Raw genomic sequence first — 72,089 nt, forward strand, 5'->3', positions numbered from 1 at the left:
ATGGTTCACAGACTATGACCCCATAAAATATTTTTTTCATAGTTAAGTGAAATCGAAACTTAAGACCCCTCCCTTGGGGGCGGATTTTTTGTACTCCCTCCTAATTTCTACTCTCGACTTTTCCTTCAAAATTCGTAAAGGTAAAGAAGTCATTTTCGAATTCAAAAAAAATAGCATACGTCAAAAAACTTTGAAAAGTCTTGAGTACTTTGTGTTGAATAAAAATTAAAGTCCAAAGTCCGTAAAAAGTTATGAAAAATCAAATAATATATAATATGAATCAGCCAGTCGCCCCAAACATGAAATCCTAAATAACCCTAAGAATCAAGGTCGAGTGTGCTGACGAAATTAGATGGGAAAATCAAGAAGAGAACTCTGCTTCCCCGAATCAATCTCATGGTGAAGTTGTTAATCAGTCCGGAACTGTCTGCCCTGCATTTGCTGCTGTTCTGTTCATATGCAAGTTCCCTGAAGAAGTTTCAGTGCAAACTTAACATAAGAACTGGTATCAGCAGTCGATCCCTGCTTCCACGACAGTCATCATCCTGAAAAGAATTTAACCCGACAACAACAGATTCGCCAATCACAGAATGCAGGCACAAATCGAGAACAAGGTATAGCTTAATTGTTTTGGAACTCCAAGAGAGTTCCTAACTCAGAGTCGCTAGCCGATCATAAACACATTGACCCGACAAGAATGTAACCAAAATATACCCGAAAAACAGTATCAGACAGATGGTATATTTTTTAATGCAATGTAGAATGAAAAAGAAAATTCCGCTGACTTCACTCGAAACCATTGGAAGAACGAACATGGACCGCGTCAAATGCCGATATCAGGCGCATCTCCATTCTCCGATATCGCGCGGCTTATCGAGCATACCTGCCCGTTTGCCTTCTCCGAGTCGTCCTGGATGCTCTTGAGTCCAGTGCAGCCACGGCTCCCTTCAATCTCGTGAGAAGCATCGACCGGAGCCTCCTGTTTGTAGATCACAGCGTCCCTGCTTTTGTACTTGAAAACTTGCGATTCCTCAGTGTGGACCTTGTCTCTGAATGAATTAAGCCCCAGCTCAGGCCATAGTTCTGCACTTTCTCTGGAATCGGAACCTGCAGTTTCCATCGGGTCACGATCCATCATCGCCACCTCATACATCGGCTCTTTGCCTGATCCGGCTTCTTTAGGCTTCTTGTGCATGCGGGCGGGAACCTCCAATTCGACCGCTTTCCGCTCCTTTCTCGTATGGCCTCTGGGATGGCTTTCATTGCACTCGGATGCTTCAGTCACCCTCCCTTTCCCCACGTCAATGAAATCCAGGGCCGAGCTGTCCGTGAAAGGTTTGACGCCCAAACCTGAAGAATTGAAGTCTGTCTCACATCGGGAGATCATTATCAAAGAAGCTGGTGCTACGGTTCCCGGGTCATGCTCGGCCTCGCTACTGGACAAAGAACCATTTGGTGCGGAAAGCAGAACTCCCTCACTTCTTCCGTCGACCTCAAACGCGATTCGCGGGGTTCTCTTCCTCCTGGTCACGTGCATTGCCTCGTCGTCGGCTAAAACGAGGAGAAGGAGATCACTCTTGGTCTTGCTCGAGCCTGCGAAGCGATCTTCATTCAAGAGACTCTCCCCGTCGTGAATCGACCTCGTGCGATCCGGGCAAGATTTCATTGACCTGGACCCTTTGCCGCAGTCCTTGCACCGGTCCCCGCTCTGGTCGTGCTTCCTCGAGTGAATCTTCATGTGACAAAACAGGGCCCTCATCGACCTGAACCGCCTGTCGCAGACCGGGCATGGATTTTCTGGGGCACTTTCCTCCAGCTCCGACAATTTCCACGATTTTTTGGGGTTTTCTCGGAGACTATACCCAACACGTCGCTCTTCCTTCGAGCTGTTACCGATCACCAATGGCTGCACTCTCTCCGGTACACTGTAGGGCAGGTGACACCTCATGTGACCTCCCAACAGTGGTCCGCTAGAAAAGATCCTCCTGCAGAGCTTGCACTGATATGCTCTCCCCAGATTCATCATCAAATCACGAAAACAGCAAAAAAAAAACAGAGCGAAATCGAAGAGAGAAAATGCAGACAGTTTGTTGAAACTCAGAAAGGCCAAGACTTTCTCTCTCACCAGAGAGAGAGAGAGAGAGAGAGAGAGAGGAGGCTACAGAGGAATCAGAAAGCTCACCAAGAAGAACCAGGGGTTTCGAAATGTACAAATACGAGTGAGCATGAGTGGGTTTTGTACATGATGATTGATTTGTCAGTTGTCATATTCCTCTGTTGTCGCTCGCTCTCTCAAACAGGTAATGTCATGTTTGGTAGCTGGAATAGTCCATGCATGGAACACGGGGTAAGTACAGCGCAAGTGCCATAACTTTTGTACGGAGGATACTTAAGTGCCATAACTTTTTTTTGGCTCACTTGAGTGCCATAACTTAAAAAAAAAAAGATCACTTAAGTGCCACTTATGAGCTGATCGTGAGGGCCCGAAACCGCGGCTTTTTCGGCCGAACGGTAACCTTCCCGGTGAGGCGAGCACCACCAGCTTGAAGAGGGGGTGTCGGTGAATCATTCCATGGCCTCCGTTCGTCTCAAAATTTCCGTTTTAGCCTCCGTTGATGAAGGTAAAAATGCTTCGTAGTCGCACATTTATCGAGCCGATTTGTGTGACTACGAAGCATTTTTACCTTCGTCAACGGAGGCTAAAACGGAAATTTCGAGATCAACGGAGGCATGGAATGATTCACCGACACCCCCTCTTCAAGCTGGTGGTGCTCGCCTCGCCGGGAAGGTCACCGTTCGACCGGAAAAGCCGCGGTTTCAGGCCCTCACGACTAGCTTGTCAGAGGGGTTGGTCGTGAGGGCCCGAACCTGCGGCTTTTCCAGCCAAACGGTGACCTTCTCGGCGAGGCGAGTATAACCAGCTTGAAGAGGGGGTGTCGGTGAATCATTCCATGGCCTCCGTTCGTCTCGAAATTTCCGTTTTAGCCTCCGTTGACGAAGGTAAAAATGCTTCGTAGTCACACAAATCGGCTCGATAAATGTGCGACTACGAAGCATTTTTACCTTCATCAACGGAGGCTAAAACGAAAATTTTGAGACAAACGGAGGCCATGGAATGATTCACCGACACCCCCTCTTCAAGCTGGTGGTGCTCGCCTCACCAGGAAGGTCACCGTTCGGCCGAAAAAGCCGCGGTTTCGGGCCCTCACGACCAGCTCGTAAGTGGCACTTAAGTGATCTTTTCTTTGAAAGTTATGGCACTCAAGTGAGCCAAAAAAAAGTTATGGCACTTAAGTGTCATCCGTACAAAAGTTATGGCACTTGCGCTGTACTTACCCCCATGGAACACAAGCGAAAAAATAAATAAATAACGCTTCCTAAATCCAACATAACATTTTCGTTTTGTTTTCCCATGTTCTCCCTTATGTTTGGAATTTAGTGAGAGAAGTTCATATAAATAATTTCAGGGTTATTACACGAAAAATCCCAAGCTGGTACATTTGTGACAAATTTATCCAAAAATAACCTTTTTACAACAAAAAATCATAAACTGATACACCCGTAACAAATTTATCATAAACTAAATTTTTAACCACAAAAAACCCAAAACTAGTACATTGATGACAAGTTTACTTTAAACTATTTTTTGACAACCAAAAATCCGAAACTAGTACACCTGTGACAAATTTACTCTCCGTTAGCTTCTATAAACTTTTACCGTTAAATTTGTTAACGTGGATAACATATAGTGTGGTATGGTGACATGGCAAGTCTATGTGGAAATTCGTAGGGTAAATACCATGAAAAAACCCAAACCCTCCGTTGCGGCCCTCACCGACCACAGGGGAGGGCGGCTGTTGCTAACTCGAGGGAGGGCTGGACCCTTGCGGCTTGGGCGAGGGCCGCCCTCGCCCAGGCCACGGTAGTTCAGCCCTTGCCCTCACTAGCGAGAACGACCCTCCCCTGTGGCTGGCAAGGGCCGCGACACCCTCGCCGGCACTCGCCATAGGCAAATGAGAAGGCAAGAAAAAAAGAACAAAGAAAAAAAAGGGAAAAAAAGAAAAAAAATTATTAAAAAATTCAAAAAATATTAAAAATTGTTCACGTCAGTGCCGGCCATATCATGTCGGATGACCGGCATCTATGTCAGCCGTTTCCAGCATAAATTGATCGGATGGACTGAATTGGTATCAATGTGAAAAGGTTCAGAATTGAATTAGTCCAATTGAAAAGTTTATAACTGAATTGGTACCAATGCAATAGGTTTAGGACTTTTTTGGTACTTTTCCCATTTTTCCACGACCAAGAACTCCGGGGCCGAGCTCTTCTGGAAAGGTTTGACGTTGGGGATTTTGAATTTCTCTCTCCGTGGAGAAAGGGTTATAGGATTAGTTGGTCGTTGCTCGCTCTCTCAAACGGGTACTGCCATGTTTGGCAGCTGGAGTAGTCCTATGTTGGGAACTTTGGAAGCCAAGAAAAAAAAAATATTATCTCTTGATATTCTAACATATCATTTTCTTTTTCTTTTTTTATCCCTTTGTTCACCCTAGTATTTGGGATGTTGTGAGAAAAATGTATGTAATTAATTTGAATAATTACAAAATCTTATAGGATTTAGCCTTTAAAAAAGAAGAGTACTAACAAATATACTCCCTAATGCCATCAGTTAACTAATGAGGAACTTCATGCGATCTGAAAAAAGTACGTGTCCAAACACATTGTCTCGGACAAGAGAAAACAGATTTTTGAGAAGGTTTTTCTTAATGAGCGCCCTCCTTAATAAGGAAATGATTTCATTTTCCACGAATGGATTGCATCTGGTTTGGGATAGAAAGTGCATGGAAAATAACAAATTTTCTTTATTCGGGCGTTTAACAGGAAATCCTTTTGAGATTATGGTAAGTTATCAGGAGAATTTGCTATTTTGAGACTCCTTTCTCTATCGGGTAATGAGTACGGGTATGTATATAATCACTTAGCCGTAAATGGTGGATTCGAGGCGCTGTGTGTAGCGGTAATGTAATAATATGAGAAGTCCAGACAAATCTTTCATTCCTATCATGTGTTTGGACAAAATCTGGCAAATGTTTACCAAGTATGATGGATAAAGCAACTAAGAAGGATAAGGCTAAACAAATTAGACAACTCATTTTTCAAGTACCAAAAAATCAATAAACAACAGAATTAGGATGTAATATATACCCATCATTCAATTATAGATTAACTTTCAATTAGGTGCCATGGCTTGCACAAAGCACCCTAAGGGCAGGACAATTTGTTGCATGGAATTAAGTCCACATCGATGTGTCTATCTAGTTGTTAAACATATGGGCCCTATAGATGAATTCTAGATGATTAATGGTCGTGATTGTTTTGAGTCCATCGACCTGGGTTCAAATAAGAGCATCTCCAAGGATAAAGAAATCTTAAGAAGTTCGTGGCACTTCATTCGAAAAAGGATGAAGGAAGGATTTAATCTCCACATGGATTTATATATAGGGGTAATGCACAAACAGCCCTGAACTTTAGCTTAATGTGCAATTTAATCCCTAAACTTTTAATTTGTTCAATGTAGTCATTGAACTTTAGCTTAATGTTCAATATGGTCCCTGAATTTTTATTTTATTCAATGTGGTCTCTAGACTTTTGGTACATGTTCAATGCAATCCCTGAACCATGGGAATATGTTTAATGTGGTCCTTCTATTAATTCAAGTTCATGGACTATATTGAACATTTTCATATAGTTCAAAAACTAAATTGAACATGTACCAAAAGTTCAGGGATCACATTACACATTGGGTTAAAATTTAGAGGCTATATTGAATAAATTAAAAGTTCAGGGATCACATTGACATTAGGTCAAAGTTCAGGGAATGTTTGTGTCATTTTCCCTTTAACATTTGAAGATTGTAAATTTTACGCGAGTATGTTTCATAGTGAATTGTTAAGTTTTTACAATCACGTTACGATACTTTCGAAATAATGTCAGAAAGACCACTTGATGGAGTACTAGGGGCGCGAATGATAACAATTTCGTTTCCCTGTTTTCCATTTTTTTTGTTCCTGGGAACAAGTTTGGAACGGAAATTTGTTTGGTAAAATAATTTCATTTTTTTATTTCTGGGACAAATTTTGGCTCAAAATAGATTTGGAACAGAAATGAAAAGTTAAAATTTTTTACTTTTCTATTTCTTTTCCATAAATAGATATAACAACTTTCTTTTACTACTCACCCTTGCCGCCCACCGCCGTCCACTTGCCACCGGAAGCCGGCCGTCCGCCGTTGCCGCCCGTCGGCCGTTCACCATTGCTTGCCGCCGCTCGCCACCCCCCGCCACCGCCTACCGCCTACCGCCATCACTTGTCAACCGTCCGCCATCGCTACTCGCTGCCCCACGCCGCCACTCCCTGGCCGGCGGAAAATAGAAATTTTGAGTCGTTATCAAACGAATTTCTATTCTGGGAATAGAATTTTTGTGTCGTTATCAAACGTTGCTTTTTGCTCAGGAAAGAGAGATAGGCTTTTTAATTTCTAGCCAAAAATAGGGCTGAGGAAGAGAAATGTTGTCATTCACGTCCTAAGTGATAAGTTAAATTCTTAGTCATTATTTACTTTTTTGACGAATGGTTCATAGATTAGGACCCCAAAAAATATTTTTTCTTATCTCAGTGAAATCGAAACTTAATACCTCTCTTTTGGGGGGCAGATTTTTTGTATGCCTTCTAATTTCTACTCTTGACGTTTCCTTCAAAATTCGAAAAGGTAAAGAAGTTAATTTCAATTTTAAAAAAAAAATTATACGTCAAAAAATTTTGAAAAGTCTAGACTGCTCTGCGTTAAATAAAAATTATAGGCCGAAGTTCATAAAAGTAACGAGGAATCAAATAATATATAATAAGAGTCGCAAGTAACCCCGATCGGGACATCCTAAATAACCCTGGAATCAAGGTCGAGTGTGCTGAAGAGATTAGATGGGAAGATCAAGAAGAGAACTCTGCTTCCCCGAATCAATCTCATGGTGAGATTGTTAATCAGTCCGGAACTGTCGGCCCTGCATTTGCTGTTGTTCTGTTCATATGCAAGTTCACTGAAGAAGTTTCAGTGCAAACTTAACATACGAACTGGTATCAGAAGTCGATCCCCTGCTTCCACGACAGTCATCATCCTGAACAGACAACAACTGATTCGCCACATACAGAAGACAAGCACAAATCGAAAACAAGGTTGCATAATTGTTCTGGAACACCAAGAGAGTTCATAAATCAGAGGAGTTTCTAACCAGTCATAAACACATTGACCCAACAAGAATGTAACCAAAATATACCCGAAAAACAGTATCAGACAGATGGTAATATTATTGAATGCAATGTAGAATGAAAGAGTGAATCCGCTGACTTCACTTGAAACTATCGAAAGAACGAAGGAGGACGGCGTCAAACGCCGATATCAGGTGCGGCTCCGTTCTCCGATATGGTGCGGCTTATTGAGCATACCTGCCTGTTCGCCTTCTCCGAGTCATCCTCGATGCTCTTGAGTCCAGTGCAGTCACGACTCCCATTGATCTTGTGAGAAGCATTGACCGGAGCCTCCTGTATGTAGCTCTTAGTGTCCCTGCTTTTGTACTTGAAAGCTTGCGATTCCTTAGCGCGGACATTGTCTCTGAATGAATTAAACCCCAGCTCAAGCCATAGTTCTGCCCTTTCTCTGGAATCGGAACCCGCAGTTCCCATCACATCACGATCCATCATTGCCGCCTCATACATTGGCTCTTTGCCCGATCTGGCTTCTTTAGGCTTCTTGTGCATGCGGATGGGAACCCCCAATTCGACCCCTTTCCGCTCCTTTCTCGTATATTCTCTTGGATGGCTTTCATTGCACTCGGATGCTTCAGTCACCCTCCCTTTCCCCTCGTCAATGAAATCCAGGGCCGAGCTGTTCGTGAAAGGTTTGACGCCCAAACCTGAAGAATTGAAGTCTGTCTCACATCGGGAGATCATTATCGAAGAAGCTGGTGCCACGGTTCCCGGGTCATGCTCGGCCTTGCTACTGGACGAAGAACCATTTGGTGCGGAAAGCAGAACTCCCTCACTTCTTCCGTCGACCTCAAACGCGATTCGCGGGGTTCTCTTCCTCCTGGTCACGTGCATTGCCTCGTCGTCGGCTAAAACGAGCAGAAGGAGATCACTCTTGGTCTTGCTCGAGCCTGCGAAGCGATCTTCATTCAAGAGACTCTCCCCGTCGTGAATCGGCCTCGTGTGATCCCGGCAAGATTTCATTGACCTAGACCCTTTGCCGCAGTCCTTGCACCGGTCCCCGCTCTGGTCGTGCTTCCTCGAGTGAATCTTCATGTGGCAAAACAGGGCCCTCATCGACCTGAACCGCCTGTCGCAGACCGGGCATGGATTTTCTGGGGCACTTTCCTCCAGCTCCGACAATTTCCACGATTTTTTGGGGTTTTCTCGGAGACTATACCCAACACGTCGCTCTTCCTTCGAGCTGTTACCGATCACCAATGGCTGCACTCTCTCCGGTACACTGTAGGGCAGGTGACATCTCATGTGACCTCCCAACAGTGGTCCGCTAGAAAAGATCCTCCTGCAGAGCTTGCACTGATATGCTCTCCCCAGATTCATCATCAAATCACGAAAACAGCAACAAAAAAAAAAACAGAGCGAAATCAAGAGAAAAAATGCAAACAGTTCGTTGAAACTCAGAAAGGCCAAGACTTTCTCTCTCACCAGAGAGCGAGCGAGCGCGAGCGAGAGAGAGAGAAGGATACAGAGGAATCAGAAAGCTCACCAAGAAGAAGCAGGGGTTTCGAAATGTGCAAATACGAGTGAGCGTGAGTGGATTTTGTACATGATGATTGATTTGTCGGTTGTCATTCGTCTTGTTGTTGCTAGCTCTCTTAAACGGGTAATGCCATGTTTGGTAGCTGAAATAGTCCGTGCATGGAACACAGAAGCCATAAAATAAAAAATAAATAAATAACGCTTCCTAAATCCAACATATCATTTTCTTTTTCTTTTCCCATGTTCTCCCTTATGTTAGGGATTTAGCGAGAGAAGTTCAAATAAATAATTTCAGGGTTAACATCACAAAAAATTCCAAACTGGTATACTTGTGATAAATTTACCCAAAATTAATTTTTTTACAACGAAAAACCTTAAACCGGTACACCCGTGACAAATATACCCCAAACTAAATTTTTAACTATAAAAACTCCAAACTCGTACACCTATGACAAATTTATCCTAAACTAATTTTTTATCACAAAAAACCCTAGATTGGTACACCTGTGACAAATTCACCCTTCGTTAACTTCCATCAAATTTTACTGTTAAATTTGTTGACGTAGATGACAAATGGTGATGTGGTATGGTGATATAGCAAGTCTACGTGGAAATCCATAAGGTAAATACTACGAAAAAACCCAAACTGATACGCTAACATAGGGTAAATTTGTCACATGTTTACCGGTTTTGGGATTTTTTTGGTTAAAAAATTACTTTGGGTAAATTTATCACCGGTGTACCGGTTTAGGGTTTTTGGTGGTTAAAAAATTAGTTTGGGGTAAGTTTACCACGAGTGTACCAGTTGGAGGTTTTTTGTGATCAAAAAATTAATTTGGGGATAAATTTATCACAAGTGTAAGTGTTTGGAGTTTTTCATGATGTTAACCCATAATTTCAAGGATCACAAAATTTTATCAGGATTTAGCCTCTTAAAAAGCAAAGTACTAACAAGTGTGCTCCTCTATCTTGTGTGCCTGCTCGCCTTCTCCGAGTAGTCCTTGATCAACCATGTTTGTTATGTCTGCGAGCCTTTGCTGTGTGGCCGCACTTGTCGGCATTTCTGCGTTGGCTTTAGGGTTCTTCGCTTAATGAGCCCTCTTGTGACCGCTCAAAGCTTGGCCCGATGAGAAATCCCTGTGGCATATAGAACATACGTACCTGTTCGCCTTCTCTGAGTAGTCCTTGATGCTCTTGAGTTGCGCGTAGCCATGATTCCCTTTAATCCCTTGAGAAGCATCGACTGGAGCATCTTGTTTGTAGCTCTCGGCGTCCCTGCTTTTGTACTTATTTTCCTCACCCAATATACTGAAAACTTGGGATTCCTCAGTGCATACGTTATCTCTGTATGAATTTAGCTTTGGTTCAATCCATAGTTATGCTCTTTTTCTCGAATCAAAACCCACAATTACCATCATGTCACGATCTATCATCGCCCCCTCGTACATCGGCTCTTCGCCTAATCTAGCTTCTTTAGGCTTCTTGTGCTCAATTTCCCTATCCCCATGAAGCATGCCGGTGGGAACCGCCAATCTGACCCCTTTCCTCTCCATTCTCGTATAGCCTATTGAATGGTCTTCATCGTACTCGGATGCTTCGGTTATCCTTAGTTTTTCTGTTAGAATATTTAGGTAATACACCACGCCTTTATCTAGCAGCTTAAGCTTTTAGAACAGTTAGCAGTGGTCCCACAAAATCTCACATGGTATCATAACTGGAGGTCCCGAGTTCAAATCTTTCCAAGCCCCAATTGCCTTGTCTCCCCAATTAAAAATGTCCACGCTTACTATTAAGCCAAAAAAAATCAAACTAAGTTTGAGGGGGAGTGTTAGGATATTTAGATAATACACCACGCCTTTATTTAACAGTTTAAGCATTTAAAACAGTTGGTGGTGGTTCCACAAAATTTCACACTTTCCACGACAGAGAACTTTGGTGCTGAGCTCTTCTAGGAATGGTTTGACGCAGGGGATTTTGAATTCCTCTCTCTCTCTGTGGAAAAAGGGTTCTTGAAATGTGCAAATACGAGTATGTGTGTAGTGGGTTTCTAGGATTAGTTGGTCTTTGCTCGCTCTCTCAAATGGGTATTGCATATGTTTGGTAGCTGGAATAGTCCAATGCTCGGAACTTGGAAGCCAAGAAAAAAAATATTACCTCTTGATATTCCAATATATCATTTTCTTTTTTTTATCCCTTTGTTCACCCTAGTATGTAGGATTTTGTGAGAAAAATGGATGTAAATAATTTGAAGGATCACAAAATCTTATCAGGATTTAGCCTTTGAAAAAGCAAAGTACTAACGAATATACTCCCTAATGCCATCAATGAACTCGGACAAGAGAAAATAGATTTTTGAGAAGGTTTTTCTTAATGAGTGCCCTGCTTAATAAAGAAATGATTTCATTTTCCATGCATGGATTGCATCTGGTTTGGGATAGAAAGTGCATGGGAAACAGCAAATTTTCTTTATTCAGGTGTTTAACAGAGAAATCCTTTTGAGAATATAGTAACCTATAAGGAGAATTTGCTATTTCGAGACTCCTTTTCTCTATCGGGTAATGAATACGAGTATGTATATAATCACCTAGCCGTAAATGGTGGATACGAGGCACCGTGTGTAGTGGCAATGTAATAATACGACGAGTTTGGACAAATCTTTCATTCCTATCATGCGTTTGGACACCAAATATGGCAAACGTTTATCAAGTATGATGGATAAAGCAACTAAGAAGGATAAGGCTAGCAAATTAGACAACTCATTTTCCAAGTACCAAAAAATCAACAAACAACAAAATTAGGATGTACTATATACCGGTCATTCAATTACGGATTAACTTTCAATTAGGTGTCATGGTATGCACAAAGCACACTGACGGCAGGACAATTGTCGCATGAAATTAAGTCCACATCGACGTGTCTATCTAGTTGTTAAACGGGAGAAGAACAGCAAAAATACCAAAAGTTATGTGTGGTGCTCACTTTAGTGCCAAAAGTTTCTTTTGGATCACTTTAGCGCCAAAATTTTTGAAAAACGATCATTTTACTGCTAACTCCGATTTGTTTGGACAGAAATCTGACGTGGCCATTTTTTATTAGTTTTTTAATCCGATGTGGCTTGCTGAAGAGTCTAGTCAGCATATAATCAGTAAAACGACGCCGACTAGTACTCTTTCCCTCAAATAAGAACCCTAAATCCCCAAATTGAAAGAGATCCCCAAATTTGCAACCCCAACCGGCTATTGAAACCCTATTTAGATTCTCCTCCAAAGTTACAAGCTCAATCTTGCAAATGGAAAGCAGGAGCTTCAGCAGCGACTCAAATTCATTTCAACAAAGCGAACAAGAGGGTGAATGTTACTGTTTTTGTTGATTACCGAGTCCAATAAGAACATCTTGGACTCGGTTGAATCCCGAAGAAGATTTAATGGTTGCGCCAGGTATAGAGAAAGCTCGAAGTGTAAATATTTCAAATGAGTTGATACGAAATTCTTTGGTCAAGCGACAAAGGTGATCTTGGAGCTACTTGAAGGATGTCATCAACCTCCACCTATATTAATGGACGAATTAGAGGATGTCGACTCAATGCAAGCTGAAATGAAGGCTTTAGCATCTCTGGCCAACCATTTGAAGAAGGAAGTTTCAATGATGAAAATTAAAATGAAGTGTTATCGAGCATTGATTGTATTGTTATTCTGATGTATAGTCTATTTTATGGTCAAATGTAAAGCGAGTGATGAGAAGAAGTTTCTCAGTTTGCCATAGTTGAAGATGAGTGGATTATATACTTGTATTGGGTTATTTGTAAGTATAGTTGTATTGTGCTATTTTTGTATGGAACAAAAGTTTGTTGCAATCTATGGTAGAAATGGAAGGTTGAAATTCATTGGTTGTGAGCACTTACAAGTTCTCTTGCTTAGTTGTGTATTCTCAATGTTGATTTGCTTAGTTTTGCTTGAGATGTTTGGATTGCTTCAATGATTTGCTGCTAAATGTTTGCTGGTAATGGGATGCTGGTTTACTGCAATTATTGCTGCAAATGCTTGTCAAATGAAGGAGTGGTAATAAGTTCACAAGTCATTATTTCAGTGTCATATGTTATAAATAGCAATTGTTTGAGTGTCAAGTTTTGCTGAAACTGATCACTTAAGTGCCAGTCGTGGTGAAAAATAATCACTTAAGTGTCAATCGTTGTTAAAAAGTGATTACTTAAGTGCTAGTTGTTGATCTGTTCGTTTCACTTGTACTGCACCAGCAACTAACACATAGCTAGTGTGCTTACTTGCACCAGCTATGTGTTGGTATAGAGTGTGCATCTTGTGCTTGCACCAATACATAGCTGGTGCAAGCATAAGATGGTGCAGCCTATGTGCTGCACCGACACATAGCTGGTGGACGAGCACCAGCAGCTTGCACCTTGCACTAGCACATATATCTGCTAGTGCAAGCCATGCACCAGCACCAAGTACTACTAGCACCAAGCTTTGCATCAGTCAAACACTAGCAACACCTGCACCAGTACAACCACTAGTACCAGCACCAAGCTCTGCATCAGCCAAGCACCCTCAATGCCTTCACCAAGCCCTGCACCAGCCAAACACCACCGTCACCATGACCTACACCAGCCAAGCACCACCACCACCACTGCACCACCACAACCACTACACCACTACCATGACCTATACCAGCCAAGTACCACCACCACTACTACTACCATGACCTATACCAGCCAAGTACCACCACCACCACCACTGCACTACTACTACCATGACCTATACCAGCCAAGTACCACCACCACTAGTGCACCACTACTACCACGACCTACACCAGCCAAGCACTACCACCACCACTACACCACCACCACCACCACCAATGCACCACCACCACCACGACCTATACCAACCAAGCACCACCACCACCACTGCACCACCACAACCGCTACACCACCACCATGACCTACACCAGCCAAGCACCACCACCACCACGACCTCCACCAGCTAAGCACCACCACCACCACGATCTACACCAGCCAAGCACCACCACCACCACTGCCTCACCACAACCACTACACCACCATCACCTACACAGGTAAGCACCACCACTACCACTACTGTACCAGCACAACCACTGCACCACCACCACATACACCATCAAAGCACCACCACCACCATCACTGCACCAGCACAACACCACCACCACAACCACCTACACTAGCAAAACTAGCACACCAACACCACAACTAGCACAACCAATAGCAAAATATGGAAATTTCAAAAGCATAGACAAAATAAACATCGGTCCATTGACATTAAACTTAGTTTTTACATTTGGTCAATATGAATAACCAACTAAAACATTCGCATCCAGGGAATGGCCTCCCACCAAACAAAACATTCAACTAACTCAACGCCGTACAATGTCAATGAGTCAATATGCATAACCCCTGTCGCGACCTACCTCACGAGGGCCGAACTCAATAAGGCGGGTTTAGAAGTAAGTGTTCATGAAACGGTCCATATAACACATCATAAAAGACGGCTTTATCGAAGCATCAACCTTTTAGTCATCCATACGGTCCGTATGGCACATCATAAAAGACGGCTTACCGAAGCATCAATCTTTTAGTCATCCATACGGTCCATTGATAATGAACGTGGACTTTCCCTAATTCCATACCTCGCATGAGAGCGGATCGATTTTATCTTTTTTTAGGAGTCGCACTAGCCTAGGTTGGGGGTCAGCTAGAATACCCAACTGAAATGCGGGAGTTTCGTTTCGGTTTCTACGGAAACCAAAGATCATGAGTTTGAGGACTAGCTTATGTTAATATTTCTATTAACGCCTTTTTGGTATCGCTAAACTTAACATGGCTGTTATCTAAATTGTCATGCATTTATTTTTTACCATTTTTCATGCCAAAGTCTTAGTCCACTAGGTGATCATGCATCTTGTTTTTGTGTTTTCATTTAAGATTCTAAACTAATCCTATCTTAGTCTAGAAAGGAAAGAGACAAACAATTGTATTGAAAAGCATTGCGCAAAGTAAACACTCAAGGTATTAAAAGGACTAGCTAATTCTAAGTGCGAGAAAGTAAAACCCGCAACTCGTCGGATTTTTATTACAACACAAATTGAAAACCCGAGACATGATCGGGAACGAATGAATTGAATACAAATTGAGACCGGATTGGACATCGGTCTATCACTTTGGTCTTCTACAATTTTGGACTATCCCCTCCATGGACCTCCTCTCGGGTGTCGGTGTTTATATCCATAAGATACACTCACGACAAACAAGGCACAAAGGAACAACCAAAGAAAGGTAATGATGCAAACAATTCACTAATCAAATATGGGCCTCAGGATCGGTCTTCACTTTACATGCATTTCGATTCACCCACCCAATTAATCATCTAATATTATTTGATTAATTGTTAACGATAACGGGCTACCATTTGTATTCATAAAACGGCAACTCATATCGATTAACCCCTAAAGTCGGGTTCAAAATTACCACAATGGGCTACCCGCCGAACATGCACCGGGCCTAATATACATCTAACAAACACATGCATAGCAATGAGTAAAGCATGCATTCAGGCCCATGGGCCCGGTTTCTCAACCAATCAAGCAATGAGAAGTGGGCCTCATAAGAAGACCACATAATCAATCATTAGTTACTAAATTTAGACCCATTATGTTTGAGTATGATTAATCAACCTAATGATGTCAAAAAAGACAATTCTACCCTCGGTGATAGTCTGGATCCAGTTTGAAATTGAATTAAAAAAAATTGCGGGAAAAATAGTGGTTGTTATCACAATCCCGCCAAAATTTTTAGGCAGTTAGGATTCTCCGTGTGTGACAGTTGTCATGTTTTGAGTTTTTTCTGAAAAGCCCTCCAAAGTTTTATAAAATTTGGTTTTCACCAAGGACTCGTTTGCAAATCAAGTTTAAGCCCGAGAGGACCTTATCTGAGAATTTTAGCAAATTGACCCCACAAAAATTGCTATTAGGTCCTCAAAATTTCCATTTTACATAATAAGGCCCTAATGAACAACTTTGTAATTTTGAGTTTTCGCAAAAGAGGACTCAAAGTTTATCAAATTCGGAGAAACATAGAAAAATGAAATTGCTGAATCTGCGCCAGTACTATTGGTGGAATGGCATAAAATGGGATATTGCCAAGCATGTGATTAAGTGCTTAACATGTCAACAGGTGAAAGCATTGTAAGCCTGGTGGATTACTGCAATCTCTTGAAATCCCAGAATGGAAATGGGAACATACTATGATGGATTTTGTGATGGGTCTATCAAGGAGTCAAATAGGTAATGATTCTATCTAGATTGTAGTGGATAGACTCAAAAAGTCTGCTCATTTCATTGCCATGCGAAAGGACTTTTCCATGGACAAGTATGCTGAGTTGTATGTGAGGCATATAGTTCGTCTTCATGGTGTGTCAGTGACGATCACCTCGGATCGAGACCTCAAATTCACCTTTGCTTTTTGGAAGAGTATTCAAGGCGCCATGGGAACAAAACTACAGTATAGTACCGCTTTCCATCCATAGACAGACGGCCAATCCAAGAGGACAATTCAGACTCTCGAGGATATGTTGCGAGCCTGCGCTCTGAATTTCAAAGAAAGTTGGGAAGAACAGTTACATCTTGTTGAGTTTGAGTACAATAACAGTTATCAGCAAAGTATTCGAATGGCACCTTTCGAAGCGTTGTATGGCAGACCCATAGGACTCCTGTTTGTTGGAATAAGGTTTGTGAACGAAATATTACGGGTCCTAAGTTGGTGCAACAGTCGTCGGATACTGTTAAGGTTATCAAGGGCAGGCTAAGGACAGCTCAAAGTCGCCAGAAAAGTTATGCAGATAAGCGATATAGATCGTTGGAGTTTCAAGTGGGAGATCATGTGTTCCTCAAAGTATCACCAATGCGAAGGACTTCGCGTTTTGGCAAGAAAGGCAAGCTAAGCCCAAGATACGTAGGACCGTTCGAGATCTTAGAACGAATTGGATGATTGGCATATCCCCTAGCCTTGCTACCAAAGTTGGCTCAAGTACATGACGTATTCCACGTGTCTATGCTAAGGAGGTATGAGTCAAATCCGACCAACGTTCTGAACTACGAGGAGATAGACGTGGACGATAAGGTGTCGTACGTAGGAAGACCGGTGAGAATTGAGGATCGGAAGGAGTAGATACTGTGAAACAAGACTACTCGTCTAGTCAAAGTTGTGTGGCAACATCATGGAACCGAGGGCGCCACGTGGGAAAGTGAAAAGTTAATGAGGCGTCAGTACCCCTTTCTTCTTGAGGAATTGGATGTAAATTCAAATTTCGGGGATGAAATTTCTATAAGGGGAGAAGAATTGTGATATCTTGAAAATTCGACCCAATTTAGTGATTTATGAAATGGTGATTTCATCGATACTCTATTAGTTAATTCTCGCCCTGACTTGATCACTCAGGGAATACTAACCAAAGGGGAAATGCTACCAAGGATTTATTCCTAAAAGCCACTCGTTAGTTTGAGATGAATTATAGTTGCGATTGATCGATTTCCGCCACAAATTATGATCCGATTTCGAGTATTGAATGTTCAAGGATTTCACACCCGAACCATATGACGTCGCCTCACGAGTCAACGAGTTTGCCATTAGAAATTTCAATCTTGGAAAAAGAATTAAAGAATCGGGAATTAGGCGTGAGAAACGGAAGTGGGCCGAGCAAAGTCCATTAGGCCTCATGCCCAAGAAAGGTCGGCCATCAAGGCCCGATAAGGTTAAAGTCGGCCCGTAATTGGTACCCGGGCCAAGGACAACATGATAAATTTGGGGGGACAAAGTTCAGAAAATTACAAAAATTCCATTATGGACAAGTGTCAACCAAAGAAGAATTTTGGGGGATATTTTTGTGGGATAATCATGTTGACTCTCTCTCTCCTCTCTCTCTCTCCCTCTCCTTCGGTTGACTACCCCACCACCAACTCCCCACCAAACTCCATCATTTCTTCTTCTTCTTCGTGTCGTCGTTCTCGGCTTCTCCATTTTGCTGCTCACCGCCTGTCCATTCGCGCCGGAACCAGCCACCGCCATGTGCCACTCTTCCTCGCCGTCGACGCACAGCCATCTCAGCTCCATTTCTAGCCGAGCAGCTTCACCCCAGTTGAGCCACAGCCGCCTGTCGCCAGTTAGCCCAAGCCGTGTGCAAGTCGTGCCGTCCGCCGCCCGTCTCCACCGCTCGTCTGCCACTGTCCAGCACGCCTAGCCACCACCACCAGCTGTCGTTCCACGCCTAGAACAGCCCTCAAGCTGCCCCCGAACAGCCACTAGTAGCCGCTCCTTCGCCACGCCCGTCCGCCGCCGTCTGCTGCTCGCCGTGCCCAAGTCGAGGCCACCACGGACAGCCCATGTCGTCGCCATCGTCCTCGTGTCGTCACCATCGTTAGACGAGTAAGTTAACCCCTAATCCCTTGTTTAGGGTGTTAAACTTGCTTAGAGTAGTTTAGATTATGTTAATGGTTATTTAAGTGCAATTAGGGGATAAGTTATTAGTGGATTATTGGATAATCTTTGGCGATAAGTTATCGGCGGATGATAGGTTATCAATGAATACGGTGATAGGTTATCGGTGAATAGTTGATAGGTTATTGGTGATTTTAGCGATAAGTTATCGGGAATTGCTTGATAAGTTATTATTGATTGAGTAATAGGCTATCACTATTTACATAATAAGCCACTAGTGTGTGTACGATAAGCTATCCTCAATTTGGTGATAAGTTATCAATTATTTTATTATTAATATTTATTTTATTAAATAAATTAATTTTCGGAATTTAATATTAATATTTTATTATTAAATAAATTTATTTCCGCAAATTAAATATTAATATTTTTGAATAATATTTCTATTGACAGTCTGAATCGTGATTGCTTATGCTCAAATTGTGATGCCAATGTTGGTAATCGCCGTATAAATTAGCTTATATAGCTAATGATTTGAATGAGTATTTTCAAGAAAAGATTTTCGGAACCTTTGAAAATATATTATTTTATAGCTATGTTTGAGAAATGATTTCGATACCTTGAGAAGGAAAGCGTGTTTCGAAATGATATTTTTACAAAATCGAGCGACTGCTTGCATATGTGATCACGTGAAATTGTGGTGTGACATTGTCATGAGCACGATCCATGTTTACATTGGCTAATTAAAAAGATAAGAATTGGCTTGAATGCTTGAGTGCTCCTATAGTCACATGTCAGAGCCGTTTTGCTATAGATCGCTTGATGTTGCCTGATTTATTGGGGTCTTGTTGTAGATCGCTTGACAATACCCGATTTGTCGGATACCTGGAGATTATCTGGATTGCCGATACTCCGGATGCCGAGTCACAGTCGAGGTCGGGTTCGATGCTCCTTACGGGATACCATCTTATTGTAGATCATTTGATGTTGCCATATTGGAATGTTATCTTACTGTAGATCGTTTGACGTTGCCGTGCCCGACGGAGCGGGACGATGTCTAGTCATGCCGGAAGACTACTATCTTGCTGCAGATCGCTTGATGTGTAGTGGCCCAAAGGAGTCGTAATAAATGGGACACACATGTTGCATAGTGCTTGATTATGGGGTGAAAACTGCTAGGCATGGTATGGGATGTGCCCAAGTGGGTTTTACCTTATAATCGAGACACGCGCGAGTGTGGATGCATGATGCATGGAAAATCTCAATAAGTGTTCTGAGTATATGTTGTGCTTGATGCATTGTTGTGACACTTGATAACCTATGTCATATATGATGTGTGTGCCAAGGCGAGGTAAGGTTGCCTGTGGTTGCCTATCAGCCTGCTAGTGATCAGTTATGATGTGTGCTCGCGTGACTAGGAACCCCGAGGCGAGTTGGCCTTCTAAGCGGAGCTTAGGCTGTTAACTTATTGAGATTTTTGTCTCATTGTTGTTTTATTAACCATTTCAGACCCTCGAACATGAATCGTCTGCTCATGCATTTTGGCGTACCTATGGATATAGATACAGAGTTTACAGAGTATCTGATAGGTTTTGACAGAGCTTACCAGAAGCATGTGTCCACTGTTTGGGTAGATGTGGGTTTAGCCGCTTGGCAAACTCACGGGTACGTAGCGTGATTTATTTGGGAAGGTGATGTAGTTTTTGGCCCAATTCGCGGATTTGATGGACCTCCAGTTGGCGGTGCCGGAGAGGTAGTGTGGGATCCTATGGATCTCGATCCCTCGGATGGGGAGGTGACTGATCCGGAGGATTCAGATCCCGAGCCGGATTTCTTGATGTTAGATCCGGAGACGCCATTGGGACCTCATGGGGGTTGGTAATGGGATAGGACACCCAATCTTTTTGGACTGACCGGTAGACGGAGTAGATCGACCCCGGCTTGGTATCTTTTTGTAGGCTTTTGTGGAAATGCCTGAAGTGGGCTTGTAAAAAATGTTTCCCAGGGGTTAATCAAGTAAATATTGAAATGGTGTTTTGGGTTTGACTAATGTGAGCTGTTTTCCTATCTTTCCCTGTTTATTGTTGTTGTCTGGGTGTTTGTTGTTATAGCTTCCGCATGCATAATTAAATGATAAAATAAGGGTCGGCGACGAGTCCTGGGATGTCGCATCATTAATAATGACTGTTGTGGGATGTTGCGCGCTCATGGGGTTCGGGGCTTGACAGGTATGGTGAAATACCACGAAAAAACCAAACTAATCTACTAGCGGACGGTAAATTTGTCATATGTATACCAGTTTGGGTTTTTTGTGGTCAAAAATTATTTTGGGATATATTTCTCACAAGTGTACCAATTTGAGGTTTTTCGTGGTAAAAAATTAGTTTGTGGTAAATTTGTCACGGGTGTACCAGTTTGAGGTTTTTCATGGTAAACAAATTAGTTTGGGGTAGATTTGTCACAAGTATATCGGTTTGGAGTTTTTCATGTTATTAACACATAATTTCAAGGATCACAAAATTTTCTCAGGATTTAGCCTCTTAAAAAGCAGAGTACTAACAAGTGTGCTCCTCTATCTTACGTGCAGCCTCTTAAAAAGCAGAGTACTAACAAGTGTGCTCTTCTATCTTACGTGCCTGCTTGCCTTCTCCAAGTAGTCCTTGATCAACCATGTTCGTTATGTTTGTGAGCCTTTGCTATGTGGTCGCGCTTGTCGGCATTTCTGCATTGGCTTCAGGGTTCTTCACTTAATGAGCCCTCTTGTGATAGCCCAAAGCTTGGCCCGATGAGAAATCCTTGTGGCATATCAAACATACGTGCCTATTTGCCTTCTCCGAGTAGTCCTTGATGCTCTTGAGTTCTGCACAGCCACGATTCCCTTCAATCCCTTGTGAAGCATCGACCGGAGCATCCTGTTTGTAGCTCTTAGCGTCCCTGCTTTTGTACTTTAATTCATCACCCAATACACTGAAAACTTGGGATTCCTCGACACAAACCTTATCTCTGATTGAATTTAGCCCTGGTTCAATCCATAGTTCTACTCTTTTTCTCATATCAGAACCCGCAATTCCCATCATGTCACAATCCATCATCGCCCCCGCATAGTTCTACTCTTTTTCTCAGACAAGAGAAAACAGATTTTTGAGAAGGTTTTCTTAACGAGTGCCCTGCTTAATAAGGAAATGATTGTATCTTCCATGCATGGATTGCATCCAGTTCGAGATAGAAAGTGCATGGAAAACAACAAATTTTCTATATTCAGGTGTTTAACAAAGAAATCCCGTTGAGAATATAGTAAGCTATCAGAAGAATTTGCTATTTCGAGACTCCTTTCTCTATCGGGTAATGAGTAGGAGTATGTATATAATCACCTAGCCATAAATGGTGGATACGAGGCGCTGGTGGATACGAGGCGCTGCGTATAGCGGCAATGTAATAATATGACGAGCCCGGACAAATCTTTCATTTGTATCATGCGTTTGGACACCAATTCTGGCAAACATTTACCAAGTATGATGGATAAAGGAACTAAGAAGGATAAGGCTAAACATATTAGACAACTCATTTTCCAAGTACCAAAAAATCATCAAACAACAAAATTAGGATGTGCTAAATACCAGTCATTCAATTACGGTTTAACTTTCAATTAGGTGTCATGGCATGCACAAAGCACCCTGCCGGCATGAAAAGTTGTCGCATGGAATTAAGTCCACATCGACGTGTCTATCTAGCTGTTAAACATATGGGCCCTATATATGAATTCCAGATGATTAACGGTCGTGATTGTTTTGAGTGCATCAACCTGGGTTCAAATAAGAGCATCTCCAAGGATAAAGAAATCTTAAGAAGTTCGTGGCACTTCATTCGAAAAAGGAGGAAAGAAGGATTTAATCGCCACATGGATTTATATATAGGGATAACAACATAAATAATCTTAGAACTTTGGCACTAGTTCAATTTGCTTCTTGAACTGTCAATTTGTTCAATATAGTCCCTGAATTTTAATTTGATGTTCAATTTGATCCTTGAACTTTTACTTTATTCAATGTGGTCCTTGGACTTTTGGTACATGTTCAATGTAGTCCCGGAACTATAGGAAAATGTTCAATGTAGTCCTTCTTTTAATCTAAGTTCATGGACTATATTGAACATTTTCATATAGTTCAGGAACTAAATTGAATATCTACAAAAAGTTCATGGACATTAGTCAACAAATAAAAAGTTCAAGGATCACGTTGCACATTGGGTTAAAGTTCAAAGATTATATTGAATAAATTAAAAGTTCAAGGACCACATTGCACATTGGGTCAAAATTCATGGACTGTTTGTATCATTTTCCTTTAATATTTGAAGATTGTAAATTTTACGTGAGCATGTTTCATAGTGAATTGTTAAGTTTTTCCAATCATGATACTATACTTTCGAAATAATGTTAGAAAGGCCCCTTGATGGAGTACTGGGTGACAAGTTAAATTCCTAGTCATTATTTACTTTTTTGGCGAATGGTTCATAGATTATGACCTCATAAAACATTTGTTCGTAGTTAAGTGAAATTGAAACTTAAGACCCCTCTTTTGGGGGCAGATTTTTTGTATTTCCTTCCAATTACTACTCTTGACTTTTCCTTTAAAATTCGAAAAGGTACAGAAGTTATTTTCAATTTCAAAAAAAATATTATACGTCAAAAAACTTTGAAAAGTCTAGACTGCTCTGCATTAAATAAAAATTAAAGTCCGAAGTCCGAAAAAGTCACGAGAAATCGAATAATATATAGTAGGAGTCGCGAGTCACCCCAATCAGGACATCCTAAATAACCGTGGAATCAAGGTCGAGTGTGCTGACGAGATTAGATGGGAAGATCAAGAAGAGAACTCTGCTTCCATGAGTCAATCTCATGGTGAGATTGTTCATAAGTCCGGAACTGTCTGCCCTGCATTTGCTGCTGTTCTGTTCATATGCAAGTTCACTGAAGAAGTTTCAGTGCAAACTTAACATACGAACTGGTATCAGAAGTCGATCCCCTGCTTCCACGGCAGTCATCATCCCGAACAGAGTTTAACCCGACAACAACAGATTCGCCACTCATAGAATGTAGGCACAAATCGAAAACAAGGTATAGCTTAATTGTTCAGGAACACCAAGAGAGTTCGTATCTCAGAGTTGCTAACCGATCATAAACACATTGACCCGACAAAGAATATAACCAAAATATACCTGAAAACAGTATCAGACGGATGGTAATATTATTGAATGCAATGTAGAATGAAAGAGTGAATCCGCTGACTTCACTCAAAACCATCGAAAGAACATGAACGGCGTCAAACGCCGATATCAGGTGCATCTCCCTTCTCTGATATGGCGTGGCTTATCGAGCATAGCTGCCTGTTTGCCTTCTCTGAGTTGTCCTTGATGCTGTTGAGTCCGGTGCAGCCACGACTCCCTTCGATCTCGTGAGAAGCATCGACCGGAGCCTCCTGGTTGTCACTCTCAGCATCCCTGCTTTCTTACTCGAAAACTTCGGATTCCTCAGTGCGGACCTTGTCTCTGAATGAGTTTAACCCATGCTCAAGCCATAGTTCTGCCGTTTCTCTAGAATCGAAAGCCGTAGTTCCCATCGCGTCACGATCCATCATTGCTGCCTCGTGCATCAGCTCTTTGCCTGATCTGGCTGCTTTAGGCTTCCTGTGCTCAGCTTCCCTATCCCCACAAAGCATGCTGGTGGGAACGGCCAATCCAACCCCTTTCCTTTTCATTCTCGTATAGCCTCTTGAATGGCTTTCATCGTACTCGGATGCTTCGGTTATCCTCAGTTTTTCTGTTAGGATATTTGGATAATACACCACGCCTTCATCTAATAGCTTAAGCTTTTAGAACAGATAGTAGTGATCTCACAAAATCTCACATGGTATTAGAGCTGGAAGTATTGAGTTCAAATTTTTCTAGACCCCAATTGCCTTGCCTCCCCAATTAAAAATGTCCACGCTTACTGTTAGGCCAAAAAAAAACTAGACTAAGTGTGAAGGGTAGTGTTAGGATATTTAGATAATCCACCACACCTTCATCTAACCGCTTAAACTTTTAGAACAATTGATAGTTATCCCACAAAATCTCACATTTTCCACTACAAAGAACTCTGAGGCCAAGCTCTTCTAGAAAGGTTTGACGCAGGGGATTTTCAATTCCTCTCTCTGTGGAGAAAGGGTTCTTGAAATGTGCAAATACGAGTGTGTGTGGTGGGTTTCTAGGATTAGGTGGTCATTGCTCATTCTCTCAAACGGGTATTGCCATGTTTGGCAGCTGGAATAGTCCTATGCCTGGAATTTGGAAGCCAAGAAAATAAAAATATTAGCTCTTGGTATTCCAACATATCATTTTCTTATTTTTTATCCCTTTGTTCACCCTAGTACGTGGGATTTTGTGAGAAAAATGAATGTAAATAATTTGAAGGATCACAAAATCTTATCAGGATTTAGCCTTTGAAAAAGCAGAGTACTAATGAATACACTCCCTAATGCCATCAATTAAGCAATGAGGAACTTTGTGTGATCTGAAAAAAGTGCGTCTCCAAACACATTGTCTTGGACAAGAGAAAATAGATTTTTGAGAAGGTTTCTCTTAATGAGTGCCCTACTTAATAAGGAAACGATTTCATTTTCCATGCATGGATTGCATCAGGTTCAAGATAGAAAGTGCATGGAAAACAACAAATTTTCTTTAATCAGGTGTTTAATATAGAAATCCTTTTGAGAATATAGTAAGTTATTTGGAGAATTTGCTATATCGAGACTCCTTTCTCTATTGGGGTAATGAGTACGAGTATGTATACAATCACCTAGCCGTAAATGGTGGATACAAGGTGCTGCATGTAGCGGCAATGTAATAATATGACGAGCCCGGACAAATCTTTCATTCCTATCACGCATTTGGACACCAAATTTGGCAAACGTTTACCAAGTATGATGGATAAAGGAACTAAGAAGGATAAGGTTAAACAAATTAGACAACTCATTTTTCAAGTACCACAAAATCAACAAACAACAAAATTAGGATGTAATATATATACCAGTCATTCAATTACGGATTAACTTTCAATTAGGTGCCATGGCTTGCACAAAGCACCCTAACGGCAGGACAATTTCTTGTATGGAATTAAGTCCCCATCGATGTGTCTATCTAGCAGTAAATCATATGGAACCTATATATGAATTCCACATGATTAACGGTCGTGATTGTTTTGAGTCCATCGACCCGGGTTCAAATAAGAGCATCTCCAAGGATAAAGAAATCTTAAGAACTTCGTGGCACTTCATTCGAAAAAGGAGGAAGGAAGAATTTAACCTCTACATGGATTTATATATTGGGATAATGATACAAACAATCCATGAACTTTGGGTCAATGTGTAATTTGATTCCTGAACTTTTAATTTGTTCAATGTAATCCCTAAACTTTAGCTTAATATTTAATGTGGTTCCTGAACTTTTACTTTATTCAAGGGAAAAAGCCACCAAAAATCCTGAACTATGCCCGTTGTGACACATTTACCCTAAACTTTTTTTGTGACATTAAAAATCCCAAATTATGCCAATTGTGACACATTTACCTCAAACTTTTTTATGTGATATCAAAAATTTAAAACTATGCTCACTGTGACATATTTACCCTCAGTTTGGGTTCCATTAAAAATCACCATTAAAATCTGGCGTGGCTCTGATGTGTTGCTGATGTGCGCCACATGAGTGCCCAATCAGAAAAAAATAAAATAAAAATTAAACCTAAAAAAGAAAAATATCGAAGCACTGCAATTGCTGTTACTGTTCATAGTCTTGGATGCTCTGTTCATCGTCTTCAAGTACTCATCCATGGACGATGACCTCAGCCAAGGTTGTCCTTGCTTCCCGACCTAGGATCGAGGACGTGGGGGCTCGCTCGGCCACCTCGATTCTAAGGCCGTCGCAGCAGTCCAGTGACTATGAGCCGTACTCGATGTTCAAGAACAAGATCTCGCTCTTAAACCCAATTTTGTGTTTTACTTAGGACCGAGCTCACCGAGATATGGAGTAGCCAAGTTGTCCATGTCACTCTATTCCTCTTTCTAACAAGCTTCTGCACTACTAGGGCTACTCTCCATGTCTTTAACCCATTTCCAGTAAACATTAGGAGCTGTTGAACCTTTTCCCTCTTTTTCTCGAAGTCGCGGAATTTCGCCATATCATGGAATGTGCCTTGGAATCACGACAGTGCAAACATTGGCTATTATTTCCCAATCTTCCAGTTCTATTCCTCAGTTTGGAGAAGCAGTGATCAAAGTGGCAAAGTTCATGGATTGATTTTGCCAATATTTGACTAATGAAGTTAGAGGAAAAATCGAGGTATTTACCCAGAAAGATGAACCCTAAAGGAACAGGGAAGAAGATTACAACAAAAGAAAAAAAGGAAAGAAAATAAAAGATGAATTATACATAGCCGAATGTCTAGGCGGCTCTGGGCAGCGATGGACAGTGCATCGAAGACGATGAACAGTAACAGCGATTGGGTTTAATTTTAATTTTAATTTTTTCTAACTGGGTGCTCACGTGGCGCCACATCAACGACACGTCGGAGCCACGTCAGATTTTTAACGGTGACTTTTAACAGAACCCAAACCGAGGGTAAATGCGTCACAATAAGCATAGTTTAGGGTTTTGGGTGTCACAAAAAAAAGTTTGGGGTAAATGTGTCACACTGGGCATAGTTTGGGATTTTTGGTGTCACAAAAAAAGTTTGGAGTAAATATGTCACAATGGCATAGTTTGGGATTTTTGGTGGCTTTTTCCCTTATTCAATATGGTCCATGGACTTTTGTACATGTTCAATGTAACTCCTGAACTAAGAGAAAATATTCAATGTAGTTCTTCTATTACTTCAAGTTCATGAACTACATTGAACATTTTTATATAGTTCAGGGACTAAATTAAACATGTACTAAAAATTCATGGATGACATTGAATAAATTAAAAGTTCAGGGACCACATTGCACATTGGATCAAATTTCATGAATTGTTTGTGCCATTTTCCCTTTAACATTTGAAGATTGTAAATTTTACGCGAGTATGTTTCATAGTGAATTTTGTTAAGTTTTTCCAATCATGTTACGATACTTTTGCAATAATGTCAGAAAGGCCCCTTAATGGAATACTAGGTGACAAGTTAAATTCCTAGTTATTATTTAATTTTTCAACAAATGGTTCATAGACTATTGACCCCATAAAATATTTTTTTCATAGTTAAGTGAAATCAAAACTTAAGACCCCTCTCTTGGGGGGCGGATTTTTTGTATTACCTCCTAATTTCTACTCTCGACTTTTCCTTCAAAATTCGAAAAGGTAAAGAAATCATTTTCGATTTCAAAAAAAATATCATACGTCAAAAAACTTTGAAAAGTCTCGAGTACTTCGCGTTGAATAAAAATTAAAGTCCGAGGTCCGTCAAAAGTTATGAAAAATCAAATAATATATAATATGAATCAGCTAGTCGGCCCAAACATGAAAACCTAAATAACCCTAAGAATCAAGGTCGAGTGTGCTGACGAAATTAGATGGAAAGATCAAGAAGAGAACTCTGCTTCCCCGAATCAATCTCATGGTGAAATTGTTAATCAGTCCGGAACTGTCTGCCCTGCATTTGCTGCTGTTCTGTTCATATGCAAGTTCACTGAAGAAGTTTCAGTGCAAACTTAACATAAGAACTGGTATCAGAAGTCGATCCCCTGCTTCCACGAGAGTCATCATCCTGAAAACAGTGTAACCCGACAACAACAGATACGCCAATCACAGAATGCAGGCACAAATCGAAAACAAGGTATAGCTTAATTGTTCTGGAACACCAAGAGAGTTCATAACTCAGAGTTGCTAACCGATCATAAACACATTGGCCCGACAAGAATGTAACTAAAATATACCCGAAAAACAGTATGAGACAGATGGTAATACGTTTGAATGCAATGTAGAATGAAAGAGTAAATCCGCTGACTTCACTCAAAACCATTGGAAGAACGAACATGGACGGCGTCAAACGCCGATATCAGGCGCATCTCCGTTCTCCAATATCGCGCGGCTTATCGAGCATACCTGCCCGTTTGCCTTATCCAAGTCGTCCTCAATGCTCTTGAGTCCGGTGCAGCCACGGCTCCCTTCAATCTTGTGAGAAGCATCGACCGGAGCCTTCTGTTTGTAGATCTCAGCGTCCCTGCTTTTGTACTTGAAAACTTGCGATTCCTCAGCGCAGACCTTGTCTCTGAATGAATTAAGCCCCAGCTCAAGCCATAGTTCTGCCCTTTCTCTGGAATCGGAACCCGCAGTTTCCATCGGGTCAGGATCCATCATTGCCGCCTCACACATCGGCTCTTTGCCCGATCTGGCTTCTTTAGGCTTCTTGTGTATGCGGGCGGGAACCTCCAATTCGACCCCTTTCCGCTCCTTTCTCGTATAGCCTCTTGGATGGATTTCATTGCACTCGGATGCTTCAGTCATCCTTCCTTTCCCCACGTCAATGAAATCCAGGGCCGAGCTGTTCGTGAAAGGTTTGGCGCTTAAACCTGAAGAATTGAAGTCTGTCTCACATCGGGAGATCATTATCGAAGAAGCTGGTGCTACGGTTCCCGGGTCATGCTCAGCCTCGCTACTGGACAAAGAACCACTTTGTGCGGAAAGCCGAACTCCCTCACTTCTTCCATCGACGTCATACGCGATTCGCGGGGTTCTCTTCCTCCTGGTCACGTGCATTGCCTTGTCGTCGGCCAGAACGAGGAGCAAGAGATCACTCTTGGTCTTGCTCGAGCCCGCGAAGCAATCTTCATTCAAGAGACTCTCCCCGTCGCGAATCGGCCTCGTGCGATCCCGGCAAGATTTCATTGACCTGGACCCTTTGCCGCTGTCCTTGCACCGCTCCCCGCTCTCGTCGTGCTTCCTCGAGTGAATCTTCATGTGGCAAAACAGGGCCCTCATCGACCTGAACCGCTTGTCGCAGTCCGGGCACGGATTTTCTGGGGCACTTTCCTCCCGCTTCGACAATTTCCACGATTTTTTGGGGTTTTCTCGGAGACTATACCCAACATGTCGCTCTTCCTTGCAGCTGTTACCGATCACCAATGGCTGCACTCTCTCCGGTACACTGTAGGGCAGGTGACACCTCATGTGACCTCCCAACAGTGGCCCGCTAGAAAAGATCCTTCTGCAGAGCTTGCACTGATATACTCTCCCCAGATTCATCATCAAATCACGAAAACAGCAAAAAAAAACAGAGCGAAATCGAAGAGAGAAAATACAAACAGTTCGTTGAAACTCAGAAAGGCCAAGACTTTCTCTCTCACCAGAGAGCGAGCGCGAGTGCGAGAGAGAGAAGGCTACAGAGGAATCAGAAAGCTCACCAAGAAGAAGCAGGGGTTTTGAAATGTGCAAATACGAGCGAGCGTAAGTGGGTTTTGTACATGATGATTGATTTGTCAGTTGTCATATTCCTCTGTTGTCGCTCGCTCTCTCAAACGGGTAATGCCATGTTTGGTAGCTGGAATAGTCCATGCATGGAACACAGAAGTGAAAAAATAAATAAATAACGCTTCCTAAATCCAACATATCATTTTCTTTTTGTTTTCCCATGTTCTCCCTTATGTTTGGGATTTAGTGAGAGAAGTTCATATAAATAATTTCAGGGTTATTACATGAAAAATCCCAAGCTGGTACATTTGTGACAAATTTACCAAAAATTAATCTTTTTACAACGAAAAATCATAAACTGGTACGCCCGTAACAAATTTATTCTAAACTAATTTTTTAACCACAAAAAACCTGAAACTAGTACACCGGTGACAAATTTACTTTAAACTAATTTTTTGAAAATCAAAAACCCGAAACTAGTACACCTGTGACAAATTCACCCTCCATTAGCTTTTATCAAATTTTACCATTAAAATTGTTAACGTGGATGACATATGGTGATGTGGTATGGTGACATGGCAAGTTTACGTGGAAATTCATAAGGTAAATATCACGAAAAAATCCAAACCCTCCGCTGCGGCCCTCACCAGCCACAGGGGAGGGCGGTTGTTGCCGACTCGGGGGAGGGTGGACCCTTGTGGCTTGGGCAAGGGCCGCCCTCGCCCAGGCCACGGAAGTCTAGCCCTTGCCCTTGCCGGCGAGAACGACCCTCCCCTGTGGCCGGCAAGGGCCACGACACCCTCGCCGGCCCTCGCCACAAGCACATGAGAAGGCAGGACAAAAAGAACAAAGAAAAAAATTATTAAAAAATTCAAAAATTATTAAAAATTGTTCACATTAGCGCTGGCCATGCCACGTCGAACGACCGGCGTTCATGTTAGCCATTTCCAGCATAAATTGGCCGGATGGACTGAATTGATACCAATGTGAAAATGTTTAGGACTGAATTAGTCCAATTGAAAGGTTTATGACTGAATTGGTACCAATACAATAGGTTTAAGACTTTTTTTGTACTAGTCCTGTTTTTCCATGACAAAGAACTCCAGGGCCGAGCTCATCTAGAAAGGTTTGACACAGGGGATTTTGAATTTCTCTCTCTGTGGAGAAAGGGTTCTAGGATTAGTTGGTCGTTGCTCGCTCTCTCAAACGGGTATTGCCATGTTTGGCAGTTGGAATAGTCCTATGCCTGGAACTTGGAAGCCAAGAAAATAAAAATATTAGCTCTTGATATTCCAACATATCATTTTCTTTTTCTTTTTTTATCCCTTTGTTCACCCTAGTATTTGGGATTTTGTGAGAAAAATGTTTGTAAATAATTTGAATAATCACAAAATCTTATTAGGATTTAGCCTTTAAAAAAAAAGAGTACTAACGAATATACTCCCTAATGCCATCAATTAACCAATGAGGAACTTTATGCGATCTCAAAAAGGTGCGTGTCCAAACACATTGTCTCGGACAAGAGAAAACAGACTTTTGAGAAGGTTTTTCTTAATGAGTGCCCTACTTAATAAGGAAATAATTTCATTTTCCACGCGTGGATTGCATCTGGTTTGGGATAGAAAGTGCATGGAAAATAACAAATTTTCTTTATTCAGGTGTTTAACAGGAAATCCTTTTGAGAATACAGTAAGTTATCAGGAGAATTTGCTATTTTGAGAATCCTTTCTCTATCGGGTAATGAGTACGGGTATGTATATAATCACCTAGCCGTAAATGGTGGATTCAAGGTGCTGCATGTAGCGGCAATGTAATAATACGACAAGTCCGGACAAATCTTTCATTCCTATCATGTGTTTGGACACCAAATCTGGCAAATGTTTACCAAGTATGATGGATAAAGCAACTAAGAAGGATAAGGCTAAACAAATTAGACAACTCATTTTTCAAGTACCACAAAATCAACAAACAACAAAATTAGGATGTACTATATACCATTCATGCAATTACGGATTAACTTTCGATTAGGTGCCATGGCATGCACAAAGCACCCTAAGGGCAGGACAATTTGTTGCATGGAATTAAGTCCACATCGATGTGTCTATCTAGTTGTTAAACTTATGGGCCCTATATATGAATTCCAGATGATTAATGGTCGTGATTGTTTTGAGTCCATCGACCTGGGTTCAAATAAGAGCATCTCCAAGGATAAAGAAATCTTAAGAGGTTCGTGGCACTTCATTTGAAAAAGGAGGAAGGAAGGATTTAATCTCCACATGGATTTATACATAGGGGTAATGCACAAACAGCCTTGAACTTTGGCTTAATCTGCAATTTACTCCCTAAACTTTTAATTTGTTCAATGTAGTCATTAAACTTTAGCTTAATGTTCAATATGGTCCTTGAATTTTTATTTTATTCAATGTGGTCCCTGAACTTTTGGTACATATTCAACGCAATCCCTGAACCATGGGAATATGTTCAATGTGGTCTTTCTATTAATTCAAGTTCATGGACTATATTGAATATTTTCATATAGTTCAGGAACTAAATTAAACATGTACCAAAAGTTCAAAAACGAAATTGAATAAATTAAAAGTTCAGAGACCCCAACGCACATTGGGTTAAAGTTTAGGGGTTATATTGAACAAATTAAAAGTTCAGGCACCACATTGACATTAGGTCAAAGTTTAGGGACTGTTTGTGTCATTTTCCTTTTAACATTTGAAGATTGTAAATTTTACGCGTGTAGGTTTTATAGTGAATTGTTAAGTTTTTCCAATCACATTACAATACTTTCGAAATAATGTCAAAAAGGCCCCTTGATGGAGTACTAGGGGCGCAAATGGTAACCATTCTGTTTCCCTATTTTTCTATTTTTTTGTTCCTGGGAATAGGTTTGGAACGGAAATCCATTTAGTAAAATAATTTCATTTTTTTTATTTTTGGGACAAATTTTGGCCCAAAATAGATTTGGAACAGAAATGAGAAGTTAAAATTTTTTACTTTTCTATTTCTTTTCCATAAATAGAAATAACAACTCTCTTTCATTGTTCACCCTTACCGTCCTCCGCCGCTCACTCGCCGCCGGACGCCGGCCATCCGCCGCTGCAGCCGCCCGTCGACCGTTCGCTTTTGCCTACCACCGCTACTCGCTGCCTACCACTGCTACTTCCTGGCCGGCGGGAATAGAAATTTTGAGTTGTTATCAAACGAATTTATATTCCGAAAATAGAAATTTTGTGTCGTTATCAAACACTATTTTTTGCTAAGAAATTCATCCGGGAAAGAGAGATAGATTTTTAATTTCTAGCCAAAAATACGGCTGCGGAAGAGAAATGTTGTCATTCGCGCCCTAAGTAACAAATTAAATTCCTAGTCATTATTTACTTTTTTGACGAATGGTTCATAGATTAGGAACCCACAAAATATTTTTTCTTATCCCAGTGAAATCGAAACTTAAGACCCCTCTTTTGGGGGGCAGATTTTTTGTATTCCTTCTAATTTCTACTCTTGACGTTTCCTTCAAAATTCGAAAAGGTAAAGAAGTTATTTTCAATTTCAAAAAAAAAAATTATATGTCAAAAAACTTTGAAAAGTCTAGACTCCTCTGCGTTAAATAAAAATTATAGGCCAAAGTCCATAAATGTAATGAGAAATCGAATAATATATAATAAGAGTCGCAAGTCATCCCAATCGGGACATCCTAAATAACCCTGGAATCAAGGTCAAGTGTGCTGAAGAGATTAGATGGGAAGATCAAGAAAAGAACTCTGCTTCCCCCCAATCAATCTCATGGTGAGATTGTTAATCAGTCCGGAACTGTCTGCCCTGCATTTGCTGTTGTTCTGTTCATATGCAAGTTCACTGAAGAAGTGTCAGTGCAAACTTAACATACGAACTGGTATCAGAAGTCGATCCCCTGCTTCCACGACAGTCATCATCCTGAACAGAGTTTAACCCGACAACAACAGATCCGCCACTTACAGAATGTAGGCACAAATCGAAAACAAGGTATAGCTTAATTGTTCTGGAACACCAAGAGAGTTCATAAACTCAGAGGAGTTTTAACCAATCATAAAAACATTGACCCGACAATAATGTAACCAAAATATACCCGAAAAACAGTATCAGACAGATGGAAATATTATTGAATGCAATGTAGAATGAAAGAGTGAATCCGCTGACTTCACTTGAAACCATTGAAAGAACGAACATGGATGGCATCAAACGCCGATATCAGGTGCGTCTCCCTTCTCCGATATCGCACGGCTTATTGAGCATACCTGCCTGTTCGCCTTCTCCGAGTCGTCCTCGATGCTCTCAAGTCCGGTGCAGCCACGAATCCCTTCGATTTCATGAGAAGCGTCAACCCGAACCTCCTGTTTGTAGCTCTCAGCATCTTTGCTTTTGTACTCGAAAACTTGGGATTCCTCAGCGCAGACCTTGTCTCTGAATGAATCTAGCCCCTGCTCAAGCCATAGTTCTGCCCTTTCTCTGGAATCAGAACCCGCAGTTCCCATCGCTTCACGATCCATCATTGCCGCCTCATACATCGGCTCTTTGCCCGATCTGGCTGCTTTAGGCTTCTTGTGCATGCGGGCGGCAACCTCCAATTCGACTCCTTTCCGCTCCATTCTCGAATAGCCTCTTGGATGGCTTTCATTGCACTCGGATGCTTCAGTCACCCTCCCTTTCCCCACGTCAAAGAAATCCGGGGCCGAGCTGTTCGTGAAAGGTTGGACGCCCAAACCTGAAGAATTGAAGCCTGTCTCACATCGGGAGATCATTATCAAAGAACCTGCTGCTACGGTTCCCGGGTCTTGCTCGGCCACGCTACTGGACGAAGACCCATCTGGTGCGGAAAGCAGAACTCCCTCGGTTCTCTCATTGACGTCATACGCGATTCGCGGCGTTCTCTTCCTCCTGGTCACGTGCATTGCCTCATCGTCGGCTAAAACGAGGAGCAGGAGATCACTCTTGGTCTTGCTCGAGCCCTCGAAGCGATCTTCCTTTAAGAGACTCTCCCCGTGGTGAATCGGCCTCGTGCGATCCCGGCAAGATTTTGTTGACCTGGACCCTTTGCCGCGGTCCTTGCACCGGTCCCCGCTCTCGTCGTGCTTCCTCCAGTGAATCTTCAAGTGGCAAAACAGCGCCCTCATCGACCTGAACCGCCTGTCGCAGACCGGGCACGGATTTTCCGTGGCACTTTCCTGCAGCTCCGACAATTTCCACGATTTCTTGGGGTTCTCTCTGAGACTATACCCAACACGTCGCTCTTCCTTCGAGCTGTTACCGATCACCAATGGCGGCACTCTCTCCGGTAGACTGTAGGGCAGGTGACACCTCATGTGACCTCCCAACATTGGTCCGCTAGAAAAGATCCTCCTGCAGAGCTTGCACTGATATACTCTCCCCAGATTCATCATCATATCGCGAAAACAGCAAAAGAAAAGAACAGAGCGAAATCGAAGAGAGAGAATACAAACAGTTCGTTGAAACTCAGAAAGGCCGAGACTCTCTCTCGCCGGAGAGCGAGCGAGCGCGAGCGAGAGAGAGAGGAGGCTACAGAGGAATCAGAAAGCTCACCAAGAAGAAGCAGGGGGTTCTGAGATGTGGAGATACGAGCGAGCGTGAGTGGGTTTTGTACACGATGATTGATCTGTTGGTTGCCATTCCTCTTGTTGTCGCTCCCTCTCTCAAACGGGTAATGCCATGTTTGGTAGTTGGAATAGTCCATGCATGGAACATAGAAGCCAAACAAAAATAAATAAGTAAATAAATAAATAACGCTTCTTAAATCCAACATATCATTTTCTTTTTGTTTTCCCGTGTTCTCCCTTATATTTGGGATTTAGTGAGACAATTTCATATGAATAATTTCAAGGACCACACAATTTTATCAGGATTTAGCCTCTTTGAGTGCCGCAAATTAAGTAATGAACGACTTCCGTACGTTCTTGGAAAAGGTACACACGCAAATACATTGGGCAGGCCAGGGAGAAAACGAATTTTGAGAAGGGTTTTGTTAACGAGTGCCTTCAAGAAACTGATTATCCGTGCTTAATAATAAAATGATTTGATTTACAATGCATAAATTATGCTTAATACGAGAGAAATAATGCAATAAAAAATGACAAAAAAGAGAATCTATCCGTGCGTTAAAACGGAAAATCCTTTTGAGAATTTGGTAAGTTATCCAGCGAATTTGCTATTTCGTGAATTTATTCTCTTTTAGGTAATAAGAATGGGTATGCATATAGTCCGTCACGGCAATGTAATAATGCGATGAGTCCAGTCAATATCTAGCGATGAATCACCAAATCAAGCAATTTACCAAGTATGATAGTGTGAAAAGATGAATGATGCAACTAAGCTAGATAAGGCTAGACAAATTATACAACTCATTTTCCAAGTAGGAAAAAATCTACAAACAGCAAAATTCAGATATGTTATACAGCGGTAGCGGTCATTCAATTATGGATTAACTTCCGGTTTGGTCATGGCTGTGGCAAAGCACCCCAAGGACTAGACAAATTGTTACATGGGCTGAAGTCCACATGGTTTGTGTCTATCTTAGCTGTTAATTATATGGCATCACATACGAATTCACATAATAATCAATGGCTATGATTGTCTTTGAACCAGCGATGATAAGTTTCAAATAAGAGTTTCTCCAAAGATCGAGGAAGCTTGGGAAGTTCAAGACACTCATTTGAAAGAGGAGGAAGAAAAGACTTAAATCTCCACATATAGATCTATTGAACATATGAATGCATTTAAATTGATCTGACAATTACGCGAGTATGGCTCCTATGAAATTGTTAATTTTTTCAATCAGGCTGCGATACTTTTGAAATAGTTTCAGAAAGATTGCTTGATAGAGTTTAAGTTGACAAGTTTAATTCCACTTATTCTTTTGATCAATGGTTCATAGACTATGACATCATAGAATTTTTTTTCAGAGTTTAGTGAAACTGAAACTCTTTTTCATCGAATTATAAAATTGAAACTTAAGACCCCCTTTTTTGGGGCAGATTTTTTATTTCCTTCTAATTTATACTCATGACATTCCCTTCAAAATTTGAAAATGTGAAAAGGTTATTTTAAATTTCAAAAAATTATAAAAATTCGGACGTGTTATATGTCAGCTTGTAAATATTACAAAAAGTCTCGAGTAGGGGTGAGCATGGTTTCAGAGTAAAATTTGGAACTTGAGAACCTGACCAGTGGGAATCTGTATGTTCCAGTTTCCAAGAATGCATAGTAGGTTTTAGATTCCAAAAATTGAGGAACCTGTTTCGACGGGTAGGTTTCAGGTTTTAGGTAGGTGTAACCTGGAACAAGTTTTTTGTGTTTTTTCTTTATCTATGTCTTCGCGTGATCCTACGATGTTCCATGGCGTTAAATGATAAGGGTATAATTTGCAACCACTAATCTAAGCTTTCATTTTACGATTTGTTAATGTTTCATATTCTTCGTTTGTTTAAATATAAATTTGATCAGTGAAACATAGCAGCAAGTAGTAATCATTAAAGGTTATGATTCACTGTAATTGTTCAATTAATAATACATGTGAAACCTGGATAGATCCTGAAATTGACCCTAGAACCTAGACCTGTTAAACGGGTGGGTCGGGTCGGGTTTGGGTCGGGTCATAAATGGTCCGACCCAAATTGACCCATTAACCCGTTTATGACCCATTTATTCATAGTGTAAATATCCCGACCCATACCCGACCCATACCCAACCCATACCCGACCCGACCCATATTGCTAAAACACTTTTATATTTAACCTAATCTAGGAATACTTGTTTCTTATGATTTTTTTTAAAAAATTATACTGCTAAATCATTTTATGCAATACAAAGCTAGTGAAAAATTTTTAAAATTTTTTTTTAAATTGAGGTTCTGTTTGTTTTACGAAAAATGCGACATTTCTAGAAAGTATTTTCCATAAACTCATTATCCAAGAAAATAAAAAAAAATTAATATTTTTTTTTATTTTTTAAATCGAATTTTTAATTAATTTTTATTTTTATTTTTTTCCTTTATTTTTGGCTGATCACCGGCCGCCGTGGCCGGCAACCGACCACAGGCGAGGACGAGCTCGCCGGAGGCCGGCGAAGCTCGTTCTCGCAGATCTGGCGAGGCCGAGGCCTCGCCGGCCTCAGGCGAGGCTCTAGCCTCGCCGGCCTCAGGCAAGGCTCCAGCCTCACCGATCTGGCGAGACTCGAGCTTGCCGGCCTTGGGCGAGCTCGAGCTCGCCGGATCTGGCGAGGTGGAGCCTCGCCCCAGGCCGGCGAAGCTCGAGCTCGCCAGCCTCGGGCGAGCTTGACCTCGCCCGAGGCTAGCGAGCTCGAGCTTCGCCGGCCTCGGGCGAGGCTCCACCTCGCCAGATCCGGCGAGCTCGAGTCTCGCCAGATCGGCGAGGCTGGAGCCTCGCCACAGGTCGGCGAGACTGGAGCCTCGTTGGGATCAGGCGAGCCTCGAGGTCGTCGGAATCGGGTGAGCTCGAGCTTCGCCGGCCTCCGGCGAGGTCGTCCCGCCCCGGTGGCCGGTCGCCGTGGCCGACCACCGGCCGAAATAAAAAAAAAAAAGAAAAAGAAAGAAGAGAAAAGAAAAAACAAAAGAAAAAGAGAAAAAAAATTAAATTTCGATTTTTTTTAAACATTTTTGTAAAGAGGGAGAAAGTGTGTGGATAGATCTAGTAGGTGGGTTGGACATGGGTTCCAAACTCAACCCGTTTAGACCCATTTATCTTTAAGCTTTAAAATTTAAAATCCATTTAAGGTTGACTCTTTAAAATTAAAGTGACCCATATATGACCCATTTATTTAAGGTTGACTCTTTAAAATTAAAGTGACCCATATATAACCCATTTATTTTTAAATGGGTCATATATGGGTTTAAGACCCATTTTGACACCTCAACTAGAACCTGAGACAGAGTAAATTCCGGATTCCAATGCATGTAGGGTAGGTTCCACATTCCGAAAAACAAGGAACTTGTTCTCATGAGTAGTTCCAAGTAAAACCTATACGGAAACAGAAACCGCTCACCCCTAGTTTCGAGTGCTCGATGTCAAATAGAAATTGGATCCGCAAAATGTACAATAAATCAAATCAAATGTAAGGATCAAGGAGAGAACTCGCTTCCCCGAATCACTTCTCATGGTGAATTGTTAAATTAGTCCGGAACAGTTTGCACTGCATTGCCGTCGTTCTGTTTCTATGCAGGTTCATTGAAAAATGTCAGTGCAACTTTTAACATAAGTAAATGGGATTAGAAGTCGATTCCCCCGCTTACACAACGCTCACCTCCTGAACAGAGCTTGTCCCAACAGCAGTTTGGCCAGTTACAAGATGCAGACAAATCGAAACCGAGGTAGTTAAGTGTTCTAGGACACCAAGAGAGTTTATTTCTCAAGAGTTGCTAACCAATATTAAACATATTGAACCGACAAAAATGTAATCCAAATATACCCGAAAAGCAGTAACAGACAGATGGGTGTTATAATTTGAATACAATGTAGAATAAAAGAGTGAATCCGCTGACTTCACCAATGTGGACCAATTACCCTGACGACTACTCTGGGGAAGGGGAAGTAGGAGAACACTCAGAAACCATCAAAAGGCGAACATTGGAGGGGATAAAAACGGCTGCTTTAGAAAATATAGGACCCTTGGCCGGCGACAAGCGCCAATATCAGGTGCATCTCCATTATGCCACAGCGGGCAGGTCCTTGAGCCAGGGATCCAGCGGCTTGCCGATGGAGTAGACGATGAATCCAATCTCGCGCAGCTTGTCAACGTTGACGACGTTCCTGCCATCAAAGACGAAAGCCGGCTTCTGCATGTTGTCAAAGATCCTCTGGTAATCGAGGGTCTTGAACTCATCCCACTCAGTGAGCACGCAGAGGCCGTGGGCATCCTTGACAGCATCGTAGGCATCCCAGACTACGGAAACCTGCTTCACGGTGGTGGGACTCATCGGCTGAAGGTGGACTGGGTGGTCCCAATCAAACTTGTTCATGGTAAGGTCCCTCTGGATCTGCTCCTCGGTGACCTGCGGATCATAAATGCTTAGCCTGGCCTTGTCTCCCAAGAGACCCTTGCAGACGTCGATTGCGGGGGTCTCACGCGTGTCCCCAGTATCTTTCTTGAAGGCAAATCCAAGAATGGCAATCTTCTTGTTTGAAACCGTGTTAAACATGGAGGAAACTACACGGTTCACAAAGCGGGCCTTCTGGTAGTCGTTGATCTTAATCACTTGTTTCCAGTACTCAGCCACTTCAGGAAGGCCATTGCACTCGCAGATGTACACCAGGTTGAGAATATCCTTTTGGAAGCAGGATCCACCAAAGCCAACACTAGCATTAAGGAACTTGGGACCAATTCTCGAGTCCTTACCCACAGCATAAGACACTTGAGTAACATCTGCACCAGTGGCCTCGCAAAGTGAGGACATGGCATTCACAGAAGAGATCCTTTGGGCCAAGAAAGCATTGGCAGCCAATTTGGAGAGCTCTGCAGACCAAAGGTTGGTCGTTAAGATGCGGTCTTCGGGAACCCAATGAGCATAGACGTTCTTCAAGGCTTGGATGGCTTTCTGGCCTTCCGGAGTTTCCCTGCCACCGATAAGGACACGATCCGGGGTGAACAGATCTTCAATTGCCGTCCCCTCAGCAAGGAACTCCGGGTTCGACAGTATCTGGAATTTGATTCCCTTGCTGTTATGGGTCAGAATCTTCTCTATCGCCTCGGCTGTCTTAACCGGGACAGTCGATTTCTCCACAACAATTTTATCGGATTTCGAGACATCAGCAATCATACGGGCTGCACTTTCCCAGTAGGTCAGATCTGCAGCTTTGCCAGCACCCAGACCTCGAGTCTTGGTCGGGGTGTTGACAGACACGAAGACAATGTCAGCCTCAGACACATGTTTCTCCACATCGGTGCTGAAGAAGAGATTCTTCCCTCGGCACTGCTTCACCACCGCATCAAGGCCCGGTTCATAGATCGGGAGCTGCTCGCTGTTCCAGGCTTGTATACGAGAGACAGAAATATCAACAACCGCAACTTCTATTGACGGGCACTTGAGAGCAATTACGGCCATAGTAGGCCCACCGACATAGCCAGCACCAATGCAGCAGATCTTCACCATCTCTCCGCACTAATTTAGAACCTGAGAGAGGTAAAACATATTAGGGAATAGCTCCGAAATGACTGTGCTAATTTTGACGCACACTTTCAGATGTCTTTCACACGAGTAAAATCGACGGACCAATCACAAATCACACCCAATATATGTATAATAGCACACATTCCCCCTGGCTTCCTGCGATAATCTAACAACTCATCGTGGCGTATGCATGCAGGCAACGTGCACAAGCAGCGCATTGCGCGCGAATATCACGCTAACTCTGCTTCCATTTACACTCTCATCTTAGATCTAACAATCAGGAGCTCTAATATTGCCTGAACAATTCTTCAGCCACACTCTCTCGCCTCTTTCACTAGCCAGGTAAGCCTCACGAGATCGAATCCAGCATCAAATTAGCGAGCACCCTCGGCAATCCACAGAGGACAAAAACGTAGTCACGAAAATTGAAAGAAAAGCCATCAACAAGAGCAAATTGGCAAATAAAAACCCAGCAACGGACACCCAGTTAACTAGAAAGGTGGACAATCGCCAATAAAAAAAAAAAGGAGGAACATCCTAAATTCATTCATAAAATAGAAGCATGCATGCTTTTATAGCTCAAATAAGCACACGAATTCACATAAAGAACATCCGATTTCGCACAAAATGCCAAAGGCGACGGGTCAAACACATCAGATCCAATAGCCACCCGCCCGATTCGCGACACGAACCAGGATCACCAGACCCCCACAAAGACTTCACCTCGAGCTCGAACAATGCAGCGAGAACAGAAGAAGAGCGCAGATCACAGATCTGAACAAGAGAATGCCTACACAACCCAAACAGCCACCAGATCCGACCGACACACGCGGATCTCAAGAGAGGAGAAGGGGGGGCGAAACGATCCGAGAAGCTTCCGGATCGAACGCCGCGGCGGGCGCGCGATCAGATCCGAACGATCCGAGGACGCGCGGCCCCGATCAGGCGGCGGGAGCGCGGGGGGGATCGAACGGACAATTCAAAGCCGGGGAAAACGAAGACGAGGAAGCATCGTTAACCAAGGGCCGGTGCATTTACAGGATGATTACCTCCGACGAGAAGAGCCGCTCCTCCGGCGTCGTCCGGGAACGGGAAGATCGCTGGATCGATCGACGCGGGGGGGGGAGGGGAGGCAGGGGGAGAGGGAGAAGGGGGGAGAGTTGAAATGGACGGGGAAGAAGGGGAGAGCGGGGAGGGTTTAAATACGCGGACTCAGCTCGTTCTATTTTCAAGATCTACCCACACTCCCTCTCTCTCTCTCTCTCTCTCTCTCTCTCTCTCTCTCTCTCTCTCCTTTTTTTCTTTTCTTTTTTCGTTTCTTTTTTTTTGTTTTTACCGTCCGTGGGGGAGCTTTCCACGCGCAAAGGGCACGCCACGTGGCGTCGCGCGGGCGGTGATGATTTGTTTGTTTTTTTGATTTTTTTTTTCCTTCAATAGACGGTGAGGATTTTTTTTTTAGCCTTCCGCGGAGCCGAGCCCCGGGGGTTTGGAGAAAAAGACGAAATTGCCCCCGCCCCCCCCCCCCCGGCTGTATTACAGTGAAGGTTCACGCGGTTAATGGGAGGATACAATCTGTAAAGGACGAGGAGATCGCACCGGCACCGACGCCCACATGCCTACGCGATGGCTCGTCGTATCGAGAGAGGAAATTCCGAAAATGAAATGACATTTATTTCTCACACTTTTCTCCAAATTTGATTTTATTCTAACATACATTCTCAATTTGATCGATTTGACTCAATACCTTTTGAAGCGACGAATTTTTCTCGAAATTCCTTATAGATTTGGCTTTGTTTCAAAGTACCCTTAAACTTATTGACCCTTTTGACTCAACATCTACTGTGAATTCATTCCCAAACATGTGCACATTTCACTCCTTTTACTGGGGCATTTTTAGTCAGTAAAAAAGACACATTTCTCTCATGGCCACTCACGTGCACATCAAAAACATCAAAAAAGCTCCGTATTTGCCCGACCTTTAGAGATAAAAAAAAAATGGTTAGGGTTTCTTGAGCATAGATCGGAAAATTGGAGATGGATAATCACTGTAATTGCGAGAGAAAAACTGTTTGGAGAATATCGTGGACTACAGGAACCAGCTAGGCACATTATTACTTGCGAGAAGATCATGGGAAAGGTACAAAACATGCACCGTGCTCGTCTGCCAGCCATTATTTTCGACAGCGTCAAGTTCGGGGGTTATTGAGTCAAGACTATCAAATTCAGGTATCTTTGGAACAAAGTCAAGTCCGGGAGAATTTCATAATACAAAGCCTCCCCAAGCGATCAAATTCGGGGACATTTTGGAACAAAATCATATACGAGGGAACTTTAGAAAAGGGATCCTCTGATTCTCCTTACAGGGATGCGTTGGTGAATGATTGGTCCAATGGCGGCATCGACCATAGAGAGAATTTGAGCTGGAAATCATATAAGCATTGATCCGGATTTTCCAAACGGAAATTACAACACAATAATAGGAAAACTCATTTTGCATGAAAAATTCATATGAGAATATTCCAAATAAGAATCTGAAGTGACATTATATTCTTAAATAATGACCTGAAAGGGCCATGACAGTTTCAAAAAAAGGTCTAACCTCGTCGGTTACCAGTTGGCTAAATATTCCGGATAGTCAAGGGTATTTTTGTATAAAGATAATTTAAATTTTAAATTATTTTTTCTTTTCCTTTTTCTCATTTCTTTTTTTTTCTTTCCGGCGAGGGTGGCCACGCCCAGGGCAAGGGTCACATTGCCAGCCGCTGGTGAGGCGTCCCTCGCCCGATCTTGGCGAGGGCTGATCTCGCCCATCCCTCTTTGGGCATCGCTGGTGCCCCGGCCACTAGCGAAGAAGAAAGAAAAAAAAACATAAAAAGGAAAAAAGAAAGAAAAAACAAAAAAAAGGAAAAAAAAAAAGAGAAAAAGGGAAAGTTTGAGAAAAATGTAAAGGACGAAAATGCCCTCGACCGTCCGGAAAGTCATGTCTTTCTTTGAAACTCACGCCCTTCTTTAAAATTAACATAGCCTCTTCAAACTCTTACTTGAAACAAAATCAACTTCAAAATCTTATTTGAGAAAATGATGGTATTTCAGGCTTTTTTTTTAAACAAGGTCTACTTCAGGCCCTCATTTGAAAAAATTAAGGTACTTTAGACTATTAAATAGAATTTTCCCAAAATTTATAAATAATCTATCCAGTCAATAAAAGATAATGCATATAAATCTTGTTACCGTATATGATGAACATTCTCCTAAAACTCCTCAAAATCAAGGATTAAGTCTCTTTCAAGATAGAGATGCTATATTCAAACTTTATGAGTACACGTGGCAACAACCTAGACAGTCTTATGGAGGAGCATGTAATCACGTATCTACTAAATGTTAACCCGCGTGATGTGTGAACCAAGTTAAAATATTCATAAACAAAAGTGAAAGAAAAATGGTTAAATTATTATAATTAAATTCGCTCGTCAAATAAAGAGCTCTTTTTTTCTACCAAAATAAATAAATAAAGAGCTCTTTGCTTAAATCTCATCAATTCATGTGACATTACTTAAATTTAACTAATTTCTCAACCTATCATTTTCCATTATTTTCCAAATCAAATCGCTTAATTTCAAGCATCTAGTCAAAGATCCATCAAATTAATTCTTTGGTGGTCTTTCCCTTTAGCTGTCAATTCCTTAGTGAAAATTACTCGATTCTATACATAATATTTGACATTTTACCTCAAGTCATGCTAAAGCAAAAGGACAAACATCCACCTAGAATAAAAGGATGAGAAGGGAATTGAATCCATATATCCACAATATATCACATAAATTGCACAAGAAGCCCAAAACTTAATACTACTTTGTGAATTGCATCTACATAATAATATTGAATGATATCTTACGCAAAAAAATAAGGCATGATTGCAGAGATATATTTCAGACTTTTTTATAGTGCTTACATGGAGTTTAAATTGGAAATATTGTGAAAATCAGCAAAGTAAAATATTACATTCGTGTTGTGATGGAGGAAGTAGCCTTATTATGAGTTTTTTGCAAGAAAATTTGGGAAAAAAAATACAAAGATTATCTTTCTTCTTAGATTCCGTTTGTTTCGCGAAAAATGAACGATTTGGAAACTATTTTCCTTAAAAATGATCAATTGAAATAATTGATCAATGAAAAATATTTTTACTATCGATAACAATTTTTGTCTAAATATATTCGTGGACGATAAAAATATCTTTCGTTCGTTCATTTTGTTAGCGATACAAGCGATCGTTTTTAGAAAGATATTTTTCAAGTCATCAATTTTTCGAGAAACAAACGAAGCCGTCTTACTCTGCAAATAAAAGTTTCCCTTGTTTAAGGTCTTAAAAAGATCGATTGAAGAGGAATTTTAAAAGGCTTTTTTTTATTAACACACTTTGGTAGGGAAAATAACATAACAAGTGTTGTAATTTTTGTAGGTGCTCACTTGAGTGCCTTAACTTTTTTTTTTTTCGATCATAAGAGTTCCATAACTTACGTAGAGTACTTACTTGAGTATTATAACTTTTTTTTCGATCACTTAAATATCATATAACTCTTCAATCGATCACTTGAGTGCCGTAACTTTTTAAAGACATTTACCACAAATGGTAAATTGTCGAATTTTGGACACTTGGATGAACATTTTAAAATTTTTTGACACTCGTGTAAATGTTTTTCAGAAATCATGGCACTTAAGTGATCGGAAAATAAAATTATGGCCCTCAAGTGAGCGTCATACCAAAATTATGACCCTTGTTATGTTCCTATATTCATTTTTATAGCAAGTCAATTTTTTTGGGTCAAATATAGCACGTCATTTGAAAAGTCCTCTTTTGTTCTCTCATGCGGCACGTGACGTATACGTGAGGCCGGTCAAGCACTTCCTTTCAGCAAATTCAAAGATTACTACTCTTCACCTCGAGGCCATAACGTTTGGACCTCCTTGGCGTTGCTTACATCGTGCTGGCCATTCCTAACTTTCTGCCCGCGATTATCGGCTAGCCGTTCGACATTGGCGTTGCTTCTGCATGGAGCTCTATTTGAATATTGGTCATTCCTTCGTTCTCTGGTTCCCACCCTGAAAACTACACACGAGGTGCTTCCTTTGGCTCTGTGAATGCACAATTCCATTAGTTCCACTGTTCTTGCACGATCTGAAAAAATTGTTTGAAAAGTCTTAAACCTATTATGCTTTTACTAATTCAGTCTTAAATTTTTTAATTATGTCAATTAAGTCATAAACTTTTTCACGTTTTGCCAATTGAGTTTATCTGGCCAATTTTGGTCGGAAATCATTGACGTGGACGACGGTAGTCCTACGTGGCATAGCCAGCTCTGACGTAAACAAATTTAATATTTTTGAATTTTTTATATTGTATTTCCTTCTTCTTTTTCCTTCTTCCTCCGCCGGTCCCTAGGCCTCGGCCATGGCCGGCGACTGGCCAAAGGCAACTACCTGCGAGGGTTGCCCTCGCCAGCCTCAGGAGAGGTCACCCTCGTCGAATCCCAACGAGGGCCAGCCTTGCTAGCTTCGAGTGAGCCTCGCCTGAGGCGGTCGGCCCTCGCTCGAGGCTAGCAAGGGTTGAGCAAGGACAGGGCGACTCCGAGGATGTCGAGCTGCGCTGAACGATACTCTGTCGCCACATCTCTTCCCCTCGGTCCAACGAGGAACCATCTCCTGAGCTACTCTCCTCGGAAGTTGATTTGGATCATATGGCTCGCAGGATGCGCAATCCTGCCTTCTCTTGCTCGAGCGGCTTGGTCCTCGCTAGCCTTCAACAAGGGTGAACCTCGCCGGTAGTTGCCTTGGCCGGTCTCTGGCCATCGTCAAGGCTCGGCGATAGGCGGAGGAAAAAGAAAAAGAAGAAGATAAAGAAAAAGAAAAAGTTCAAAATTTCAAAAAAATTAAATTTTAATAATTGTTTACGTCACTGCCGGCCGTCCTACCACGTTAGCAATTTTCAGTCAAAATTGGTCGAATGGACTTAATTGGCAATACGTGAAAAAGTTTAAGACTCAATTAGCATAATTAAAAGGTTTAGGACTAGTGCAATAGGTTTATAACTTTTTGGATAATTTGTTATGCACAACCTAAATGGCGAGATGCACAAATCCTTGAAGGATTGTCGCAACAGACATTCTCATATCAATATCACATTGACGTATCTATTTTCGAGAAGTACTACTTTGCATCTTCAGAGAAACATCATAAGCTTCTTCTCTTTCGCTCTTTGACCACCATGGATGACCTCATCGAGGTGGTCTATGTCAAGATGATCGGTGACTGGCCAACCGAACTGGGGGTGGCCGGGGCATGGTTTCGGTAGTAAGGTTTGGGTTTCTTCGGGGGTTTATGATGGATGGAAAATCTATGATTTTGATAGGGGCATTTTTTAAAAGAACCTGGCGATTTCGTATGTAATTCCGTACTGATAATTGATATCGGGTGCAAAGTGGGGGTGAAAAGGCGAAATCGAGCGTGAAAAGTGGTGCTTGTTCTTTTTAAGAAAATAGAGAGCGCACGGTGGCGTGAAAAGTTAGATTAATTTATGATACTTTTGGTTTTTATTAAATTTTTAGTCCAGAAATATGTTATAAACATCCTATTCTCCATTATGATATTCTTAAATCAAAATTTCCAACTTCTTTTATTTGTTTTTCTTTGGGTTATTACCACAAAAAAACTCCAAACTGGTACACCTGTGACAAATTTACCCTCCATTAGTTTCCAATAAATTTTATCGTCAAATTGTTGAGTTTGATGACACGTGACAGTTGATGGGTGTGCCAGTATAGGGTTTTACCCCTCTGTTTATCACGGATTTACCAGTTTGTGATTTTTCGTGGTATTAATCCAATTTAACGGAGGGTAAAATTGTCACAAGTGTATCAGTTTGAGATTTTTGGTGGTTAAAAAATTAGTTTGGGTAGAAATTTGTCACATGTGTACCAATTTGGGGTTTTTGGTGGTCAAAAAATTAATTTAGGGTAAATTTATTATAGATGTACCAAATTTAGGATTTTTCGTGATATTAACCCTTTTTCTTTCGATCATCGGGCCTTTGTGTTTTGCAAAATCAATTTCCCTGACTTCATCATTTTCAACAATTGAGTCCAGCTCTACAAATTGTTCACGTGACGCGTCAACTTATTGGATGATTTTTATGTATGCCTAGGGTGCAAACTTCTTGTCCACTTGGACCAAACGGTCGAATGTCAATTTTTCGGCAATTTGATAGAAAATAAAGAGATTTCGATGATTGATTTGGGTAAATGCGAAGTCGTGGTCATCAAATCAACGTGGCGTCTTTCTTTTCAGCAAGTGGAGCTAATGTCGCAATGGCTGCCTTAGTCCTCATTTCTCGTCAAAGAAGGGCAATTGAGAATATTGGATTTGATGCGCGAAACAACAGCCTATAATAAGTACCTGCTTATTATTAAGAAGAATTTTTTCCTAAGGGCGAGGGTTGCGAGTAAAGATGATGAGATGTTTATGAGAAAAAAAAAGTTCGGTTAGAATTATCGCTTAAGGAAAAGTTTGTGTTTTTGTTTGAAATTAGCCCGATATTATGATATTCCTGCAACTTTTTTTTTTCCTAGGATGTTCCAATTAAATCAAGACTGTTGACTTTTCGCAATGCCTTGCTAGAATATTTGGTTGGTGCAAATTCCCCAAAAGTTGGTGGAACTTGTGCTGGAACATGGACAGAGACAGCTCGGCCTGCAGAAACTGTGGAACGTGGTATAAGTCAGTGATTAATAAATAAATAAAAGGGCAAATTCAATCATGCATCGTGGAGTCAAACCATATGAACCTATACAAGCAAGGTTTGTCTCTAAAGTAATAAATAAAATCTTGGAATTAATCATTTTTGGGGCAAAAATATATTCAAAAAATAGGTTTCACCACCCACAAACTTGTAGGGTAATAGAATAAGCACTCACGTCTCGCCCTGCTCTAAGTTTGTTGACTCCTAGCTAGCAGAATAAGCATTCATGGCTTACTATGATATTCTATCTACCTAATGACAATTTTTTAAAATCATTTTGCGATTTTCTTTTCGTTTCTCTAAATGATTGAACGAAAAGGACCGTCGTGTTCCAGTGAAATTACGACCTAAAGTTAAGGAAATTCTTACAACTCTTTCGAACTTTGGCCTTTTTATTCATCAAGTAAAAAATCCTAAATTTTTTTTTCCATGGGACACCTGCATCCCGAGCTTTCTTTTTTTTTTTTTTTTGGTAACCTAGGGAATCCCCGCACGGCCGACAGCCGGGGAGTAAACCCTGGAGGCGACACGTGCTAGCCACCACACACGTGCCACCGGTTAAGTCACCCTGCGGCGCCCGGGATTCGAACACTCAACCTTTTGCGAGAGGAAAAGTGCACGCTCCAGCAGCGCCACCCAGGCAGGTGGTCCGAGCTTTCTTTTGTCCGGCTAAAATCCCCAAATTTGTATTAGTGACCTAAAAGTATCATCTGCAACAGTTTTTATCCATGATTGCCATCAAAAAGTCGACATGGCTACATACGTGGACAAAGCCGTGTAGGATTTTAAATGATCATTATGGACAGAACTGTAATTGATGGCAATTTTGGGTTATTGATACAAGTTTGGGATAAAAAAGTATCAGATATTGGTGTCCCACGAGGCAAGGTTTAAACTTTTTGTGGGATTAACTTTATTAGACGTATAAATAAAGGATATCTATATGTTGATGCGCAACATTCTGGATTTCACGGCAGACCTTCCGCACTTTTGGGGTAGTGCATGTTTGCACTCTCCCCAAAATTCCATTTTGTTACGGCCATTAGCCCTCCATTATATTTCCTGTTAGCTTGTGTAACACATATAACTTTTGAGTGGTAAAATGTGTATCTTCATCATTTTATGACATCAAAGAAATGAGATGAAAATATACTCTTATTGACTAAAAATCATGTGCATTACTCATGTTAACGGAAAAATACACGGGTTAGTAGACGTAACAAAATTTTGGACTTGTTCCTAGGGAAAATGACTGTGTCTAGAAGGAAAATATGTTTTCATGTACTATTTCATTGCTTGCTGTGATGATTGCATTATTCTGGTAAAGCGAGAGGAGAAGCTTTGAAATCAAGAAATCAGCTTGCTTCAGATTTCAGGGAAGGTTGAGTGCGGTTGAAGCCATGTTGAAAACCCTTGACTGAACTGAAAAGCACAAGCAGCTGGAAAAAGGTCGCTTGATTACGACTCATGATAAGGCCAACGAGCTCACCAGCTAACACATAATTAAGAATAGTATTGCCAAAAAAACAATTAAAACAGAACAATGATGTAGCATCTAATTAGGTGGCATTTGGGAGCTTCGTTTGCTTATTTTTTCAATATAATGTAGTAAGAGGCGCACAAACACGAAGAAATCAAAGAAAGAGATTTTTTTTATTTATGTACTGGATAATATTACACGTTATAGAAGTTTTTTGGTCGCGTTTAAGTTTAAAACATTGTAAAAATGTGGAAATTTTTTTTAAAAGATGACCTCGATAATTAGTGAAGAGGGAAATTTGCAAGGACATTCTATTGAATTTCTTTGATGTTTTGATGATCGAATACCTACCGTTTTTTAATTAATAAAAAGTAGATTTTGTTACATATATTAAGAATTCGTAATCCTTTTTTCTACCCATGAACATATATGTAAATTAACTGTTTATTTTAATAAATTTCAAATTTTCAATTTTAGAATTTGAATAATTTCTCTATTTGATGAATAACCTTACCAAAAAAAATTCAGATCTTGAAATATTTTCTGTTCAATATATATGTGTGTGTACAATTTCTCGATATTGCGATAATAATTTCGTTCCATAAATAATGATATTCATAACGAGTTGATTGTACAAAATTTTTAAATGTTAATTTGTTGCATACGCAAAATGCGAGTGCATTTTTTTAGTAATAATAGAAAGATTAGATAACGACGCAGTGATTTTCATAGAATTTATTCTTTCTCACTTCTCTCTCCCTTTTGAAATGGTTGAGCGCTCTAGTTCGCAACTACTAAAAATATTTTGGAGTTGAGAATAAAATCCTTCGAGAATTTTTTAATGTAGGCCCTTTATTTATTTTATTATTTATTTGATGTTATATTTTTGGATGTCTATCATAATTTTATCGGTCTATATTACAAAGCATTAGCTTCAGCATCAAACTTTTCTAATAAATATTGTGAAAAGTCCATGGTGAAAATCAGATTTCAAAAATTTATCAAGATAAAGGCACAGGTTTGAAGAAATCAGTCTGACTTACTTTTACACACTAAGTTTGTGTTTGTTTTTAGAAAAACTTCACAATAAAGGTTCCAGGAAAGTGTTTTCCCCTTTATAGGCTAGGGAATTCATTCCTAATTTTAAGCATGCGCATTTCTTTGATCATAAATGGTTTTCCAATGACCGATTATTTTAAGCAAACCGAATGTGTGAAAATCCAGAAAACTAATTCGCAAAAAATCCTTTCAATCACCCTAAAACTCAATTTCCAAAATGACAAGGTTTTTTTTGGAAAAAAGAAGATGCAGCGGATTGGAGATGCGAATTTCATGTTCTTCTTCAGTCGTCATCTTTGTTTTTTTTTTTTTATTACTCTTAAAGCCAAACTTATAACCCACAGAGGAATGAGAGAGAAAGGAAAAACTATGTCTAGGCGAGTCCATTGGATTTCTCATTTCTATGGATTGCTCAAAGTAAACATGCAGGCCGAACTCGAGCAGGTGGCTCCATAGGATATTGAAATGGTCATTGGATTCCGGGATTTAGCCATAGTTTAGGCATAGCCACAACTTGTGGCCCACAAGATGAAAATCCGAACTGTGAGCACCCAAGGATGGGCTTACATTGTCTAAATAGAGACAAATTGATGGGATTGAAATTGAATTGTTCATCTCGTTCGCCAAACACCGACTTTTTATTTTTCTTTTTTTATCGAAAAAAGCATTTGTAGCATTCTCATTTAAGTAACAAATTGGATAGACAAAACACAAGTTTTAGAACACAGCAATTTCAAAAGACAAGTTGGAGGATGAGCAACCTAATTAACCGGTAAAGACTTAATACGGTGGGCCTTCACGACCCAATCCACCACTTGGTTACTCTCTCTTCTGCAACGGGCCGCTATCAGATTGGGACAATTTTTTGCGCAAGCTTGAGCTTCGGCGATCAGCGCGTGTGCTTCCCAGCCAACTTGATCCGTGCCCTCAGCTATCGCCTTCACCAGATCAGCTCTATCTATCTCCATCTCCATCTTCAGTTCAGTTTTTCCTTCGAATTACTTTAGGGTTTCCAATACCGCCGCTACCTTCGCTTGTATTGCTGAAGGCAAAATTAAACCTTTTACAAATGTGTCAATTCAATCCTAAACCTTTTTTTTGGACCAATTTAGTCATAAACCTTTTGCATTTGTTTCAATTTAGTTCATCCGATCAATTTTGATCGGACGGCGCTAACGTGGATGTCGGACGGCACGTGGCAATTTTTAATATATTTTTATTTTTTTCTTTCCTTCTTTATTTGGCCAGTTGCCAGACTGGCTAAAGGCTAGGGCTAGCGAGGGTGAACCTCGACCTCGCCGTCGCGAGCGAGGTCAAGCCTCACCAGTGTGAATTGGCAAAAAGAAAAAGGTTTAAGATTGAATTGGCACAATTGCAATAGGTTTATGATTGTTTTGGTAATTTTCCCATCGCTGAAGAAACTCTCACCGATCAAGCAAATTCGTCGATGAGGATAATTAATTATTGCAGGCTAGTACTAGCAACATTTTGGGAGATGCTCCATTTGTTTAATGGAAAATAAATGATCTAAAAAATATTTTTCTAAAGATAATTGCCTATATCGCTTCAAATAATTAGTCAATAGAAAATATTTTCATTATCCATAACAAATTATGTCCAAAATTTTTTGTGGACGATGATATATTTTTTTTCATTTATTCATTTTTGTAAGCAATACAATCAATCATTTTTAGGAAAATATTTTTCAAATCACTTATTTTTCGCGAAACAAATAAAGCCGAAGATTTTGGACGTTTTCCTTAATGGACCTTATATGGGTGCGTTTGGTCGTCTGGATTTCTAGCCAGGATAAGACTGGATAGGATATGATATGAAATATAAGGGATTTGTTATATCCTATCTATTGTTTGATGAATCGTAATAATAAAGCCGAAGATTTTCACATCTTACCATGTCCATTATTTGCTACGAACATCATATTAGTGTAAACGAACTTAAAAATTGCACAAACAGAGATGATAAAAATCCCTCACGACACTCTTACCTACTTCATTTTTATTTGCTTGTTTTTATTATTTTTCCATCTCTTTTTTAATTAATTATTATTTTTATTTCTTTTTCCCCTTCCATCATTCTCTAATAAATTTTTATTAATTAGTAAACTATACTAATATACCTAAAATATTTAATAAATATAAATACTAAATGCATTTATTAATGTATATGAAATTTATATCATAAGATAGGAAAAAAATTGAATATATAAATAAAAGTAAGAATAAATAAAATAAAATTATTTTTATGTTTTTGTTATTTTGAATTTTTAATATTAAAATTTAAATATTATTTATATTCAAATATTATTTTAATTTTATTAACGTAACAAGTTTGTTATTCGAGAAAAATAACTTTTTTATTATGGACATTAGAAATCCTATCCACCTTTATCTTATCTCCCCCATGAGATAATTTTATCCAGGCTATATTCCTCATATATCCAACTTTATCCTGTCTTGGACAAGCACCAAACACGGGATTGGATAAAATATATTATATCCTGAATTTTATCCCGACTACCAAACGTAGATGGGAACATGCTTCCCATGTAATGTTTGTCATGTTTTAACTTATTTAAATCTAATGCAATTCCCTTTAGAGGACAAGAAAAAAAAAAGAAGGCGAGAGACCCCAATAAACGGTTATGGCTTGTGCGGATGAAGGGCTAGGCTTGCAACCCGGAGCACGCAAGCACCGAAAATGTATGTTGGAGAACAACACCGGCAACGGCGAGACACCAATGGAGCATATCGATAGCGATAACAGGAGTTGGGTCGGTACGAACTTCACTGACGATGAAGAATTGATGAGCTATGAGGAACAACAATATTACTCAAGCTGACGAAAGTAATCCTAGATGGACGATCCGATAGAACCATTCAATGTATTTTAACTTGGTTAAAGACTATGAAGATTTACAACCACCTCGATCTCAAAGTTCTTGTGTTGAATGTTATTGTTAACATCTTGATTTTTGCCGACAAGCCCAGTGAATATATTTCTTGTGAAAAAGAAAAAAATAATAGTCGAAGAAAAACAAAATAAAATAAATGAATAAACAAATACTAATAACAGAAAAGGAGAGGAACGGCTTGTGCAATTCGCCTAACCCATTACATAGGCCCATCCGACCGGCCCATCCGTTAGGTCCGGCCACCGACCTCAAGCCCGGTCCATCAGCATCAGATCCATTAATCAAGCCCATTAAACGCTGAGACAAATTTGGCCAACTCAAGCTGTTCATCAAACCCAGGAGATCACTTTGGCCCACCAGACAATTCGCTCACTCGAGCCCACCAAAGATGCTCGGCCCATTAGGAGGCCCGGTTAATTTCTCCTTCTCTGTCTTTGGTGGTATCAAAGTGCCACGTCAGCCTGGCGTGCATTTATCCACTTAGACCCATTCACGTGTTGACACATGGCAAAACTTTGTAATTAAATTAAATATCCTGCAAAAGCTGGCATCGATATCATAATTTTGAAATGGCCGCTCAGCTTTCTCTCTCCTCTTCAACTCATCTTTTGGTCTGTGAAAAAGGAGAACGATCGCAACTCTATTCCCTCTTCACTTAAACGCTCCTTCCTCAACTCTAGCTCCTTGCTCAAATGCTCCTTCCCCAACTCCACCTTCATCCTCTCGCCCTTGCCTCACCATTCCTCTCCTCGACGCCTTGCCCTTGCCAAGATCTAGACCCAGACCCAACCCACCCAATATCCCTAGTCTCGCTACTCGCCCCCGAAGGACCCGTTGCCCAATTGGAGCAACCGCCCTTCCAAGGAGACAATGCTCCTTGACGGCTAAGACTACGACCACTGGTACATCGCATGCTGTTCCCACTGATCACAAGCCCTCCAAGGAAAGATGATCAAAACCCTAGCCACTGCTGTCACAAGGTCAAGAGTAGGTAAAGAGTAGAAGAACCATCAATGCAATCTTTGTTTTCTTTTAATTTCTGGTCCTAGTTCAAGCTGAATGTGTTTGGTTTGTTTGTTTATTTGTTTCTCAATGCTGATTTGAATGCTTTTCGAGGTGTTAGTGAGGAGGAGGCGAAGAAGAAGGTTTACTCGGTCTGCGCGACTCCTTTTACTGCATGCGTATGGGTGCTTGATCCGAGGTTATTTATACTGTTGTAGACATGACCTTGTTTTCTTGGAATTTTTCGCTTGTCGACATAAGTTGTGTTCCCTTCATCGTCTTTATGTTTGATTGCTGATCTCAAGAGTCCATGTACCTGGTAATGTTGAACTTAGAAAGATCCGATCTTGTTTGCGTCCTGTTTTTCGGTCATATCTCTGGTGCACTCAGGCTATCATTCTTCTTTGCAAACTATGTTTTGCAAGACTAAATTTATTTGACTATGCCATGCTCGCCCGCCCGTCTCCCTCCAGCCCCAGCCCCCCAGCACCCCCCCCCCTCGCTTTCTTTCTCTCCTTAGTTTCCGGAGATGTCAATGTTTGTCACTTGCAGGAGTACTTACCACTCTCAGTTCTGGCAATATTCAATCGTGCCCTATTGGTCAGCGCATTTTTTATGATTGCTTTGTGGTTGTTATGATATGTGCTTGATTTCAGTGTCTTATTGAAACCAGTGTTGATATGAGGCTTTAAGTGCATCTATTAATTGCATAATTACAGTACAAAGGGACATTCTATAAAATCCCGAATCTTCCAATTTTAGGATGTTAACGCTGCTAATGCGGAGAAGAATACTCCGCTTCATTGGGCTTGGCTCAACGGTCATGTGCAGGTGATTATTTGATCATATTGCAAAGATTGCACTCCGCTTCATTGGGCTTGGCTCAACGGTCATGTTCAGGTGATTATTTGATCATATTGCAAAGATTGCAGTGCATCTTTATCGAAATCCTTAGCACATTGACATTACAGGTGGTCCATAATTTTATTCTGGCCGGAGCAATGCGAGCTTGTTAATTAAGTCAGTTATTTTTAGATTGAAGTTGATAGCACGGGATGATGCTTGAAGCAATGCCTCCTACGCGTTTGACATATTTCTGCACTCCCTAATCCATCCGGGTAATGTGCAGCCACGAGCGGACGCCAATCGATGAGGCAGTGAGTAGGGGGAAATTGGATGTAGTCGACACAATCAGTGCTGCAGCAGCTCAAGTTGAACTATGAGCATGTCCTGACGGAGAGATGATTGGGATGATATGTTTGTAGCTATCTCGATTTTTTTTTATGTTTCTTTACAGGATAAATGCTATTAGGCTTATACCTTACCAAAAAAAAAAATGCTATCAGGCTTATGTGATGAGAGAGTTTAGTTATATAACGTGGTGGTTCTTGTAGTCGACCGCTAGACATTCTCGGAAGACTAGAGAAATTGAATGAATCAATACAGAAGAGAGAGTCTTTCGTCCTTTGAATTTCGAGCTGATTAAGTACACTAAATCTTTAGTATTTCGTGAGAATGAAATTTTTTTTTTTGATTCGATGCTCATTTTAGCCATGCATGTAATGACTAATGAAAAACATGCCATAGATGACATACTTGTGTACTATAAGTATAACCAGCAGCCCTTAGTTTTATCGCAATATTTATGATAGTTTACTACCAATATCACCTTTGCCGAGATTCGTTTGGTGCTTGCTTAAAAATTGACCTAGGCTGTAACTTGTCCTATCACCTGAAGAACCTCCTTTAGATTAGAAAATTCCATGTTTTTTTCCTTTCATTAAGAAACCAATCAAACTCCCCTTACTTTTTAAGGGTTAATACCATGAAAACCCCAAATTGATACACCCGTAACAAATTTACTCTAAACTAATTTTTTGACCACAAAAAATCTCAAACTAGTACACATGTGACAAATTTACCTTCTGTTAGTTTCTGTTAGATTTTATCATCAAATTATTGGGTTGGATGATACGTAACAGTTGACGGATGTACCAATTTGGAGTTTCACCTCTCCGTTTTGTTAACACCTGATTTTTAGCTCATTTTTTTTTCATATTTTCAAAAATCTCAAAATTAGGATTAGGAATCTTGGCCAAGCCTAGAAACCTATTTCTAAACCAAAAATGATATTTTTAGCATTTTCCTGAATTTTTCTTTAATTTCTTTTAGTCAAAATGAGTGAGAAAAAAAATAGCAAATGGAATCAGAAAATTCCATAAAAATAGTCGTTAATCTTATTTTAAATCCAATTTCATCAATGCATCATCAATTTTATAAAATCTCAATCGGGCATGTGTTTCTCCCAAAATTGGGCAAAATCAAACCCGAATTGAACCAAAAATGCAATTAGATATTTTCCAGTCATTTTTAAGTCATAGTGTCTTCACAACAAATGATTCTGGGACCTTGAATTACATAATGGTTAGTCCAATTGAACAATTCAACAAAAAAAATCAGAAAACCCCAAAATTCAATTGAAAATTAGGAATTTTGAGCCCAAATTGGGAATCGTGTCCAATTCGAAATTGTCGAATCATAAGACCATCATTTCTAAGGTTAATATGATGTAGGTAATTCAATTTTGGCACCAATTTTGCCTAATCAGGTCATTAAGGCATCAAATTGAACAAAACCCCAATAACCCGAATATAAAAAGTTAAAAATTTAGGACATGATTATGACAAAAATTGAGGAAAATCACATATTTGGGATCAAAATGTGACGAGGAATTTAATTTTGGGGTTTAATTTTGAAAATTCGATCAAAATTGAGCTCAATTTGAGTTTTTAGTCAAAACCGGGCTTACCGGGTCAGCCGGGTCAACCCGACCCGACCCGAGAACCTGTCTTCTTCACCCGATTCATCCCAAAACACAATAAACCCAGAAATATCTTCTCAAACCCAGAACTTCATGAACCTTCTCCGGTTAATCTAGCACGTGTAAATTGACTTGGCCAGCTGGAGAATCTCCAGCTGGTGCCAGAGAATCATTCCAACCAATTCTAAGTCGGTGGAAACGGATTTTGAGCGGGAAAATTGATGAAGAAAAAGGAGAAGAACATGATCGCGAAGAACAGAACGTGCTTGAGAGAATTCCAGAGAGAGAGAGAGAGAATTCCAGAGAGAGAGAGAGAGAGAACTCCAGAGAGCAAGAACGAGAGAGATTGAGAAACAAAGGTGTGTTGCGGTCTTAACGCTGGCGAATCGGTGCCGATCGTGGATCTCCATACCTGGAAATCGAGTATTGAAGCTGGTCGTTGGAGCCTAGAAATCTCGATCGGCCGACGAGTCTAGACCTCATCAAGCAAAGAAGAAGCCATCAGATAGAAGCCTGAGTGTCAAGGAACGACTTTACAAACTTGGAATAGCTCGGCAATTTCATCTGAGCCTTGAACGAGACAGGTAAACTATGTTCATGATCTCGGTTTTTACAAAAATTCCAAAACACGACCGAGTTTGATCCCTGTTGATTATGCGATTGTTTCTCTGATTTTGAAGTTTTGAGGCTTTGGAACAAGTTTCTAACCATGTTTTGTATTGTTTGACTGCATTTTATGTCATTAAATCAACAAAACCGAGTTGGTCACCATTGATTGAACTTCGCCGGAGCTCGAGGAACTTCGCCAGAATGCTCCCTGTGGCTTTAGGCCACTCAAGTTAGTTTGTTCTTACTTTGTTTGATGTTCTGAATGTTATTTTGATCGAGGTAGATGGTTAGGACGAGTAGGATGGTTATTTAGGTTCTGGAAATACAAACATTAGCCAATGAAGGTTAGTGTTTTTGAGACCGGATTTCGCCGGCCGGCGGAGGTCCGACGGAAAAACTATAGGCTAAGGTGGATAGTCGGTAATACAAGGAATACATGGAACCAAAAATCGGCCATGAAGGTCACCGGAAGTTTGTCAGCAACGAGCCCAAACCGGCGGCCTCGAAAACGTTCAACACAGCACCATGCCCATTAGGTGTTTGTAAAAATGCCCCAATGAACAGAAAGAAAAACGACGCCGTTTCTGGCGTCGTGCTCGCCGGAAGGGGTAATCGGCGTCGGCACCGGCGAGGCCCGATTCAGCCAAGCCGAACCGGGTTGAACCGGGCTGGTCCGGTTCACTAATCCAGCGGGAAAAATAAAAAAAATTGATCAAAAAAATTCAATAATAAAAATAAAAAATTTTAGAAAATTCATAAAAATCCAGAAAATTCTGAAAACACAAATAAAAAATGTGAAAAATTCAAAAAATCTAAAAAAAATTCGAAAATTCGAAAATCCATAAAAATTTTCAGAAAATCATAAAAATCAATTCTCAGCTAATGAAATTCTCAGAAATTCAATTTCCGAAAAAAAATTCAAAAATTCACAGAACGGTTCAAAAACACTATGGCCAACCTTAGAAAGTGAAATTTGAATTTTTTGAAGTGTCCAAGTGTCATTTTTTAGAAAGACCTCAAATTCAGGGGTTATAACCCCTAAAAAACCCTAAAACTCTAAAAAAAGACACAAATCATGGAATGAATAAGCCTTTAGGGCTTCATTAGGATTTGGATGTTTTTGGGTGTATTTTGATTTTTAGAGACAATTTAGGATTGTTTGGTTTGATTGACATTGATTGCGCATATTAATTCTTGATTAATTTCCCCGCAATTAGAATGGATAGGATTAGTGGATAGGCATCGGAAACTTGTGTGACACGTTAGATATCGTATCGTTTTTAGGTACCGAAAGGGCGTTAGGGATCTTAATTTAGAATCGTTAGCATAGCCAAGTCCTCGTACTCAAAATTTCTGGTTCGTAGAATCGTGGTATTTCTCCCATACCACGATTAGGTTTCTAGTCAACCTACCAACAATGACTAATGACGACTCCAAAATCGAGAACTTAGACTAAATAGGAAATTATCATTCGCTGTCATGTGAGGTATGGTCTGGGAGAGACCCTTACACGGAAATACCTCCTTAGCACGCAAATCCCGGAAGTCCCAAAAATAAAAAGCACGGCGCGACACGTTTGTCATAGGTTTACCAATATGTGATTTTTCGTGGTATTAAGCCAATTTTATGGAGGGTAAATTTGTCACAAATGTACCAGTTTTGGGTTTTTGGTGGTTAAAAAATTAGTTTAGGGTAAATTTGTCATAGGTGTACCAATTTGTAGTTTTTGGTAGTAAAAAAATTAGTTCGGAATAAATTTGTCACGTGTACTAGTATGAAGTTTTTCATGGTATTAACCCTTCTTTTAACTTACGCGTGTTTTTTATGATACGAGTATTTCGATGATTTCCTATGCAGACAACACTAGCCGTAGAGTCCTCTGTGAACATCTTAGACTAAATCAAACCCTGAAATGAGATTACATGCGACCATCCCCTACACCAACAATAGAACAATAAAACCAAAGAAACATTTTCATCCAAACATTTGCTTGGTCACCACACAGAAACCTGAACATTTGTTTTCGAGTGATTCATCATTAAAGCTTACAACGCATTTATCCTCAGCGGCCACACATCAGCAGAGTTTACCTAATAGTTAGTTTATTTTTGTGTCATCCCATGTATGGAAAGCTTCTTCAGATGTGTTTGAAGCCAGTGTTGAGTAGAGAGGAATCGACATCGACTAGTTGATGCGGCCCTGAGATGCAGTGGCAAAATTGGATAAAACAAAAGGAAATCAATCCACTTTTCATGTCCACTGATAAAGCAACACAACCAATGACATTGAGAAAGGAGGTCAGGATTTTCCACATAATCTCTACCTTCTAAGAACATGAATGTAAAACAGAAGTTGTACAAAAAAACTGAATAAAAGATCTTCGTTCCACCGAACCTACCTAAAGAGTCAAAGATAGATATTTTACACATTTCAGTCGAGATAAGTAGCAAGACCAGAGAGTCTAGATGCCCTGGTTTTAGAATTGTTACAGTTATGCAATTATGCACTCTTGACGAATTCTTCGGAAAACAACAGCCACAAGCATCTCTATGAGATTATAATGATCACCCGAAACCGAGAAAACCATCCGTCCTGACAGCTCAAGTTGAAGATGGCCACATACTCTCACTAAAGTAGAACTCTGCCTGGCAAAAATAATTATCTTCCTAAGAACATCTTCAATCCTGCAATAGTGGCAAGTTCCATTGAGAGTCGTCCATAAGTGGCTACCTCAGAAGCTCATAAACAAATGCACGGGCACTTCTACTTTACTAGTAAAATACTCCTTCATGTTGGTCGCGAATATATGTTCTATATTCTAGCTGGTGCAGGACCACTACTACACACAATCTACTTTACTAGTAAAATACTCCTTCATGTTGGTCGCGAAAAACGATACCCAAGATCTCTATAACTAGAATATAGAACATATATAATCAAGTAAAAGGGATTTGCGTACCTGTTTTGGAATCTATCGTTCTTGATGAGGAACAACGACAGTCCTCAGCGCAAGTCTTTTTCTTTATTACCCTCTGTATCACTGGCTCAATGAGATTGCCTCTCACAGTTAGCGTTTGCCCCTTTGTGAGATAATTTGTGCATCAGGGTTAGAAAAGGGACTTGAGTACTATTTATAGAGTTTTAAGCTAGGCCTCTCATCACGTTCCGGGCCTTACTTAGCCTGCACTAGTTAGTCCCATATTAGACTAATTAAGAAACTTTATATATGACCTTTTTAGACCAAATCCGTAAAACGGTTAATTATAATCTTAATTAATGTAGCACACATCAGAAAAACGGTTAATTATAATCTCATTCTTTTGCAAAATATTCTACTCATTAATGGGAAGACAACAAACTTTTTGTTCTATTGTAGGATAACAAATTGAACCTATGAATGAGATAATATACCTGTGAAGTGTAGATGATGCTTGCAGCCTTGAGAAAGATCAATCGCTAATGACTAAAAAATTTTATGGAATCATTCTATCACATTAAACAAGGATCATATCTTGTGTGAGATGCCTCATGTGCATGAGGAGGCTTTTCTCTTTCGCTTTTCCCCAGCATCCTTCAACCGACTATTTGGTACACCTTTTGGCCTTCTCCGAAGAGGATCAAGTACTTGAATTCCACAATTTTCTACGTCTTCAACTTCCACACCTTCCACCAAGAAATCAACATGATCTTGACCAGTTAAAAGATTGCATTTTGTTCGTGATTTTGGAGCAAAGATGCAACAAGGTTGTAGTTGCAAGTTCCTCTGTAACATTATGATTCGCGTTGAAGTTCATAAACACGGAAAGCTAACCATATCAACCTCGTCATATGCCATGTCTTTGACATAATCGCACTATGAGAGCTGTTGGGACTAACTATGCAACCTAAAAAGGAGGGAGAAGAATAGTAGAAGTGCCAAAACTTGTGTACGGCGCTCACTTTAGTGCCAAAAGTTTCTTTTGGATCACTTTAGTGCCAAAATTTTTGAAAAACGATCACTTAAGTGCCAACTTCGATCAATTTGGCCGGAAATCCGACGTGGCATTTTTTTATTAATTTTTTAAGCCGATGTGGCTTGCCGGAGGTTGAGTCAGCATGCTCAGTCAGCATGTACACATCAAAACGACGTAGTTTAGCATGTACACGTGGATTTTTTAAATGTTTTTTATGATTTTTTTTTCCTTCTTTTTTTTTCTTTTTCTTTCTTCTTCTTCTTCTACCTTGGGTCACCGCCGGTGACCGGAGGCCGGCCACCGGCCACGGCCGACCGCCTGGCCTCAGCAACGGCGAGGCCGGTCGAGGCTCGACCTCGCCGGATCTGGGTGAGGTCGAGCCTCGACCGGCCATAGCGAGGCCGACCTCGCCGTCGTTGAGGCCAAGCGACGGCGAGGTCGGCCTCGCCATGGCCGGGCGAGGCTCGACCTCGCCCAGATCGCGACAGCGAGGCCGGCCTCGCCGTGGCCGTGCGAGGCCGACCTCACCGTCGCTTGGGTTTCACGACGGCGAGGCCGGCCTTGCCGTGGCCGGGCGAGGCTCGACCTAGCCGGATCGGGTGAGGTCGAGCCTCGACCGGCGACGGCGAGGCCGGCCTCGCCGTCGCTTGGTTTCGCAGCGGCGTGGCCGGTCGAGGCTCGCCCTCGCCGGATTTGGGCGAGGTCGACCCTCGCCGGCCACGGCGAGGCCGACCTCGCCGTCATTGGGTTTCGCGACGGCGAGGCCGGCCTCGCCGTGGCCGGCGAAGCTCAACCTCGCCGGATCTGGGCGAGGTCGAGCCTCGCCCGGCCACGGCGAGGTCGGCCACGCCGTCGCTGTCGCTGGGTTTCACAACGGCGAGGCCGGCCTCGCCATGGTCGGTCAAGGCTCAACCTCGCCGGATCAGGGCGAGGTCGAGCCTCGCCCGGCCACGGTGAGGCCGGCCTCGCCTGTAGGGTTCATCAACGAAAAACAACGCAGCGGAATATAGAACCCTAGACAGGATCCATGTGTATATTGAAATCGAGACGGAAGTTCGATACGTACCTTTTGCAAATCGAAGATAAATCGGCAACCGATTGTGTCTGGATTAGCGCCTCAAGTGTTGCGCCTCTACCGGTATCCACACACACGAACGGAATTCTTCAACGATCCACGTGCTAGCGAAAGATCTTGAAGTTCCTTTTTCTTGAACGCCTTTTGCTTTTCGATACTCTGTCGAAAACCCTATAGACAGAGAATGATTCTCTATCTATTTATACAGCCTCATTATCTAGCGGAATTAAAAGTGGGCCAGGCTATTTGGGCCCGCCAAACCGTCCACCTTCAATCGTACGTTTAATCGTTATCTCATAACGCGCACGACCGCATAGATAATTTAAATAGGAGAATAAATTAAAATCTACTTCTTAAGTTGATCAAGGCGCACAGACAATATTAAGTCCGTTCGCTATTGTGTGCGACCCTGTAGATTCACTAAACATTAGCAGTGTGCCCAAAACTCTTTTGGCCCACAAGTCATAAGCGGTCTCTAGCAAGACATTATGACTACCTAAGTATAGTGAAAATCGGTTTTCCGACACAACCTAATCCACAACTAATATTAGAGTATCAACCTTGATTGATTCTTAGGGCAGACCACTAACATCGCCGTCGCTGGGTTTTGTAACGGCGTGGCCGGCCTCGCCCGGCCACGGCGAGGCCGGCCACGCCGTCGCGAAACCCAGCGACGGCGTGGCCGGCGAGGCTCGACCTGGCCCAGATCCGGCGAGGTCGAGCCTCGCCCGGCCACGGTGAGGCCGGCCTCGCCGTCGCGAAATCCGGCGACGGCGAGGCTCGACCCGCCCAGATCCGGCGAGGTCGAGCCTCGACCGACCACGACGAGGCCGGCCTCGCCGTCGCGAAACCCAGCGACGGCGAGGTCGGCCTCGCCATGGCCGGTCGAGGCTCGACCTCGCCCGGCGACGGAGAGGTCGGCCACGCCATGGCCGGGCGAGGGTCGACCTCGCCCAGATCCGGCGAGGTCGAGCCTCGCCAGGGCCACGGCGAGGCCGGCCTCGCCGTCGTGAAACCCGGCTCCGGCGAGGTCGAGCCTCGACCGGCCACGGCGAGGCTGGCCTCGCCGGATCTGGCGAGGTCGAGCCTCGCCGGCGACGGCGAGGCCGGCCTCGCCGTCGCGAAACCCAGCGACGGCGAGGTCGGCCTCGCCATGGTCGGTCGAGGCTCGACCTCGCCCGGGCCGTGGCCGGTGGCCGGCCTCCGGTCACCGGCAGTGACCCAAGGTAGAAGAAGAAGAAGAAAGAAAAAGAAAAAAGAAAAGAAGGAAAAAAAATTCATAAAAAATATGTAAAAAATCGAAATACACACGTGGAAATACCACGTAGACCAATTTTTTTAAAAAAAATTTCAACTCGGATTAAAATTTTAATTATAAAAGCCACGTATTAATTTGGCCGGAATTTCTCGCCGTTGGCACTTAAGTGATCGTTTTTCCTCCGATTTGGCACTTAAGTGAGCCGGCAAAAACTTTTGGCACTAAAGTGAGCGCCGTACACAAGTTTTGACACTTCTAGTGTTCTTCTCCCCTAAAAAGGAGGGGTGAATAGGTTGCTTTTGATGTTTTAAAAACTTTTGCGGAAAATAGCATGTAACAAATAGATATCGAGTTTCACCATATGTATGAGAGGCAATGCATCACTTGTGTGCTAGAAATGATAAACATAAGAATAAACAGTTGTACACAAGGATATATAGTGGTTCGATTTTGATTCCAAGCCTACGTCCACTCTCACCACTAATAGCTACAAGTTGGGCTGGATTGTACTACTAAATGCTAAACAAGTTATACTCAGCGTACACCACTCTTATCAATTGATAGATCACACTATCAAGAGTTATTGCTTGGTACACTTGAACTTTCAACACAACTACAATGTAGTAAGTAGTATCGATAGACAAGTACCAGATGTACTTTTGCGATCGACTTTGCATCCTGTATAGTCAGCATCCAAGTATTTAAGTAGTATGAAATCTGAATTCTTAGGATACCAGATACGTAACTTCGGATATGAGCCAATGTATTGAATGATACGTTTTACAACCGATAGGTGAGATTCTTTTGGATCAAACTGAAAACGTGCACATAAACAAGTTCTAAATAATATATCTAGTCTAGATGCTGTTAGATATAATAAGGAACCAATCATGCTTCTATATAGCTTAGAGTCAATAGATTTACCTTTATCATCCTTGTCTAGCTTGATAGTAGCAGACATTGGTGTTTCTACCTTTTTGCTTCCTTCCAAACCGAATTTCTTCACAATCTCTTTGGTATACTTTTCTTGATGGATAAAGTTATCATCTTTTGTTTGCTTTATTTGAAGACTAAGAAAGAAATTGAGTGGTCCCATTAGGCTCATCTCGAACTCACTTTCAACAATGTTTGCAAATTCCTTACACAGATCTTCGTTAATGGATCCGAAAATTATATCATCAATATATATTTGTATGATAAGAAGATCTTTACCCTCCTTTTTGATGAATAGGGTAGTATCCACTTTACCTTTCTCGAAATCATGTTCTTCTAGAAATGTACTTAATCTTTCATATCAAGCTCTTAGTGCCTACTTAAGTCCATACAGGGCCTTTTTCAAGCAGTAGACATCCTTTGGTCTGCTTGAGTCTTCAAATCCTGAAGATTGCTCAACAAAGACTTTTTCTTTAATGTAACCATTAAGAAAAGCACTTTTGACATCCATTTGATATCGATAAATATTGTAAAAACATGCATAGGTAGTTAATAGTCGTATAGCTTCCAGTCTAGCAACAGGCGCATAGGTTTCATCAAAAGCAATACCTTCCTCCTGTGAGTAACCTTTCGCAACTAATCTTGCTTTATTGCAAGTTACATTATCTTTGTCATCAAGTTTGTTTCGGAATACCCATTTTGTTCTGATGACTAGATGATCTGAGGGTCTTTGCACTAAGTCCCAAACTTCGTTTAGTTTGAATTAATGTAATTCTTCTTACATGGCCTCTATCCAGCTTTTGTCAGAGATAACTTCTTTGATCCTTTTGGGTTCTTGTTGAGATATGAGGGCCAAGGAATTCATCCTTTTTTTAGTGAGGATCTGGTCTTGATTCCTTCATTTATGCTTCCAATGATTTGCTCCTTGGGGTGCTCCGTTTTGTATCTCCAATCTTTGGAAATTGACTTCTGTTTGAAAACATAAGTATTTTGATGCTGTTGTTGCTGATTGGTGGGAGAGGGTATGAGCATGACTTCATTGCAGTCATTGTATCCCCTTCTGGTCATCTTTAAACTTCACGTTTATGGATTCTTCCACTATTTATGAATCTTTATTGAATACACGATAAGCTTTACTAGTAGTTGAGTATCCCAGAAAAAAAAACATTCACTTGCACGGGCATCAAATTTCCCAATGTCATCTTTCTTATTTTTGAGAATGAAATATTTGGAACCAAATACATGGAATTATGATAAATTGGGCTTTCTTCATTTGAAGACTTCATAGGGAGTCTTTTCCATCAATGGTCTTAGTAGTACTCTGTTCAATATGTAACAGGCAGTGGTAACTACTTCTGCCCAGAAATATGTAGGCGTACTGCTTTCAATCATCATGGTTATGGCAATTTCTTATAGAGAGCGATTTCTTCTTTCAGCAATTCCATTCTGTTGAGGAGTGTATGCTATGGAGAAATTGTGTTCTATTCCATTTTTGTCGCAATAATCAGCAAATATTTGATTTTCAAATTCACTTCCATGGTCTGTTATGATTGTTGTGATGCTGTATCCTTTTTCATTCCGGATCTTTCGAGCAAATTTCTCAAATGAATGAAATGCTTCATTTTTGTGAGATAGAAACATTATCCAGGTAAATCTTGAGTAATCATCAACAACCACCAAATAGTACCTTCTTCCACCGGGACTCATGGTCTTTGTAGGTCTAAATAAATCCATGTGCATGAACTGCAAAGATCAGTTAGTTGCAATTGTATTTATTGACTTAAAAGATGATTTGATCTGCTTTCTCAGAGTACATGCATTGCATGAGTCACATTTGCTGAAGTTGATTTTTGGAAGACCACGAACAAGATCTTTTTGTGCCAGAGGTCACATTCATCCTTTGTAGACATTAGGCATTGGACATCATCCAAATTCAAATTTAGCAAATAGATGTTACTATACCTTTTACTTGTAAATGATTGTGATTTGTCTTGACTTAGACCAATACATTTACCTTCTTCAAAGCTGATCTTGTATCCTTTGTTACAAAGTTGACTTATACTTACGAGATTATGACCCAGTCCTTTGACTAGTGAGAGATCTTCAATGATCAGATTTCCTAACTTGATGTTTCCTCTACCGATGATCCTTCCTTTGTCTTTTCCTCCAAAGGTGACAAAGCCTCCGTCTATGGTGACGAGACTTATAAATTTGGAACTATCTCCCGTCATGTGTCGTGAGTATCCGTTGTCTAGATACGATTTGTTTTTCTTTAAGACTACCTGCATTGAGAGAGATTCTCATCTTTTCTTTGGTACCCACTTAAACTTGGGTCCTTTAGTGTTAGATTTGGACACATTATCAAATCTCCCGTGAACCTTTTTGGGCTTCATCTGCTTATTTAAACATTCTAACTTGAAATGACCATATTCATTGCAGATTGAGCAATCAGGAAATTGCTTGCCAGAGGATGTGGTGAAGTGTTTTGCATAATGACTCTTGTAACGATATGCAGGAGGTCATTTAACTAATCGTTCCTTGAATTTTGGAAAAGGATTCTTGTCATTTTCATTTTTCTAGTGTTCTAAACCACATTTGTCGTAGTGAGGAATTTGAAATAAGAGAATGTGCTTCAAAGTTTCTGAACCAAGAGAAAACTTTGAGCTGATTTTTGAAATCTCTTCCTTGAGAGAAGCATTCTTAACTTAAGAAAGCTTAACTTCCATTTCTTGGAGGTCATAGTCCTTTTTCAAGTTTTCAAATGCAGTTTTGCAAGCAAGTTTTTCTGTGGTAAAATCAAATACTTCCTTTTTCAAAATAGAGATTCTTTTTAAAGCCTTTTTGTGTTCTTCAAACATTTCTTTTAAAAAATCCTACATTTCTTCATAAGATAGTTCGGGCTGATTTACCTCATTTTCTTTTTCATGATCTGAGTTGGCCATTAGACAAAGATTTGCTTCTTCTTCGTTGCTAGATTCACATTCTAACTCACTCCATGTTTCGATTTTCAGCGCTTTCTTCTTCTTCTCATACTTTCCTTTCCACTTTTTGAGCAATGGGCAATCTGGCTTTATGTGACCTGGTTTCCTGCATTCATAACAGACAAGGTCTCTACCTTTGAGTTCTTCCTTGCTCTTGTAGGGTCTCTTTTCTTCAGGAAACTTCACTTGTCGTTTGCTTTTGAAGTTTCCTCCCTTTCTCATGAGGCTGTTAAATCTTCGAGTGAACAATGCCATGTCTTCATCATCACCTTCATCTTATGATGACAATTGATCTCCCGCATCAATTTGTTAGTTTTAAATGCTATAACTTTCTTACCTTTTAAGCTACCTTCCTTAATCTGTTCTACTTCATAGGACATGAATATTCCAATAAGTTCTTCCAACGTGATTGGTTGAATCCTCGTTGTTTCTCGAATTGAGGTCTTCATATTGTTCCATTCTTTTGGTAAGGCTTTCAGCAGTTTGTTCACATTTTCTCCATTGGTGAATACTTTTCCTTGATGTGCAAGACCATTCACTATATCCGTGAATATGTTGAACATTTGTGCTACTATTTCATCTGATTTCATCTTGAAGAGCTCATACTGTCTAAGGAGAATGTTCAACTTTGTCTCCTTTACTTTATTAGTTCCTTTGAATGTGAGTTCCAATAGATCCCAGATTTCTTTAGCTGTGACACACGTACAAATTTTGTTATATTCAGTCATAAATAAAGAACAATATAGAAAATGTTTAGCTTTAGCACTATGAGATGCTCTTCTTCTTCGTACTTCCTCTATGTTATGTGCCGTGGGAGCATTGGCAATAGCATTTTCTGCTGGAGCTTCTTGTCCATCTCTCCGAGTAGCAACTGGTGCAGGTACTTCTATGCCATGTGAGATCACATCCCACATTTTGAAATCAGTTGCCTCAAGATAGGCTTGCATTATGCTCTTCCAATAGCTATAATTGGTTCCATCAAAGTAAGATGGCTTGTTAGGAGCAAAAGCATCACTAGTGATAAAACCACCAAAGTTAGCCATAAGAAAATACCTTTATACTCAGAAGAGGTACACTTCCAAAAACGAGTAACGGGGCTCCGATACCAATTGTTGGAACTAACTATGTAACGTAAAGGGGGGTGAATAGGTTGCTTTTGATGTTTTAAAAACTTTTGCGGAAAACAAAGTGTAATAAATAGATATCTAGTTTCACCAGAAGTATGAGAGGCAATGAATCACTTGTGTGCTAGAAATAATAAACAGAAGAATAAACAGATGCACACAAGGATATATAGTGATTTGGCTTTGATTCCAAGCCTATGTCTACTCTCACCACTAACAACCACAAGTTGGGCTGGATTGCACTACTAAATGCTAAACAAGTTACACTCAACATACACCACTCTTATCAATTGATAGATCACACTATTAGGAGTTGGGTGCAGCTACTACTTGGCACACTTGAACTTTCAACACAACTACAGTGCAGTTAGTGCTATCAATAGACAGGAGCTTTTTACTCAGTACATAGTGACTAGCATATTTCTGAAATTTTATGAGTACTCTCTCTAACTTGTTGACTTCAAAGACCTTCTCGTTTATAGGCATCTTCAATATGGTCGTTGATGATGTCTTAGAAGGGCAAGATAGTCGTTAGAACCATTGGTGCTGATGTCCTAGGAACTGACTGTCCATACAGTCTATTCTGAAACTTTTGGAGACTTTCCTGAAGTAGCTTCTGCTGCTGTTCTGTAGCTGCAGTTCTAACAATCTGTCAGACTACCTGTTCTCCTCTCTACTGGATCTTCTGCTGTGCAAATCCAGTCAACAACGGATATAATAGTGAAGCAACGTTCATATTAAATGATCCATTACCTAAACATTACTATTTACTTGATCTCTTCAGCTTCAGTGAGACATCGTCATTTAGCTTATCTTTGTGATCGATGGTGTTGTTTAACTGATTCTTCAAGGACAGTCTTGTAATTTTTTTTTCAATGAATTACACCATGAGTATCACTCAGTCCCCTGAATATATCTGCACTTAGACAATGTAGATATTATACTAAGGATAGTTTAGGTATAATCAAAATTCATTTGGAGATGCTTTTCCAACAAGAGCTTTGGACAACATCATCACAATAAGTTCCTTGTTTTGCGGCTTTTGTCCACCTCTTCAAAATGTATTATGATGGAATGCCTGTAACATTTACAACATGGGTCAAGATGCATAAAGTATGCCTATACAACCATCCTCGCATTTCAAATAACTTGCAGCTACATGTAATGATAGAATCACTTGGACTAAAATGAACAGTATTCTTCCGTTCACTACTTCCGATTCCCATGATATAAGTGTCCAATGGCCCATTAGTATATGATCTAAGAACATTTACAGACAAAACATGCAAGGACTTGGCCTAGAAATTCCTATAAATGACATGAGTATATATGCTTGCAGCATCTTGGAAAATTGCACTATTTTCAACCATAATCCTGTGGCTTTCCTTAAGGACACTCAAAATCATCAACAATATCAACATTGTGCATTTTTCAGCTTGCTTCTCATAATGTTTGACAAATTCAATCAAAGTCATGGTCTTACCTGCCATATCTTGAAAGACATTATTTGTGCTCTCACTTCTTTGTATAGATTTAATTCCTGCAGAAACGAAATCACGGCAAATGCAGGACACCATTTATGACGCGGGTGATACAAACTATCTAGCCACTTGTTGTCACCCAAACCAGACACACAGCTTTCCAAGTGTTCTCCATTTCCAGTATAGATTCGCAATGATATAGAAGCTTTTGCTAATATTTATCACGAAAACCTGGCTTTCCAAGAAGATGTGCAATATGATGCATAGTTTTTTTTGCCATACGCCATACACATAAGCGATGATAAGAATTCAGAAAAACAATTGTAATAGCATTTGCCATGGCATGATCTTGATTAGTGAAAATAGTTTTGGGTGCTTTAATACCGATTACCTTTGAAAATGATCGAAATGCCCAAACAAAAGAACCAGTAATTTCATCCAACAGAGACGCACAACCAAATATAACATTTTTCCAATGATGATCCAAGACAACAAATGGTGCACATGTCATATTGTATTTATCTGTATTGTAAGTGGTATCAAATACCACCATATCTCCAAAACTTTTATAGTCCAACTTAGATTCATCATTGGACCAAAAGAAATTGGTCAGTCTCTATTCCTCATATTATAAGCAATTAAAATGGTTAATAAGACTTTGACAATCCCCCACACTAATCGGGTTCCTTCTTTTTTATTGCAAGAAACTTTGACAATCACGT

At 40.9% G+C, this 72,089-nt stretch overlaps 2 protein-coding genes across 2 annotated transcripts; both read right to left on the reverse strand.

Moving 5' to 3' along the window:
- Positions 1-33,908: 33,908 nt before the first annotated feature.
- LOC115673976 (uncharacterized) lies at positions 33,909-35,114 on the reverse strand. Its single transcript, XM_030596235.1, has one exon. The coding sequence runs from the start codon at positions 35,112-35,114 to the stop codon at positions 33,909-33,911; it is 1,206 nt and encodes a 401-aa protein (XP_030452095.1).
- Positions 35,115-39,071: 3,957 nt separating this feature from the next.
- LOC115673986 (UDP-glucose 6-dehydrogenase 1) lies at positions 39,072-42,076 on the reverse strand. The gene is made up of 2 exons (XM_030596257.2): positions 41,917-42,076; positions 39,072-40,870 (listed from the first exon to the last, which is right to left on the reverse strand). The coding sequence occupies exon 2, from the start codon at positions 40,847-40,849 to the stop codon at positions 39,407-39,409; it is 1,443 nt and encodes a 480-aa protein (XP_030452117.1). The 5' UTR covers positions 40,850-40,870; positions 41,917-42,076; the 3' UTR covers positions 39,072-39,406.
- Between the last annotated feature and the right edge of the window lie 30,013 nt (positions 42,077-72,089).

Source organism: Syzygium oleosum, unplaced genomic scaffold (genome assembly GCF_021117445.2).
Source record: "Syzygium oleosum isolate NSW1041296 unplaced genomic scaffold, Sole_v2.1 Sole_v2.19, whole genome shotgun sequence".
In the NCBI taxonomy this organism is placed as follows: domain Eukaryota; kingdom Viridiplantae; phylum Streptophyta; class Magnoliopsida; order Myrtales; family Myrtaceae; genus Syzygium; species Syzygium oleosum.

What these genes read in the sequence shown, in the direction of transcription:
- LOC115673986 (XM_030596257.2), bottom strand. Translation starts at nt 40,849, where the DNA reads ATGGTGAAGATCTGCTGCATTGGTGCTGGCTATGTCGGTGGGCCTACT.
- LOC115673976 (XM_030596235.1), bottom strand. Translation starts at nt 35,114, where the DNA reads ATGATGATGAATCTGGGGAGAGTATATCAGTGCAAGCTCTGCAGGAGG.